Source organism: Asparagus officinalis, chromosome 7 (genome assembly GCF_001876935.1).
Source record: "Asparagus officinalis chromosome 7, Aspof.V1, whole genome shotgun sequence".
Taxonomy (NCBI): domain Eukaryota; kingdom Viridiplantae; phylum Streptophyta; class Magnoliopsida; order Asparagales; family Asparagaceae; genus Asparagus; species Asparagus officinalis.
The window spans coordinates 21,693,632-21,765,720 of NC_033800.1; the positions used below are offsets into that span (position 1 = coordinate 21,693,632).

At 37.1% G+C, this 72,089-nt stretch overlaps 1 protein-coding gene and 2 long non-coding RNA genes across 3 annotated transcripts; 1 reads left to right on the plus strand and 2 right to left on the minus strand.

The window, feature by feature from the left end:
- Positions 25,685 to 33,518, plus strand: LOC109849090. Its single transcript, XR_002248988.1, has 3 exons — positions 25,685 to 25,910; positions 32,997 to 33,136; positions 33,249 to 33,518. It is a non-coding gene; the product is annotated as an uncharacterized LOC109849090 (long non-coding RNA).
- On the minus strand, positions 35,367 to 36,687 carry LOC109849093. Its single transcript, XR_002248989.1, has 2 exons — positions 36,593 to 36,687; positions 35,367 to 35,507 (listed from the first exon to the last, which is right to left on the minus strand). It is a non-coding gene; the product is annotated as an uncharacterized LOC109849093 (long non-coding RNA).
- On the minus strand, positions 45,713 to 53,320 carry LOC109849309. The gene is made up of 9 exons (XM_020419122.1): positions 53,111 to 53,320; positions 52,403 to 52,523; positions 48,217 to 48,319; positions 48,029 to 48,088; positions 47,653 to 47,715; positions 47,326 to 47,529; positions 47,137 to 47,239; positions 46,849 to 47,051; positions 45,713 to 46,119 (listed from the first exon to the last, which is right to left on the minus strand). The coding sequence occupies exons 2-9, from the start codon at positions 52,516 to 52,518 to the stop codon at positions 46,027 to 46,029; spliced, it is 945 nt and encodes a 314-aa protein (XP_020274711.1). The 5' UTR covers positions 52,519 to 52,523; positions 53,111 to 53,320; the 3' UTR covers positions 45,713 to 46,026.

A 72,089-nucleotide genomic window follows, 5' to 3' on the forward strand; every position in this document is an offset into this window, starting at 1 on the left:
AACGCGGAGATCATTCCCGCGTTTCAATAACAGAATACGGAGGTCATTCCCGCATTTCAACAATGAAACACGGAGGTCATTCACGTGTTTTTTAAAATCAAAATGCGGAGGTCATTCCCACGTTTCAACAACAAAACGCAGAGGTCATTCCCGCATTTCAACAACAAAACGCGGAGGTCACATCCCTGCGTTTTGAAGCTAGAACGCCGACGTCACATTTGACCGTTTCAAATCACTTGAATGGTTTTCCATTTAATGAGGCAATTAAGCTCCCATTATGGAGAGATTTATGGGGGTGGTTACACCCCATAAACCCTCATTAAGGAGTGATTGAAGGGGGTCGGTTACACCTATTTAATGGGGCCATTAAGCTCCCATTAAGGAGCAATTTAAGGGGTCAGTTACACCCATTAAACCCCTATAAATAGCTGGTTTCACATAGGAAAGAGGGTGAGCAATCTTGAGGAACCCTTGGAGTATTTTGTGAAGGCTTTTTGTTGAAGCTTTGGAGCTTTTCGGTCTTGGCTTTTGAACCGAGTTTCGGTTGAAGAACTGAAGATCAGTTATTCTCTGATTTCTATTAAAAGGATCATTTTCCTTTCTAAAATTAACTCTTTTATAGAGTTCTTAAACTTGTTCAGAGTTCTTAACTCTTCTAGAGTTCTAAACTTGCCTCGCAAGTTCTTCCCGACATCAAGTCAAGAGGAATAGACCACATTCCACGAAGTGAAGTGCTCGAATCATCAACTGGATACAAGATTCAAACTCCTATAGCCACCGAGAAGAACCCAGTATTAAACAAAGGAAATGACCTCTGTCGATTCCTTCTCTCTTTTGTAAATCGAGAAACCGATAAAGAAAAGTTATAATTTCTTTTTCTAAGTTGGTTAGAGAGAGATTACTGTGAGAGATTGTATTCATTCTTACCTTAAGTCAGTTAGAGAGATTAATATAAATTTGATTCTTAATTTTCTCGTAAATTTTCCCCACAAACAAAAGATGACGACTCTGCTAGGGATCAACTTTTTCACCGATGAAGAAGTGGTGGCGTAATCCGTCATCAACCTCGCTGGAACAACGGTTGAAACTCTTCCTATAGAGTTCGATCAAGCCAAGTATGAAGAGTTACTCTCCTCCGGATTCCTTAGACCCAAGGTTATGCGCAAGATCCGCAGTCTCCAAAGAGACTAAAGCTCCAATTGTGGCCAACTCGCCAAAGGAGGATCTCTCCCTTGGGCTAGACTACTCGGATAGCCCCTCCTCTAAAGGAGAAGATTCAGGTCCAATTCAACTCGTCAATCGAGTTAGAAGCCTTACACCCGTGCCCAAAACAAAAGGTATCGAGTCATAAGAGGCCTATTGCCATGACTAACTTGATTACTACAGATAGTGATGTCACTGTAAAAACCTTAAATTAGGCTAAAAAGAACGTTGCTCGACAAAGGAGAAGGTTTCTACGACGAGCACAACTCCGAGAAAGCCGATCCTCCAACCAACGTGAGCTTCACATTTGTGAGCCTCAACATGACCTTGAGCTCCGCGTTTCTGCTTTATAACATGAGCCTCGCGTTTATGTTCCCAAACACAACCCTCACAAAAACCAGGCTAAACGCGACCCTCAATAGCGCGTTCCACAGACAAAATGCGGACCTCGAATCGGTGTTGAACGCGAACCTAAGCTTTGTGTTACTCAATCAAAACGTGAACCTCACGTTCAGAAGGGGTTACACGTGATCCTCGCGTCCCCACTCTCAAACACGACCCTCGCGTTCAGTTGCTCAAACGCGACACTCATGTTCAGTTGCCCAAACGTGACCCTTGCTCTTAGTTGTCCAAACAACAGATGTGGGCCTAAGTAATAAAACCCAATACATGACCTGATGTATACTGTGGACCTTCGGGATGCTGTCTCAAACCCCGTCGGGGGGTCATCTACTCCCCCACCCCCTCGACCCCCGGCTTGCTGATCGGGCAGCGAGACCCCTGTATTGGGTTATTCGTAGCGCGACTAGACTGATGGTGAACATAAGAAGTCCACGAATTCAAGGCATCTTAATAAGATTCATGTTCACCAAGAATCAGTTCTGCCCAATCATAGGCAGGGGGTTCTAATTCAAACCTCACGTTCAGTGAATAACTCATCCTGAGTCTTTGCAATAGACTTGAGAGAGTTTATATCAAGAGAAAGACCGGTACAACAGGTTGCTCATTCGTGCCAATGTGAATGATTGATTTTTGTGGTCCTCTCAAGGTGTCAATGCTGCTCACATGTGGACAAACCATCGGTGTTCGACGATAAACAAACGTCATTTTATCCAGTAAACGATGACGTTCCCATAAGAAGACGACTTCAGAAGAAGAGTACTTTGGAGTCACTTCTAACATGGTGAGTATAGGGAGATCATCAATTCCTAGATCTAATGAGGCAGAGACAGACCAATCCTCTGACTTGAAAGAGATCTTGAGTGAGTCTGATGGAATCTATCAGCACACTCAGACTCGAAAGGGAGTCATTCCTCCTATCAACTACCAGAAGTTGGCTAAAGGAATTGAGTCTGATGATGAACACTCAGCCATCACAGAATCTCAATCATCTAGCTCTTCTACAGAACTTGAGAGCTCCATTTATATGGCGGGACATCTTGATAATCTTATGAGGAAACTTGATGAGCAGCAAGCCATGCTTAAAGCACAATATGAGGCCATCGATGAACTTCGGGTCTTGATGGCTCAGATTGTCGCAGACAGGGCCAAGTCCCCAAAAACAAATTCGCCGCCCCAATGCAAATCTTCCCGAAGAGCAGGATCATCTTCATCGAAGGGGAAGGAAAAAGCAATTGAGACTTTCGATCAAGAAGCTCACAACATAGAATCTTCCTCTAAAGAAGGAAGAGATGCCAAGGATGAGTAGAATTTTCAGTCGGCTAAAATGGAAGAACTGGAAGGTCGCCTCAATTCTATTGCCAATAGACGCGAGCTCTAAGATGAGGGAGTTGTCAGGTCCTATCCTGCCGAATGAGATACAACCCCTTATCCTCCAAAGTTCAAAGTCCCGACTCTATAAGCTTTTGACAACACAGGATCACCGAACCGACACATCTACTATTTCAAATCACAGACTGGGAATCTGGTAGCAAATGATGCCGTGCTAGTTGTTCATTGGCACCCTCAAGGGGGTTGCCTTTGAATGGTTCATTGCCTGCTGGATCTATCCAGAAGTGGGCGGATCTAGAGAGGCTTTTTCTGTCAAGATTCTTTGAAGACGATACAGAAGTCTCCGTCACTACCCTTCTTGCCACTAAGCAAAAGGAGGGAGAGCCCATCAAAGCCTTCATCGAAAGGTTCCGAAGCGTGGCTCTTCGATGTCCGACAGGTATGACACAGTCTACACTGGTGAAAACCTATCAACATAATTTACAGACTAACCTCCTAGCCCAAATAAGGGTTGCGAAATGCCGTTCTTGAAAACAGCTTGTCTCCCAAGGTGAAAAGGCTGAAGAAATTATTGCTAGGTTCAAAGCAAAAACCGAGGCAGAGAACAGTGACCACCAACATTGTGTCAGTCCAACTCGGAGTTCTCTACCAGTTCAAGCTCCAATCGGTGTGATTTCAATCCTTAAAAGGGAGCTACACCTGATAAACATTAACCCATATGCTCAGAAAGATAAAGGGTTGGTACCCCTTGCTACTCTAAAAATAGAGACAGTGTGGGTCCATCCCGATCTACTTGACGACCAGCAGTAGACAAGTGTGTCAGAAAAAGTCAGGAGAAAGAATGTTTAACCTTGGTATTAATATGGATGCTCATGACGAGACCGTCTTCATTAAACTATCATCTCTCAAAATAGGTCGTACTGATATCGCAGCACGAGATGCGATTTATACCTCAAAAGGCTGTTAAAGGACAAGCATTGGCTTATTTCTTAGCTGACCATTCAGCACTAGATTCTCCTAAGATGGAGTGGGGATTGGTTACTTGGAATTCACTGGAGTAACGAATTTTCTAACTTGTCATGTTCAACAAAACACCTCTGTCAACTATAAAAAATAATCTCCAACAAAGTTGATCCCAAATAGGAAGGACCCTTCTTAGTAGAATCAGTCTACTCGAGTGGAGCTTGCTGTTTTATTAATCAAAAAGGTGATAGGCTCATGATGCCAATTAACGAGAAAATTTTCAAGAAATATTACCGATATAAATCATGAAGCTCCCTTCTTCCCCTGCTAAGTCTTAGTCAAGACTGGGGGTTGATTAATTATTATATCTCGAACAGAATAACGAATTCTCAAAACTGTCAAGTTAACAAAATACCTCTACCAGTATAAGCACTTTAACGTGCGTCACCACCAAAATTAACTTATCAATCATCTTCAATAGGATGATAAGTCTACAAAGTTGCTCAAATCGCAATACAATCCTGTCAAGTTAATATCACACCTCTGATAAAATTAACTTATCAATCTTCATCAAGAGGATGATAAGTCCACAAAGTTGTTCAAATCGCATCACAATCCTGTCAAGTTAATACCACACCTCTGACAAAATTAACTTATCAATCATCTTCAATAGGATGATAAGTCTATAAAGTTACTCAAATTACAACACAATCCCATCATGTTAATATTGCACCTCTGATAAAATTAACTTATCAATCCTCTTCAATGGGATGATAAGTCCACAAAGTTGCTCAAATCGTAACACAATCCTATCAAGTTAATATCACACATCTAATAAAATTAACTTATCAATCATCATCAATAGGATGATAAGTCCACAAAGTTGCTCAAATTATAACACAATCCTATCAAATTAACACCACACCTCTGACAAAATTAACTAATCAATTATTTTCAATAAGATGATAAGTTTACAAAGTTGCTCAAATCGTAACATAATCATATCAAGTTAACACCACACCTCTGACAAAATCAACTTATCAATCATCATCAATAGGATAATAATTCCACAAAGTTGCTCAAATCGAAACACAATTCTGTCAAGTTAATACTACACCTCTGATAAAATCAACTTATTAATCATCATCAATAGGATGATAAGTCCACAAAGTTGCTCAAATCACAACAAAACCTCGTTAAGTTAACAATACATCTCTGACGATCAAATCAACTTATCAACTCTCTTCAATAGAGTGATAGGTCCTCAAAAATCTTGTTCAAATCACAAGTGTAAAATATCATCAAGTTAACATTACACCTCTGATGATAAAATCAACTTATCAATCCTTTTTAATAGCATGATAAGTTCACAAATTTTTGTTATGTTAACACCACACCTCTAACAGTTAAACCCCCACGAACTTGTTCTTTTTAACAGAATGACAAGTGTTCATTGTCAAAGTGCGAGGGTCATACCCGCATTCCAACTTCCAAACGCGAGAGTCATTCCCGCATTCCAAATTTAAAACGCGAGGGTCATCCCCACGTTCTAAATTCCAAACGCAAGGGTCATCCTCGCATTCCAAATTCCAAACGCGAGAGTCACCCCCACGTTCCAATATCAAAACACGGAGGTCACCTCTGCATTTCAAAGGCAATACGCGAGGCTCACCTCTGTGTTTTATAAGACAAACGCGAGGCTCACCTCTGCGTTTCAAAAGCAGAAGTATGGTGCTCACCCTTGCACGGGTCTTGTATGACAAATCCCTCCAACTAAGATGCCTTTAAAGCGGATGTAGGGAACAACTGCTTTACGACAAGGAATCAACAACTTCAAGATCAAAATTAAGATCCAAAGTATTTCAAAAATTCATTCCAGTCAACCGCGAACTTTCAAAAACTTTGGAGGGGGTCTAGGCTATCTAAAAATCACTACAAATAGCTGATCCTCATCAGTGTGAAGTGTTAGCCTTCTTGTTTTGATGATGATTTACAAACAATTTACTACTAATGTTGTTTGTCTAGTATTTGTGTTTTCCTATATATTGTAGACAAACAACGTTGTTGGAGGATGGATGGAATAGAGCTTCACGATCATATCAAAAGGAGGTTGGCGGAATGTCGGTGAAGCCTTGCTATTCAAAGTTCAAGATCCAAGTTCAAGCTTCATCCGCGAGATTACCAAGTCAAGCTTATTGAAGATCAAGATCATTGCTTGGGTAATTTAGTTTAGGTTTTATATTATGTGTGTTAAGTACTCTAAGCTCAATATAATATACACACACGTATTTGGTTTCTATGTATATATATAGTTATATATATACATGCATGGTTTTGGGTTTTTCATGTTTTGAATACTTTTGCAAAATAATGAGATTTCACAATTGAGAAATGCAAATTGGAAAATTCTTTTTGTAACATATTCAAAATATCATTTGCAAACATTTCTCAAAGTTTCATCAAGTTTGGAATTGATTTGTTATGTTTAAAGGAATTTACAAATTCACGTTTTCGTTCGTGCACATGTTCGTGCATGTTTTACAAAACTGATGAGTTTTCTCAAATGGAAAGTGATATTTGAAAATTTCTTTCTCTGACATGTTTACCTACATGTTTAGAAACTTCCCTCAAAATTTTACTATTTTTGGAGTTGATTTACTGTGCCAAATTGATTTTACAAAATCGTGTATCATAGCAGATTTTCAGAAACTGTATTTCTGTGTTCAAACATTTATTTCTCTCAACTGGGAAACGATTTTTCATAAATTCTTTCTCTAACATGTTTTTCTACATGTCCAGAACCTTCCCTCAAAATTTCATAATTTTTGGAGCTGTTTTACTATTTTTAACCGATTTTATAAAATCGGATATACCTGCTTCAGTACCGTCGGTCGACCGAAATTTCCTCCGGTCGACCGAAATTTACCATCGGTCGACCGAAATTTCCACCCGGTCGACCGAAGACTCTCTGGACGTCTCCTGCGACTCTGACCTTGTTTCCGGTCGACCGCGATTTTCATCGGTCGACCGCTGGAGTCCCAACGGCTCTTTTTAGAGCCGTTGAAGATGGTTTTTTGGTCTTTTGACTTGGGATTTTTTGCTGAGATCTTTAGAGGGTATAAATACCCAATTGCTGATCTCTTTTCATTAAGCCAAGAAGTTTTTAAAGAAGTTTTAAACAAGGTTTTAAACAAGGGTTTAAGCTTGTTTTTGTTTGGTTTAAGTTTGTTTTGGTTTGCTGTTACAAAGAGGAGTTTACAATCAGCTATTGAAGAGTTCATCTTCAACATTTCATCATCCTCTCTTTGTGTTTATAGAGAAGTTTCCTTAACTCTATTTCCTAGCATTTTTACTATTGAATTTCATATCAATTCTTATTGCTAGTTCTTATTGAGTTAAGTTTTATTGAATCTCACTGTTACACACACCCACATTGAGCTTATTGTATCTTTCATACATAGTATAGTTGGGTGGTGAGAGATTATAACTTTGAGTTGTGCTTTCATTGTGTTCTCATCTATTGTAGAGAATAAATTTATATTTGTTACATTGTGAGTGTGTAGTGAGGTTTTCGGTGAGCTAGAAACCGAGTGTGAGGAGTGACGTTGATCGGTGAGCGTTGAAAACCGATACTGTGAGGTGTAAACGTTATTCGGGTGAACGTAGAAAACCCGGTTGATAGTGGATTTCTCCCCGGGAGTGGGGAGCGGAGACGTAGGACGGAAGGTCCGAACTCCGTGATCATATTGCTTGTTTGAGTGTGCTTTGGCGTTCATTCATATTTATGTTCATATCTTATATCGCCATTGTCATTAGCTCATTATCTATATCATCCACTATCTTGTTTAGATTGTTTACCCCTTGTGTTAGTTTACATATCCTATACATATATCATATTGTATATCTCTTTGATAGGATATATCATCTTGTGTTAGCTCATATATCCTTGCATATATCTCATAGTATATCTCATTGCTAGGATATTTACCTTTGTTCATTTTGCTTATTCTTGCACATAACTCTTGTATATCTATCTTGCAAGAATATACTTGTTAATTAATTTTAATTGGCATTTAATCGGATTAGATTAGCATAAGACCCTAATCACCCCCCCTCTAGGGTCTAACAATTGGTATCAGAGCTTGGTGCTCTTTGATTTAAGGTCTAATCGCCTTGAGTTAAAGATCCAAGTTATCTTTTTGTGCTAATCTTGTTTTGATTGCATTTGCATCTTGCTTGCATATTTTTACAAATTATGAATATGAATGATGCATCTTGTTTAGGCTATGATTCTAGTGTTGCTCCTAGATTAGACAATTTCCCCTATGCCCAATGGTGTGTTAGATTTAAACTATTTGTTAGATCTAAACATTTTGATTTATGGGAAATTATAGATGATGCTTATATTGTGCCCATTTTGGAGAAATCCAAGTGGAATAAAAATGATCATCGCATGTTTACTATGAACAACATTTTGTTAGAATATTTGTTAAATGCTTTTAACTCATCTATGTCTAACAAGTTTGTTCATTTTGATAGTGCTTACACCTTATGGATATTTATAGAAGCACATCAAGGAGACTTGGAGGCGATCCGACAAGCTTTGGAGGATCCCGCTTCAAGTTCATGTGGAGCATCATGCACACGGCCACTAGGCGATAGCCCTAGTGAGGTTTGCGAGTTCAAATCTATTAATGATTTACCTAATGATGAACTTGCTTGTGCTAGTGAAAAATTATTACATGCCTTTAACAAATTGCAAAATGATTTCATTAATTTACAAAGCAAGCATGAAATTTTGAAATCCGATCATGAGTTGTTAGCATCTAAGTTTGAAACTATTTCTAATGAAAATGTGATCCTTAAAGAAAACAATGAAAAATTAAAATTGGATCATGTTTCTTTAACTTCAAACGTTGCTAGTTTAACTCATGAAAGAGATAATGCCATGTTAGAAGTAAAGAACATACAAAATAATACTGCTTCCTTTATAAATGATTATTTATGTTCTACTTCTAAAAATGCATATGTGCCTAAAAATGAAGATTTGAATCTTATGAAAAATAGTATTTCATCTTTAGATTCAACTTTGAAAATATGCATTGATAACCATAAGAAACTTATGGACAAGTGTGCTAAATCTAGTAAATCACCCATACACTATGCACACTTGTATAGCAAAGTTTACAAGTGCTCCATTTGTGGTCGTAAAGGCCATTTAGCTAAATTTTGCTATGATGCACAAAAACATAAGAATATTAATCCTTCTTGTGCATCTCATCAAGTTTCTTCATCACATGTACACACACATGCACCCATTGCTCATCATAAGCATGCTCATGTGTATAGATGTGATCATTGTGGTAGATTTGGTCATTTGGCCAAATTTTGTTTTGATTTAAAGAGAGTTTCACATTTGCAAAATAATTTTAAAAGATCATCCATGTTTGCAAATGTTTCTAAAGTTTCCCGTGCACAACCGTTTGGTCAACATAAGCAAATGCTTCCTTTCCATTGTACTTATTGCAATCGGAAGGGTCATTTGAGTAATTTTTGTTATGACCGTGTTCGTGCACCATATATGCCTAAGAGGACCACCTTTGTTTAATGATATTTCTCATTTGCAAAATAATTTTAAAATAAAATATTTATTTGTAAATGATTCCCGTGCACGAGCTAATGGTCCACAAAAACAAATGGATCTCTTTCATTGCACAAATTGCAATCGAAAGGGTCATTTGAATGAATATTGTTTTGACCATGTTAGTGCACCATATGTGCCTAAGAGGGTTCATAACCCTAGGGCTTTGAGCTTAAATGATAGGGGTCATGTCCCTAAATCTTTTGGTACCAAGAGTTTTTAGGTACTAAAACAAATTTGATTTTCAAACTAAGAATTTTAATGTTTTTATCCTTCTTTATCTTGGTTTTGAAAATTATGCTTTGAAATCTTTCTATATGAAAACAATTTATAATTTATAAAATCTTTTGTTTTCATGATTAGTTGTTTTGTTTTGATGAGAGGACTATGTTTATATAACCCTCCGGATTTATTGGGTGTTTATTCCCAAATCTTGTTTACCGGGTGCTAAAATGTTTATATGGGTTGATACTAGCTCAAGAGCTAGATATAGTTGCCTCTCTTGATTTCTAAATCAATGATGATTTGATTAGTTTTTCAAATCCATAGTTCATGAGTTACTTTTGAGCTATGTAAATTTTGATTTATGAATTCTTTTGGTTGATTTGTTTTATTCGAAAACTCTTTTTGCATGATTCTCATGTTTTTCTCTCTTTTGATTTCATAAATCTATTTTTTATACATAGTTTTTAGGCTTGTATTTTGAGACACCTATTTATCGTGACATATCATTATGTGTTCTCATTATCTCTTGGATGTGAGTAATTTTTGGCATATTATTTATGCATGCTCACATATGTTTGCCATGATATTCATTTCATATTTTCCATATGGCATTTTGATAGGGGGAGCAATCCCTATATCTTTTTATGTTTGGTACTCACCCGTGCTTATTGATAGGGGGAGCTTTCGCTCTGTTATTCCTTTGTCCCCTTTTTGATATTGTCAAAGGGGGAGAAATATTGTGAGTATATGTATATTCCTTCTTGTTTATATGCATGTGAACTGTAATTTATATATTCATTTGCTTTCATGCATATATCCTTTTTGTAAATTGTTTGTCATCATCAAAAAGGGGGAGATTGTTGGCCTTCTTGTTTTGATGATGATTTACAAACAATTTACTACTAATGTTGTTTGTCTAGTGTTTGTGTATTCCTATGTATTGTAGACAAACAACGTTGTTGGATGATGGATGGAATAATTGTGGAGTGAAGCCTTGCTATTCAAAGTTCAAGATCCAAGTTCAAGCTTCATCCGCGAGATTACCAAGTCAAGCTTATTGAAGATCAAGATCATTGCTTGGGTAATTTAGTTTAGGTTTTATATTATGTGTGTTAAGTACTCTAAGCTCAATATAATATACACACACGTATTTGGTTTCTATGTATATATATAGTTATATATATACATGCATGGTTTTGGGTTTTTCATGTTTTGAATACTTTTGCAAAATAATGAGATTTCACAATTGGGAAATGCAAATTGGAAAATTCTTTTTGTAACATGTTCAAAATATCATTTGCAAACATTTCTCAAAGTTTCATCAAGTTTGGAATTGATTTGTTATGTTTAAAGGAATTTACAAATTCACGTTTTCGTTCGTGCACATGTTCGTGCATGTTTTACAAAACTGATGAGTTTTCTCAAATGGAAAGTGATATTTGAAAAATTCTTTCTCTGACATGTTTACCTACATGTTTAGAAACTTCCCTCAAAATTTTACTATTTTTGGAGTTGATTTACTGTGCCTAATTGATTTTACAAAATCGTGTATCACAGCAGATTTTCAGAAACTGTATTTTTGTGTTCAAACATTTATTTCTCTCAACTGGGAAATGATTTTTCAGAAATTCCTTCTCTGACATGTTAATCTACATGTCTAGAACATTCCCACAAAATTTCATAATTTTTGGAGTTCGTTTACTATTTAAATTGATTTTACAAAATTGCTGTGCATTGCTACAGTAATCCGGTCGACCGAAATTTTGGTCGGTCGACCGAAATTTCCTCCGGTCGACCGGTACGGTCGACCGACGCTGTTTCTGCTCGATTCCCAGGTTGGGATCTTCATCGCGGTCGACCGACGATATTTCCGGTCGACCGACTATGTGACCGTTGCTTTCTAACGGCTCTTTTCTGAGCCGATTTTCTCTGGGTCTTTTTGTCCTTTTCTTGGGTAGTTTTTGGCTGAGTTGTGAGAGGGTATAAATACCCATTGTCTTCAACTCTCAAGCTCTCCAAGAGATTATTTTAAAAAATAGTTTAACAAGGGTTTAAACTTGTTTAAGGTTTTGTTTAAGTTTGGTTTAAAAAGCTTTTAAGCAATTAAGGGTTTTAGTTTGTGAAGCAAATTTCACAAGAGCAAAGAGGAGATCATCATTTGGTGTTTGGGCATTCAACTCATCTCTCTCTCACTCTTGATCTATAGAGCGGTCGACCGACAATAGAGCCGTTGTCTCCTAACGGCTATTTCTGAGCTGATTTGTCTGGGGCTGTTTTGTCATTTTGTTTGGGGTTTTTGTTTAGATCTTGAGTGGGTATAAATACCCAATTGCTGATCTCTTTTCAGAACTTAAGAAATGTTTTATAGATGAAAAGAAGTTTTTAAAATAAGTTTTAAACAAGGGTTTAAAGTGTGTTTAAGGGTTTGTTTTGTTTGTGAAGAAGTTTTCACAAGTGGAGGAGATCATCTTCTTGTTTGGGCTTCAATCTCCATCTCTCCATCTTGTTATTCAGAGAAGAATCTCTAAACTCATTTCTAGCTATTTATTATTTTGTTTATAATTTCTATATGCTAGATTTTAATTGAGTTTAGTTTTGATTTTGATTTCACTCATTGTTTACACACACCCACTTGAGCTTATTGTATTTGCATTCATAATATATTAGGGTTGTGAGAGTTGTAACATTGAGTGTGGGCTTTTATTGTGTTCTCATCCATATTAGAGAACAATTTATATTTGTTACATTGTGAGATTGTTAGGTTTTCGGTGAGCTAGAAACCGAGTGTGTAGTGAGGTTTTCGGTGAGCTAGAAACCGAGTGTGAGGAGTGACGTTGATCGGTGAGCGTTGAAAACCGATACTGTGAGGTGTAAACGTTATTCGGGTGAACGTAGAAAACCCGGTTGATAGTGGATTTCTCCCCGGGAGTGGGGAGCGGAGACGTAGGACGGAAGGTCCGAACTCCGTGATCATATTGCTTGTTTGAGTTTGTCTTTGGCGTATTTATTTTTGCATTTATCTTATATCGCCAATTGTGCATTTCTCATCCTTTTTATGATCCACTATCTAGTTTATATTGTTTACCCTTGTGTTAGTTTATATATCATTGCATATATATTTTGCTATATATCTCTTTGCTAGGATATATCATATTGTATATTGCTTATCCTAGCTCATATATATTATTGCATTTCATACTTGCTAGGATAACTTGTTAATTAGTTTTAATTAGCATTTAATCGGATTAGATTAGCATAAGACCCTAATCACCCCCCCTCTAGGGTCTAACATGAAGATGGAGAAGAAAGATAGTGGGCTCTAGAATCTTCATTTCTTCAAGAACCAAATATAAGGATTACAAGCCGACGATCCTTGCAGAACTTGAGAAAAGAGATTACAATTGATGATCTCTTCAAGCCCAAACACGATCCTCGCATTTCAACAACAAAACACGGAGGTCATTCCCGCATTTCAATAACAAAATGCGGAGGTCATTCTCACGTTTCAACAATAAAACGCGGAGGTCATTCCCATGTTTCAACAACAAAACACGGAGGTCACATCCATGTGTTTTGAAGCTAAAACGCGGACGTCAGGTTTAACCGTTTCAAATCACTTGAGCAGTTTTCCATTTAATGAGGCAATTAAGCCCCTATTATGGAGAGATTTATGGGGGCAGTTACACCCCATAAACTCTTATTAAGGAGTGATTTAAGGGGGTCGGTTACACACATTTAATAGGGCCATTAAGCCCCATTAATGAGCAATTTAAGGGGTTAGGTACACCCCTTAAACTCCTATAAATAGCTGGTTTCACAGCTAGAAAAAGGAGGGGGGAGCAATCTTGAGGAACCCTTAGAGTATTTTAAGAAGGCTTTTTGTTGAAGCTTTGGAGCTTTTCGGCCTTGGCTTTTAAACCGAGTTTCGATTGAAGAACTGAAGATCATTTATTCTCTAATTTCAATTAAAAGGATCATTTTCCTTTCTAAAATTAATTCTTTTATAGAGTTCTTAAACTCGTTCAGTGTTCTTAACTCTTCTAGAGTTCTAAACTTGTCTCACAAGTTCTTTCTGACATCAAGTCAAAAGGAATAGACCATGTTCCACGAAGTGAAGTGCTCGAATTATCAACGAGATACAAGATTCAAACTCCCATCGCCACTGAGAAGAACCTAATATTAAACAAAGGAAAGGATCTCCGTCGATTCCTTCTCTCTTTTGTAAATCGGGGAACTGATAAAGAAAAGTTATAATTTGTTTTTCTAAGTTGGTTAGAGAGAGATTACTGTGATAAATTGTATTCATTCTTAGCTTAAGTCAGTTAAGGAGATTAATACAAATTTGATTCTTAATTTTCTCGCAATTTTTTCCCCACAAACAACAGGCGACTTGATCGAGCATCCACCTCAGCCATTACCTTGCGATGCTTCTCAGACTCGATCTCTTGTAGATAAACCATCTCCCTTTGAAGATCCTCAATGGTTCCCACCTGTTTGGAGAACTAGATTCGAAAGCTCTTAAAGAGCTCTTCCTTCTCATCCAGACTCTGGCGCCAAGCGTCTTCTTTATGAGCCAACTCAGCCTCCAAGGTAGTGACCCTCTTTTATGCTTCTTCCTTGGCCAACTTCTCCTTTGCTAGCTATGCTTGCCACTCTAGGGAATGCTCAAGTCGATTGAACAGAGCTTTCTCCAACAAAGTCCCCCGAGCCAAATAGTTTTGGAAGGCCTGATGTATGTCAACACTTGGCATATCTTCCAAAATCCTCTCACCAGCACCATTCTCCATCTGGTCTGACGGGGTTCCAGCTCTTCCCTCGACACAATCGTCCACACCAATGGCTTCTTGCAAGGACGACGAGATGGCTCAGGCATCGTATTGGGGCCGACAACATCTCCTCGACCGCTAGTGTCAGTGTCTTCTTGCCAGGAGAAGACTCGTTTAGCAGCCCCATATTTTCCAAACGATTAAGTCAAGTAACCAGCGGACCTGTTCCGACTGACTGAGACCCCACAACCTGTTCGATTGGGTGCTGCCTCTCGACCCTTATCCTCTCCCTTAATTCAGAAGCAATTTCTACTGCTTAAGGTATCAAGACAGTCACCTCCTCAGTGCTAAGGGCCTCCTCAGCTTCTTATGAGGCCTGGCAGTGGAACTCGACACCTCGGTCCCTGCATTCCTCTTGCGATTTTCCGCCAACAAAGGAACGTGGCTCGACCTTGCCTGAAAGCCAGTAGAGGACAAGATCATGGATATGCCCGCCGCTTGGAGAGACACATCATCAAATAGAGCATCACTCTCCCATGGCCCGACATAAAAATGAACCTTTTCCAGGTCCATAATCTTTGAATCGATAAGGGTGACTGGCATCAAAGCGTCCTCATTCACCTCCGGCCAGTCTGAGCAGGTGAAGACGTTGTCGCCACCATAAACCCACACGAATCGCCTCCTCCAATCCTCGTCCAACTCTAAAGAGTCTGAGACTAGCTGGGAATCACCACGATAGTGGTAGAAGTAATACATGTATATCTCAGCCAACCCCACGTTGATCAAATGTCCAAACAATCTCAAGCTTGGTTGGACTCCAACATGATGACAAATAATGATGAAAGCTGATAATCATATTTTATTACAATTTTATACCATCATTATCTATTTTTAATGAATAAATATATCATTAATAATTGTTTTTATCTTTAATTGCAGGTTAATAAAGAATAAAGCCCAAAAATCCCATCTCTCAACAAAAGATCATGAATTAAATGAAGAACACAAGCAAGAGCCAAAAATCCCAAGCCCAGAATCAAGCCGAGTAGCTTGTAGAAGCCAGAGAAAATAAAAAAATTAAATATGAAAATAAAATATATTCAAGATGGTTGGCCGCAAAGAAATGACGATATCTCTCAATCCGGAAGGCGGAACTTAACATATAATATATAAAAATCACCTATCTCGACGAGACGAAGCCATCTGTAGAGGCAGATTTTTTATTAGACATTGATGCCAGCATCGATATAGGCATCGATGCCGGCATCGATGCTGGTATCGTTGGCTGCAATTCAGTTACAGATCAATGGCTGATTTTTGATGGTTTTGGATAAGGATTCAATTCAAGGGCTCTTATTCATTGATGTTTACTATAAATAAGGGTAGAGAGTGAAGGGTTAGAGGTGTGAAAATTTTTATAACTCCTTTTGGAGAGGAGGGCTACTATTAATTGAGAAGGCCTTCCAAATTTATAACTTTTTGTTATAATTAATAATAATAATTTTTTCACCACTTTAAATATTTCTTCTCTTTGTTGGATGATGAAGATGGAGAATTATTTAGAGGTTTGCATTTCTTTTCTTTTTCTCTTTTATTTCTTTTTAGTTTAGATTTATTTCTATGCTTATAATTAGATTTTATTTTCTTGTTAAATAGCCAAGAGGCTAGAACCCTCTTACCTTAGATTTATTTCATGCTTATAGATTAGATTTATTTCATGTTTATAGAGTAGATTTATTTTTTTGTATTTAATTCTTGCAATTTATTTTGTAGTTTAGATTTTATAATTTATTTTGTAGTTAGATTTTAATTTCTTGCACTATTCACCTTGAGGCTAGAACCCTCTTGGGTTTAGTTTTTCTTTTTGTTTATTTTTATTTTTTTGATTCGCCTTTAGGCTAGAACCCTCTAGGGAATCACCTTTTTCTAAGAAGTGAGTTTAATTTTAGATTACCCATATCTATAATTGAATCCACCATCTTTAATTTCTTGCATTTTCTTTTATTCTTAAATTTTATTTTTCATTCTTGTTTTTTACTTCTTGCCTTATTAATCACATTCATTCTTTGTCACATCCACTCTCACTTATATTTTTTCCTATTTACACACCATTTTTACTCTCTCAATCTCTTCACAATCACATTCACTCATCACTCCTATTTTGTACGCACACAACATAAGAACCGATTTTATATTTTCTCCTACAAAACACCTTCCTCGTGGGATCGTCTTCTTTCTAGTTTTCAATTCCACCCTCTTTAGCTAGCTTCACCACAATTAGAGACAATTAGGATTTAAAAAAAAGATTTTATTTTTGTTGACCATAATAAAATTTATCTTTTACTTGGACATTAACTGATAATAAACTTAAATAATGTTTCCCCTTCTCATAGTTGTTTGATTGTTAACCCTAATAAAAAAATATAAAGATTTTCTTTTTATCATCCTTTTTAGTCACTTTTAATTTTTAGGGTTGCATTTCATATAGTGTAGGAATTCACCAAAGTGATTGAAGCACTTGATTTGGCACACACTTAACAAAACCCCATAATCAAGATAAAGTGAGGGATTTCATCACCCTTTCCTTAGCCCAAAAATCACTAATTCCTCACTACACTACCCAAGCCTAATAAAACTCATTAGACGTTGGCCCTAAGGACTCGAGCTCAATAAGGAACATGAAATCCTAAAGTGAACCGGTTTAAGTTTTCTCAGATTAGTTGGTGTCTAAGGCAAGGTTTAGGGGTTGGGTAAAGCGCTCTGCAAGGAACGGGATACTTAATTGATCTCTGATCACCCTCTAGTACTATCCTTACTTGGCTAACTACCCGGGTAAAACTTTAATCTTTTCACTTTAGGAGTTTTTGGTTATGAGCTAGTCTAGTTGAGTTAGGCTTAACCCTAGAGTTAGAGTGATTGAAAAGTGATTGATTTTGATTTGTTTTAGTTAGGTTTTTCCTCTTTTTCCATTCTCTCCTCATTAAAAAAAACTAACTTTAAAAAAAAAAGAGTATAAAAAGAAATAGTTTTGGTGTATGCAATCATGGATTAGGGATAATACACATCGATTAATTCGCTTTGAACCAATCATAGAAATGGAGCATCCTAATCCACCCGTTCTTCAAGATATGTGCCATCCCATTAGGAATGCAATCCCCTCTTGCATTAGGCTCCCCGAAACAAATGGAATAAATTTTATGCTTAGACCGTATTACATAAATATGCTTCCCAAATTCCTTGGAAATAAAACAGAAGATGCATATATTTTTATCTCGGAATTTGAGGAAGTGTGTATTATGATTAAAATAAGAGAATTAACAGAAGATGCCATCAAACTCAGATTTATTCCATTTGCTCTCAAAGATAAAGCAAAAAAAATGGCTGTATAGCTTACTCATAAATTCCATCACTACTTGGGAGGAATTTATCACCGTTTTTCTTAAGAAATTTTTTCCTATCCATAAAATGGTGAAGCTAAGAAACAACATCATGAATTTTAAAATTATCCCAAGAGAACCTTTTTGGAAGTATTTTGACCGATTTAAAGATCTTCTCATCCAATGTCCTCATCACGGTTTAGAAAAATGGCGATTGTGCTAAATAATTTATGAGAGATTAGATTATTCTGCAAAAACTTCCTTAGAATCAATGTGCCACGGGGATTTTATGAGGAAAAATGCAGACGAAGCTTAGGAATTTCTAGAGAGTCTATCCGAGAAAACAATGCAATTGGAACACTGTGATGACAGGGTTTTATCAGTTCTCAATTCTAAGTCTAGTGGTCCTTCCTTGGAGTCAAACATTGCTTCTGAAGTGAAGATGGCGACAATTCTGCGAAGGTTAGAAGCCTTAGAAATTAAGGAACGAGCTCCAGCTCAAATCAATCATGTTTCTACCCAAGGATGTCATAATTGTTAGTCTCCTACACACGTTTCAGACGAATGCCCTCTCCTAGGAAATAACCATGTATTAGAACAGATGAACACTGTATTTCAGCACCCTAGAAATGATCTATTTTCTCTAACCTACAATCCAGGTTGGAGAAATCATCCCAACTTTGTATGGAATCAAGAAAATTCTCCCAGAACTCAAAACTTCACTCCCGCTTCGACCCAACAATTTCCTAGGGGAAACACATTTCCTTTCAATCCACAATTTCAATAACCCAATCTGTCGTATCAAAATCAGTCTCCTCTTCATCAAGCTGTAATTCAGACTCCACACAATCCAGATCAGGATAAACGTCTTAATGTCTTGGAAAGGGGTTTGGAAACCATAATTAAGGCCTCCCAGCACTCTGAATTCCTTTATGCAATCAACCGGACAAATGCTCAACTCCAACACTCAAGCTATAGCTAGATTAGAATCCCAACTTGGTCAACTAGCTAGTGCCGTGAGTGAAAGAGAGAAAGGAAAATTTCCGAGTCAACTCGTGGTCAACCCTAAGGACACAGGATGCAGTTCATCCTATGAAGCTCAAGTGAATGCAATCTATTCACTTCGGTCAGGTAGACAGGTCGATAATCAAGTGAGAACTCCCCCAAGTCAAACTTTTGATCCAATACAAATTCCTTCTCCTTCTCCTTTTGATGATTCTATTCAACAATCACCCTCCTCAGATGACCAAGAACCTGAACCGGAACCTGAGCCTGCTTTTGATAGGTTTAGACCAGTTGCTCCTTTTCCAGATAGACTCAGGCTTAGGAAACACTCCCCTCAAGAGGAGAAGATCCTAGAAACATTCAAGCAGATTAAGGTCAATGTTCCTCTCTTAGATGTAATTGAACAAATTCCATCTTATGCTAAATTTTTAAAAGAATTATGCACTAAGAAGAGGAGAATAAATGTTCCAAAGAAAGTCTTTTTAGCCGCTAATAATCAGTGAAATGCTATCAAATCTCATACCTTTGAAACGTAAAGATCCAGGTTCCCCTATCATTTCATGTGGATAACAAATTTGCTTCCATATTCAGTCTATCAGCAATTGGGTCTAGGTGTACTGAACCCAACCAAATTCACCTTACAGTTAGCTAATAGATCTGTTAAGGTCCCTATGGGTGAGTTAGAGGATGTTCTGATTAAGGTTGGAGATTTTATTTTTCCAGTAGATTTTATAGTCTTGGGAACACAGCTTGTTTCCAATCCCAAAGGACATACACCTGTCATTTTAGGACGACCTTTCTTAGCCACTTCTAATGCTCTCATCAACTGTAGAACTGGTCAAATAAAGCTGTCATTTGGGAATTTGACTACTGATCTTAACATTTTTAATCCAGGGGACCAGCCAAATAATTAGCCTCTAGAAATAAATTATATTCAGGAAAGGTCAGAAGAAGAAGAAGAAGAGTCTGATTTGAGTTTTGAGAACATTTTTGATGAAGAGTTAGAGTTTTTAGAAGAAGCATATCAGGTCCTTGAGAATAATAAAACTGTGTTAAATATTTGCTGCTTTGAATTAAATTTTGAAGAACTCTTTCTTGATAAACTTAGATTCTTGGAGAATAATCAACAACCAAATTTTTAGAACTCTACAGAAGAATTGGTTGTTAGAAAACAAAACTTCACAGTACAACAGTCTGAGTTCATTAAGAAATACAAAATGCATGATACCAATAATACCTACCTTACTTTGTTGCAAGAATTATTGAACACCCCGAAATGCTTAGAATTTCACATTAATGATTATATCATTCTGAATTTATTTAAAATTTGGAGAAGAATTTTTAACAATAAGGTAGGATTCAATGTAGAATACGAGCTCTTCGTGTTGAACACTTCATTCTATATTATTTGTTTTGTTTATTTCAGAATAATAAAAAGAATTTATTCTTCTCTCATTCAAGAGTTTCTTATTCAGTTGAAAAAAATAATAATAATAAAAAGAAAATAAAAGAAAATAAAAGAAAAAAAAGAAAAAAAAAGAAAAAAAAAGAAAGAAGAATAAATTTTTGATTCCATCCTCCTCAGACCAAAGGTAATTGCAGATTTTTATCAGCCGACCAAATATAAGTATTTTACTTCTTATCTGCTTTACTTTGTGCATCATAGAGTTTGCATTGAGGACAACACAAAATTTAGGCGTGGGGGGTGGGAATTAGTTATTTTTTCTATTTTTTTTATTTTTTTTTTGTTGCATTTTTGTCATTTTTTTCTTTTTCCAAAAAAAATTATAAAAATATCATCACTTGGCAAATTGATAGAGTTATGTAATAATTGATTTATTTGATAAATTTTAAATTTTCTAATCTGTTATTTACTCAAGTTCACTTTTTATGATAACTCTAAATACAATTCTTAAGAAATGATTTTCAAAGTAGTATACTTTACTTAAGCCTTAACTTAGATTTTTATTTAAAATAATGGAATACATGCGTAGCTTAGAGTTAAAAATAATTCTTCAAAGTGGCTTGACTTACATATTTTTCAGAATATATACACATATACATATAAAAAAAATTGCAAAAAGAAGAGTGCGAAAAATGGGCACCAAAAGAAAAAAAAGAAAAAAAAACTCTTAAATTCAAGGTGATTCTATGTTATAAAGCCTAAGCTGATCGAGTAATTAAGCCTAAGGAGTATTTCCATACTTAATGACATAAGCCCAATTGGGTTGGGATCCATTGGCCCAAAACTCGTTAAATGATCGCTTAGAAAGCCCGTTAAAGTAGAAAAAAATCACCAAGGAAGAAAGAGTTAAAAATAATAATAATATAAAAAATAAAAATAAAAATACTAATAAATGTTTTATATATAGTTATATTTGTATATATGATCTTGGAAAATATTTTAGATCAAGCAACTTGAATATTATTTTAACAAAGAGTTAGCATGTTCTTTTCAAAACTTTTAAATTAAATTTTTAAGTTTGGCTTAGTTTTGTATTGCTATAATGAGAAGATTTTCTAGAAATTTACCTTAGAGTTATATATAAAAACGTTTTCTTGAGTGATAACTAGCTTCAATTAGATTGTCTAAAGTTATCAAGTGAATTTAGTTATTCACTGACTTCTTTAATTTGACAAGTTGACCGAATTTTGTGGGTATATTCACTGCAAACCCTCACGAGACTATAACTCGTCCACTAGGGTAACCTAGGGGTTTAAAGGCTTGTTGTATGCGCTAAATACAACCGCGATTCCTGCGAAAGTGAGTTAGGTTTTCTTTTCTTTTTCATTCTTTGCTAGAGGACTAGCAAAAGTTTAGGTGTGGAGGTATTTGATAATCATATTTTATTACAATTTTATACCCTCATTATCTATTTTTAATGAATAAATATATCATTAATAATTATTTTTATCTTTAATTGCAGGTTAATGAAGAATAAAGCCCAAAAATCCCATCTCTAAAAAAAAGCCCATGAATTAAATAAAGAACACAAGCAAGAGCCAAAAATCCCAAGCCCAGAATCAAGCCGAGTAGCTTGTAGAAATGACGATATCTCTCAATCCGGAAGACGGAATTTAACATATAATATATGAAAATCGCCTATCTCGAAGAGACGAAGCCATCTGTAGAGGCAGATTTTTCATTGGACATCGATGCTGGTATCGATGGCTGCGATTCAGTTACAGATCAATGGCTGATTTTTGATGGTTTTGGATAAGGATTCAATTCAAGGGCTCTTATTCATTGATGTTTACTATAAATAGGGGTAGAGAGTGGGGGGTTAGAGGTGTGAAAATTTTTATAACTCCTTTTGGAGAGGAGGGCTACTCTTAATTGAGAAGGCCTATTTTTATAACTCCTTTTGGAGAGGAGGGCTACTCTTAATTGAGAAGGCCTTCCAAATTTATAACTTTTATTACAATTAATAATGATAATTTTTTCACCACTTTAAATATTTCTTCTCTTTGTTGGATGATGAAGATGGAGATGAAGAATTATTTAGAGGTTTGCGTTTCTTTTCTTTTTCTCTTTTATTTCTTTTTAGTTTAGATTTATTTCTATGCTTATAATTAGATTTTATTTTCTTGTTAAATAGCCAAGAGGCTAGAACCCTCTTGCCTTAGATTTATTTCATGCTTATAGATTAGATTTATTTCATGCTTATAGAGTAGATTTATTTTCTTGTATTTAATTCTTGCAATTTTATTTTGTAGTTTAGATTTTGCACTTTATTTTGTAGTTAGATTTTAATTTCTTATACTATTCACCTTGAGGCTAGAACCCTCTTGGGTTTAGTTTTTCTTTTTGTTTATTTTTATTTTTTTGATTCGCCTTTAGGCTAGAACCCTCTAGGGAATCACCATTTTCTAAGAAGTGGATTTAATTTTAGATTACCCATATCTATAATTGAATCCACCATCTTTAATTTATTGTATTTTCTTTTATTCTTAAATTTTATTTTTTATTCTTGATTTTTACTTCTTGCCTTATTAATCACATTCATTCTTTGTCACATCCACTCTCACTTACATTTTTTGCCTATTTACACACCATTTTCACTCTCTCAATCTCTTCACAATCACATTCACTCATCACTCCTATTTTGTCACGCACACAACATAAGAACCGATTTTATATTTTCTCCTACAAAACACCTTCCTCGTGGGATCGATATCTTTATACTATAACTTGACACGGTTGTGCGCTTACAATATTTTTGGTACATGTTTATACCGCATCAAAAGCCACCAGAATTCCCACCGCGTTCGGATAGAACTGGGAAGGGGATACTCCTAGAGCGGCATGCACCTCCCTAATAAAAGGATGTAAGGGCAGCCGTAAGCCATGCTCCAAATGAGCCAAGTACAGCGGCACTCGACTTTAGCCATGGCGATGCACTGGCTCCCATGGCGATACACTGGCTCGCTCATCTCTGGCACCGCCAGTGTGAGAGTCTGGGGCATATTGTATTGATCATACAACCCTACCAGATTGTCCATATGGACCCTTGAACGGATGAGTAGAAGAATAGCAAGCATCTCCTCACTACGGCCAGAGGTTGAAACTTGAAAGACCATGGAAGATTTTTTCTTAAAAAAGCTTGGAGGAATATCAAAAATTTGTCAGAGTGAAAATTTGTAAAAGAATCTTCCCAACATCAAGAGGCCATATATAAGTTTTTGAAGAAGTGCGTGGAAGGATTTCAAAGGACGTGGTGATTTTCGAAACAACCAGGTCAGATCCACTTCAGAATCTAAAACAGTTTACTCGAAGCACGAAGCACCACCCTCATTTAATGCCCACGTCCCAATACTCGAAAAGCGGAACACCGTTCATTATGTCCATGACGCTTTGTTTCTTCAATTGACGGTTCAGATCTTTGATGATGTAAGCCAAGAAAAGCAGAATTATGATGGGTAAAGAAGGATGCACGATGATGTCAGCCATGTCTATAAGACGAAGACTTCTGAGTTTCTCATCCAAAGCAGACTTGTATTGATAAGAGCATATCTTATTTCAATCGTACTCGACTAAAAGTTGACTCCAAGCAAAAAGAGCAACTGTTATGGTGTTTACTCACCCAAGATATGTGTATTTGCAAAATGATAGAATCATAGCCCTGGCAAACTGGCCTCAACCAACTTAGTTGTCCAAGCCTAACAGAGGCCTCGACTCCGCCGACTCATCACATCGATATTCCTTCAGGCTGACACGAAAGGCGGGGTCAGTCGATCCTATTGTCGAAGATGACTCACCAATGGCACTCTACCACCTATTTGGCAACTCACAAAGACGACTTGATGGACATTCCTTGCTGTCGACTAAGTTGAGGACTCGACCTCTGCCTCAAGCCTCTCCCTCAGAGCATATGTCAACATCCCAGTCCACCTCGGACAAACCTTATCTAGATTCTAGCCTGACGGTCTCCATGACTTGTCAGCTGCCCACGTGCCTTCTGTCATGCCCTCAATCACTTCCCAGAAAATACGATAATACTCTCTCCCGTGCCGAAGTGACTTCCCCTCCAGTCGTCAGTCGACACCTATAAAGCGAGGGATGACTCAGCCTGCCAGCATGCCTTCTGCTACGTCCTCAATCACTTCCCGAAAAATACAGAGACACCCTCTCTCATGCCCAAGTGACTTCCCCTCCAGTCGTCAGCCGTCACCTATAAAGCGAGGGATGACTCGGCTCTTAGCCTGCACTTCACCACCCCCTCCCTATGCTTGGCTAGAAGTGACCCATTTATCCCCATGACAGAGATATATACAGGTAGACTTCTAACCTCAAGGGAGGCCAAGCTCAATCTGAGGCCAAGCTCGATCTAAGGCTGGCTTACTTCCCCTCTTTCTCTCTAAGAAAGGAAAAGAACACACGGTTCTTCATCTACACAGAGGAATACACACAAATCCTCTATAACGGCACATCACCACCTCAAGAACCACATCAGTTCCTGACCTTTCCCTTCCCCGCTCGAGTTTCACTAACTTGACCGTCGGAGGAACCACAGGGGAACCGATCCCCGCCCTCTCGCGGGTTCTTCTTGTCTGTGCAGCGTGGACTTCAGCCTCCCATTTAAGAACCAGACATAAAGTCGGAGAAAGAAGCGACCTCTTCATCAACCTCCTCTACCTCGTCCCGGCGAGGACCCAGGAGGAACCGATCCAGTTTCGGATCATAACAGATCCCATCCCGGATCCGATTGACTGTTTGGTCTTAGTCATCAATATATATATATAATTTTCTTACTGAAGTATATCTGTATACGTACCCGTAGTTGGTCAACAAAATATGGATATGATAAGTATCATATCTAAGCTATATTCGGACTGTGTGCACCCTTAGTAAAGAGTGCAAAGTTTACCCGTTTACGCTGATATAAGATTTGAGTTCATATTCAAGTTTGAATCCGATACCAAAGATGATTCAAATTCTATTCGATTACTTATTTAAACATCCAAAAATCTGTTCGCAAATATGCAATTCATGAGAAATCATTACCGTGAAGGGTGGAGAGAGAGGGGAGCTACAAATTATATTCGCGAACACATCCACGTATTAATGAACTCTATTTGTACCGTGTGAACTATAATTTTTATTATCTGGTTTTCTCATATGCACAATAGATATCTAATATTAGCGGATATGAATATAAAATTCTCTTACAGAAAATGTATTCATACTCGTGTCCACAATTGACAAGTGGGAGCTGGACATGATACATAGCACACGCGAGCCGTATACGAACCGTCTGCGCGCCAATCTCCGCACAAAAGGCTTCCGCAGCCTCAATAGTCAATAGCCATATCCAGTTCAACCGCGGTTCACCAATCCCTATAAGGCATTTCTTCAAACACCTTGGCACTCGCAAACTCATCTCCAGCTTCCCCAAAATCCACCGTGCTTTTCTCGATAAAACCCTACAGCCCAATCTCGACGATCTTCGCTGTGACGAGCCCTTTCTCCGTACTAGCAACAATGTTTATGCGATGGAGGTATTAAAATCGAATATTTTTCTCCCCCTTCGTACTCAGAATCCATGAAATTTAAGTTGCTGCTTGTGTCGGGTGTCGAGTACAATTTATAGACTGTGAATGCTGATTTCAAAGCCATCACATGTTGTAATTCTTTGAAATTTCAGCATATGCTATTTCTTGCATATCTCACTGTAAGTTTCTTAAGTATTGCGCGTATGTAATTCACTTGAAAAGTGTTAATTAAATTGTTTACTGGTCATTGTATTATTGAAAAAAATATTGGGTACTAAATCTTTCATATTTCAAAGGCTAGACGACATCTTGTGATAGAATGCTCATGCATTTAATGTTTTGGTAATCCTAAATTCTTATTTGCAATTTTTTTTTCGATTTTTCTTCTTCGTCTTGTTAGATTTTAGGATAAAGCAACTTTTTAAAGAAGTTGCAGACTTCCAGTATGATGATAACTTTGTAAGCAGGGACATGAGAGCATCTGACAGGTTTTCTCTGGATTTTATGTGTAGCTAGCGTATCTTGTTCGTAACATAACCTAATCCTTTTTCCTAGCAACATCGTTTCAAGCTTTGATGTTCGCTCTATCTGTTTCGGATATTGACATGAATTATTGAAAAAGAAGCCATGTTGATTCCAGGTTCAATCATTCAGTGATCTTTCCTTCAGGAACTTAGAAGTTAGATCCAGTAAGTTATCGATAAAGAAGTAACTAATGTGATTTTGTAGCTAGTTTATGGTCGGGTAAAGCAAAATCTTAGACCACTCCCTTAGTTTCATGAACTACATGAATTAGTCACGGATAATAATTTCCAGACGGCAAGAATATCTAGTGCAGAAAAAACAATAAGAAATATCTCCGTCTCTATTTTTGCAGCTTTTTAGATTTTAGCTGGGCACAAAATGTGGTTAGCTCTAGGAAATGGAGGTCCATGATGATACGAGTCGCCGTGCGAGCACCTTTGATCGCGGAATTATCAAAGGTAGGTTGAGAAGAAAATAACAAGAACAATTCAGTGGTGGCGAAGGAAAATACCTTTTCTAGATTATGAGAATAAAATAGTTTACAATTTCTCACAAGCTTACTAGAATTGAAGAACAATCTCTCCAAATACAATCTAATCTCTCTTGATTGCTTTCTCTTTCTTTTTTTTTAAACCCTAAAACAATCCCTTATATAGGTGTAACAACATGGATGACAAAGTGGTAAATAACCAAGCCCAAACCGCACAGGAATTCGTACAAACAAAAACCCAAACGAACCAGAAAATCGTCGATGAGTCGACTCATAAACATGCATGAGTCGACTCATGCCAAGTGAGTCGACTCATGATGAGGTGAATCGACTCGTCAAAAACTTTCGACAAAACGGCTGAGTTTCGTGAGTCGACTCATGACAGGCATGAGTCGACTCAACCTGATGAGTCGACTCATGTACATGTATGAGTCGACTCACGGGCTAAAAACTGGATACTTCGATTCTTTGATTCGTCGTCTCGTTCCACGCTTCAACCTGCGTTCCACTGTGTTGTTTTACCCCTCTATTCTCAAGTTACCATGAGAATCATTTATCCTCAAGCTCCCATGATGATCGCTAAGTTCCGAAGAAAAGATACACCCGTATCATGGGTCCCCCTTTAGGAACTTAAAGTCTCATTCAAGTTAGAACTTCAGCTGAGGAAACTCACGAGCTTCTCCATTCTTTCTGTACCACCTGGCGTTGCTAGGAACCTGATATCGACGTATAACTGGAAACGACTCCTTCGTTCCTCGCCTCACCGTAGTCGTCTTTCGCTCCAATATACAACTCATTTTCGATGGCTCGTCATGAAGTCTAATGCACAGCGAGACGAACTTCTTGCTTGCATTCACTAGCCTCTTCGCTCGCGTCACCGTCACCAAGTTTGCCTCCCTCGGAAGAGACGCCGAACGAAATATGAACTTTTCATCATCCTTGGTGAATGTGTATTTCTGAGTCCGCCTTTCGTAGATCGCAAACCTATCCCATAAATAAGGATTGCCTAATATTACTTGGCAAACATCCAACGGAACGACGTCGCATATGACCTCGTCAATATACGACTCGTGGAGTGCAAATCTGAAAGTGCATTGGTTGACCACACTCAATCCCACCTCCTTCTGAATCCACCCTAAAGGATAGAGTTTCGGATGTTTAACCGTCTTTAATCCCAGCTTCTGAATCAATGCCTCAGATATCAAATTTTTCTGGCTCCCTGGTTCCACTAAGACATCAACCAAGCTGGTCTTGACCTGCAATTTTAAAACAAAGAACTGCTCCCTCGGGTCTTCGTCCTCAATCGTGGTCTGCTTCCCCGTCATAAGGTTGAAACTGTTATTGGGTTCTGTCATCCCGGAAACTTCCTTCGGACCCTGAACTACTACATATGCCTTCTTCTCCTCCATTTTCTTCAATCCTTTTGGCTTCAGATGAGGATATTTCTCCCAGTAACGATCAGCTACGTGTCCTATCTGTTTGCAGTGATTGCATGTCAATCCTGTATTCCCCGAATCATCCTTCTTCTTCTCTTCCTTAGGCTGAGAGCCACTAGACTTACCTCCCGTCTGTTTGGAGTCTCCTTTCATTTCGTTGTCCTTCTTTCGCCTGCCCTCAATGGCAATGACCTTCACACTCGCTTCTGCCATGGACTTGACTGTGAACAACTTTATCTTTTTTCGGATATATTCATTCAGACCCGCCATATACTTCATAAAGATGAAATATTCCTCCATCTCGATGTTGAGAACCATCGCCTGCTGCTGGAACTCCGTCGTATATTCTTGAACGGTCTGGTTGAACATTTGGCGCTATCCGTACCACTTATATTAATGCTCCTCAAGGAACCCTACTGGGTAGAACTGTTTCTTCAGTAGCTCCTTGAATTTGTTCCACGACATCGCCTTTCGTTCCTACTTGCAATAGGATTTCCACCATGTCAATGCATGTCCCGAAAGCTTTAAAGTCGCGAACACAAGCTTCTCCTTGGATGAATATCCGTAAAGGGTAAAATACATCTCCATCCGCTCGATCCAATCATCAAACCTCTCGACGTTGATACTCCCATCATAAACAGGAATCTCTACCTTAAAGTTTATCTTTAAATTCTGATAAGAACCCTTACCCCATTAATGCAGAACAGTTTTGACAATCTCAGCCTCCCTATTAGAATCAGATTCCTCGCCTTCTCCATCGGACTCCATAAGTTTCTTCTTGCCTTTCGAAGAAGATTCCTCTTTTTTGTTCTTTTCTTGGAAGATATTGATGAGCTGTGTGAGAGTCGAACTCATTGTCTCTATCTGTTTCTTCAGCGCATCTAGCCTCGCTGAACTATCACCTTCAGTCATCTTCTTCTTCCTTAATTTCTGGACTCCTTCCAATGAAATAAGGATCTCGCCTAGCTTCTTGAATTGCGATCGAGTTAGGACCATACACAGGATACCCCTTTACAGGATCAGATCGTTCTGATACCAACTTGATACGAGTCGCCGTGCGAGCACCTTTGATCGCGGAATTATCAAATGTGGGTTAAGAAGAAAATAACAAGAACACAAAAACAATTCAGTGGTGGCGAAGAAAAATACATTCTCTAGATTATGAGAATAAAATAGTTTACAATCTCTCATAATCTCACTAGAATTGAAGAACAATCTCTCTTAATTCTCAAATACAATCTAATCTCTCTTGATTGTTTTCTTATTCTTTTTTTTAAAACCCTAAAACAATCCCTTATATAGGTGTAACAACGTGGATGACAAAGTGGTAAATAACCAAGCCCAAACTCTACAGGAATTCGTACAAACAGAAACCCAAACGAACCAGGAAACCGTCGATGAGTCGACTCATAAACATGCATGAGTCGACTCATGCCAAGTGAGTCGACTCATGATGAGGTGAGTCGACTCGTCAAAAACTTTCGACAAAACGGCTGGGTTTCGTGAGTCGACTCATGACAGGCATGAGTCGATTCAACCTGATGAGTCGACTCAACCTGATGAGTCGACTCATATACATGTATGAGTCGAATCACGGGCTGAAAACTAGATGCTTCGATTCTTCGATTCGCCGTCTCGTTCCACGCTTCAACCTGCGTTCCATTGTGTTGTTTTACCCCTCTATTCTTAAGTTACCATGAGAATCATCTATCCTCAATCTCCCATGAGGATCGCTAAGTTCCGAAGAGAAGATACACCCGTATCACACGACTCCGTGTATGGTTATTCAAAGATCAATCGGAGATCGTGAATGTTAGTTAGCAGTAGATAGTGTGCCTGTGGATTCTAATTATCCTACACATGATTGAGGATCCTATGGATGTTGTCTAGCCACAAAATTCCCATTGTTTTTTGCATAAAAGTGATAGTGCATGTTTTTGGTTGGTTTCAGTGCTGGTGCTAAGAAGAGGCCCATTGGTTCTCATCTGTGTGAAATCTCCCTCCTTGTTTCTCAAATACTCAAACTTAATCTACTGCTATTATAAATGTATCTTGTATGCTAAAAGATTGTTTTCCACAATGCCCTCCAAATTGTATCCGAACTCACCAAATGGCCTTCAATTTGTATTCAGATTCTCATCCAATTTATTCCATCTATTGCATCATCATTATTGCAATTGAAATTTAGTCAATATAATTAATAAATTGCAATTTTGATGAGTCATAATGCATGACTATTCAATTTTTAATAACAAACCGAACATTATACTATAGTTGAAAATCTGAAATTATTCTGTACATGATCGCCTCGCCTGAGTGCCTGAGGTGCCAAGGCATGACACTTTTAAAATTCTGCTGCCAGTTGATTATTTAATTTTATCTCTGACTAGAAAGTGAGATCACGTGCTATTTTTCAAGCACGGACTTCAAGTGATCGCTGTTTCTAGCATGGAGTTCGGTGGATCCCTATTTGACATCCGCAAACTATAAGTATTTCTAAGTCAACCTCTGTTAGTCTGATGTATGCGAACAGTTTATGTCATCTAAATTATTGTAAAGGAGACATGCTTTGGACTATCTAAATCATTTGAATCAACTGCCACTAAAAGTTGTTTTTTTTAATCTATTTCATTCAATCAAATTTAAGCACCTAGAGATGTCTGATACCCTGTGCCGCTCAGGGAACTTTTATTTAGGAGCAGACAATTAATTCTCAATGTTTTAGTGAATGGTGAACCACACAGCTCAACATTATTTATTCAGGATCGTATAATTTACTCCAAAACAAGAAGTGAATCCATTTTGGAGTTTCCCACATATGAATTGAGTTTACTAATAAATGGTTTTGGATTTAAAAAATGAATATCTGATGTGATTCTTTTGTTTGTGGGGAGCATCCAAATCTGCTAGGCGTTAATGGTATGTGAGCAAGTTTTCTTAAAGTTTTACAGATGAAAGCACAGAGTCACCTCAGTGTTTGAACTTGTGATATATTGCCTGCCATCATCTCGGCATCCTCTTCAAAATGTGTGTACCAAATGCATAAAGTTTTTAGTCCTAGAAAATATCCAAAATTCTGATATCAGGATTTGTGGCTGTGTACCATGGGCTTTATAAATAATAATGTGTTTATTATCTTACAAAATTAATTAACCAATTGATTCATAGTTTATAAAATAGGTATAGACCTTTATGTGACATCATTGGGGTTTGATATGAGTGATATAGGACCACCAGCACTGGGCTAGAGAAGCAGGAGCATATTCAGATAACGACTTGATGTGTGCCAATATTTTTCTTTCTTTCTTTTTTTTTTCTTTCGTTGGAGAGTAATTTCTATGCGCTAAAATGTCCAGTAGCCAAGTTGTGAGTATCTGCGTCATCAAACAATTGAAATAAGAAGTACATCTGAGTTGAGTAACACAGTGAACCTTGTTCTATAGGGTCGATAGACTCGATACGGTAGAAATTGAGCTTTCACAGGAAATTCTGAATCTCATTTCCATTTTAGGTAGCTGCTCGTTTGTGCTCATACACTTTTTATAACACTTCTGTTCTATTGCTAATCATTTATTTGCATTCAATTTTACCCACTATTTTGCAATGGTGTAATTGGTAGTGTTGAAGATGTAGTCACAATATTGGGCAAGCATATTGTGGATTTACCCGAGTCAGTATAGTCATAGTGATTGGCTCCTCCTTGACCGTTGAGTTCACAGATGCACAGAATATTGGGTCCAAGCTTATGAGCATCACTTTTAAGGAAGAAACACAGTGCCATTAATGCTCAGATTGATTTATCTGCAATTTCATCTTATGATTTGTCATGGTTCATTTAACTGTCATCATTTTCCTGATTGCTTTATGTTGGACTATAAGGTATTCAAAATCACAAGCCAAATATTCTGACCCCTTTAATTGTTATTTCTATGAAGGTTCTGCAATTCTTCTAAGAAAAGAACTATAGTTTTCAGTTAACCGTGGCGCTTATTCTATACAGTTGAACACACTAACTGTAGCGGCTTGAAGTATGAACTTCAGGCCAAACCAGTTTGTGACCAAATCTTCTTGTTGTTGATATTTATTCGACAATGAAAAGTTATAACTTATAACATGGCGCAAAGTGATAATTTAGCTTTATGTATTAATATGTGCTGTCTACAGTATGAGTTAATTTCAATTTCCGATTCATTTTCTTTAATTAGTTCCTGTTCATCAGACTCTTGTCAATAGTCTTTTTTCCCTGTCCTTTTCTTTTGTTTTCTTTTCTTTCTTTCTTCTTCTTTTTTTTGGGAGGGTTAGCAGCACTGGAATATTCAGTTGTGTAATTATCCTGTAAAAAAATTTGCTATCATTTATCAATCACTAACTTGAGAGAATGTAATTCTGCCATTGTATCAGGATTTTGGATAGTCATCCCTTTTATATCTTATGATTTGTCTTTTCATTGTTTAAAATCATGAGCTCAGTTGATGTCCTTGTAATTTCAGTTTAAGCCTCAGATTCATGAATGTATACATCAGATGTTATACTTAAAAACATTTATATTCATTGTGTGTGTGTGTGTGTGTATCCTTTAATCTTCTTGCTTCTTCTATAGCCAGATAATGTACTGACCCCTCCTTTTTTCCTTTTTCTCAGGACAAGGATTCTCGATTTGTGATAACACTCTTACAGCGATAATTTTATATTCAAGACTGCTGTTTTGCGATTCACTTTCGATTTTGTGCGTATAGCATTCAAGATTGTGGAATTCTGAGGATCTCAACACTCAACTTGAGGTTTTTCCGTATTTTAGTATTTAGTATTAGCTCCATTCCGTATCTTCATATGTCAATTCCATGCGCTCCGTAACATACCTCTTTCTTACATTTTGGTTTTCTGATCATTCAGGTGAATAATGGGAATAATTACTAATTAACTAGGCTACAATCACTCGTTACATGATCAATCAGCATACTAGCCTTTTCAATCAACGGATGCAACGTTATGATGAAGTTCCTTTTCTAACGCATTTCTTGGCTTGCTCTTGGTTCTAATGACTTAGAACTCATCCAAGTAGAAGAAAGAACGATACCTAAATCTTCAAGCACTGACATGAGCTATCAAATATATCCATCCAAGACAATTGTGTACATCAATAGATTCTCTGATTTTGTGTAACTTGATTATGTCCATAAAAATTTACAAATTCCTGCTTCCATACAACAGATATTTTTTTGCTAACATGAGATGCTATTTTACACATGAATATTCTGAGTTGAAATTTCACTGAACAAGAAAAATGCTGCATCTGTAGAAGTACAAACTGTGTTATTGCAGGTATCCAACAATACACTAACCTCTGCACACATTTGCTGATCATGAAGCGCGTCATTTTTCATTAGGAAACAAGATAACAACTTTTTCCATTGTAAGAAGTTATCAAGTATAATTTTGATCATACTCTTTTTTCAGCAAACCCGCAATTGTTAAAAGCTGTTTCGAACCAGTAAGAGATGTCCTTTACTCCATTGATTAATTTAGAATCGAAAAATTAGAAAGCTGCATTTGCACCTTGCTTTATGATGCAACCTCATCTTTTTAAGTTTTAAGCATAGAAATTGTTTGTACAAACTAACTTGTACAAAGATCTTTTCTAGAAAAAAGTTATATAAAGTCATTAGCAAGAATTGTGTATTGGCATGTCGTGCATGTGCGGATAAGTATTTACAGGACTTATTCTGCAAAAACTGTTAAACACCAGTACCATCTAATCAAACAAATGGAGATTTCATCAAGAAAAATGTACATTTATAAAGAACATTAGATATTTATTTCTCGAGAAACCAATATGAGTGAGATACAAATCATATTATAGCCTATACACAACACATGCAGTCATTATTATTTTTTCTCTTCATATACATCACTTATATATCTAATATAGTGTTGGCTAATACAGCCATAGAATCACTGTTTAGATTGATGAATCTATGCATTCGTTTTCCCAACTTCTCTCTACATCCAAACACACACCACAAAAAAAAATGTGCAAGTGGCTTTAACTGCGGTGTAATTTGCATGGTAGGTACAACGCTAGAAAGAACAAATTTTCACTTCAGCCTCATTCTAATTTTTTATTATTGAAATCGATCCATTTTTTTATTACCAAAACCGACCCGATTTCGTGATTAGCAACTTAATCACCTTCCTAATTAGTCGGGATTGCCAACCCCGACTATTTAGGATATTAATTTTTAGGGTTTAAGGCTTCTAATTAGGGTTTAACACCTTCGACTATTTAGGATATTAATTTTTAGGGTTTAAGGCTTCTAATTAGGGTTTAACACCTTCCTAAATAGTCGGGGTTACCAACCCCGACTAATTAGGAAGGTGATTAAGCTGCTAATCAAGAAATCGGGTCGGTTTTGGTAAATAAAAAAAGGGTCGATTTCAATAATAAAAAAAATTAAATGGAGCTGAAGTGAAAAATTGTTCACGCTAGAAATTGTAGGGTGTATGTGTTGCACTTGCAGAAATGCATGGTAAATTTAGTCCAACAAATGACCTTTACTATTCAATATGATCTACATGTTTCAAAATGCATGCTTTTATCATGCATCACATGATCCTCAATTGAATCTTTACCATCAAAGGTAAAATGTTTATTTTTTTTTCCTATCTAAAATTTAAGGGTATTTATACTTTCTCCTTTAGCCAAACCGTTCCATTCCACCTCAATTTTCATACCTATCTCATTTGAAATTGATGAATCAGTTTCACATTTCCCCTTGCTTTCATCTTACTTCATTAAGATCACAATCTTCACCTTCAGTATACATTACACGATGCACCCAAGTTCAATATTTAAATATTGAACTTATTGATTATAGCAACACAAGAAGCTAGCTAGCTTTAAATATTTGCGGAAAAGAAAAATGACTGCTACTAGCACATTCAGCCAATCTTGCCTAAAAATTAGGATTAATCTTGCCTAGAAGTTATGCAGATAATTTAGACTGCTACTCGTGTAAAAACATAAGCATGTGATCAATCTCTTTCATGCTGAGAACCGTAAGCAAGTTTTATAAACAATACAAGAATCGTACTTTTATAAAACAACCAATCTGTCCACGCCTCAGGACACACGAATGAATTGACTAATTTAACCTGCAACAGAAAAGAATTGATATTAGAATGGCTTCTGTATGATAAATCAAGTAGTCCTAGCGTGTGTGTGTGTATAAATTAAACCTGGAAATAAGAATAATAAAGGATATTAATTGGAAAATACAACATTCTCATACCAAACAGCCAATGATCCAATGACTAAAGAATTGCAGATCAAACTTGAAATAAGAAGCATTGTTGTAATTAGTAAATGAGAAATTCAAAAGGCCAAGCAAAAAAAAAAAAAAAAGGTGACAGGAATAGACATCTATTGATAGCTAGCTATACTTAAAAAAGATAACATATAATAACCAGTAAATGAAAACTGAATCCTTAATCATTTTCATGGTCGAAGGATCCCACCTGGGGTGTTTTAGCTATTTGGAGAAGAAATGTCTATAGATGGGGATCTTAAAATTTCAGTACGCTACCAAGTCTGAAGGGAAAAAGGAAGCTAGCAATAAAAGAACTGTTATTTAATTCTAGAGCAACTTACAGTGATATAGGGACTTGGAAATAAGAAATAACACAAGACCTTGAAAGATCTTAGAATGAAAAATGAACTCCGATAGAAATGAACAAAATGTACTTGGAGCATTGTACTATTACGTCAATCTGAAGTTTTAAAAGGAAAAAAAAAAGAGAACTAAATTTAATGCGATATAGTTAGAACGAAAGCAAAGCTCACCATTTCTCTTCCAATTTCAGATATTATACTAATTATTAGATATGAATAAAAGGACTAATTAAAAGAAGACAAATTAAATAGCCAAAGAACTTGAACATCTTGAGCATTGTCATCACAAGGCCTAGCATGGGAAGGAGGAAGCAAGATGTAGCCAAAGACAACTTGCCGATTTCCTTGTAAAAATGACTTCTAAAATCGAACAAACTCTAAGAGTCGGCAAGTCATCCTTGGCTGCAACCATACTTCCTTAATCTCCATGCAAGGCTCAAGATGACCAAAAGAATGTGATCAAAGAGAAGAAGGAAATGGAATCCAATGAACAATAAAGGATGAAGAGAGGTTCAAGGTTCTTATATAGAGTAATATGAGGGGGTTGATGGATTGATTGAAATATTACAGTTTGCTGCATTTTTCCTTCATCAAGATGCTTCATTAAGATGATGGAGGACAGGTCCTAGAAGGATTTAGTTTTGGCCCAATAGAAATGTGATAAGCCCCCCACTATCTTTTTCCCTCTCTCTATATATTATATTTAATGTGCATCTTTCTATAGTCAGACAAGATTAGGCCAACTTGGTAACTAATTTAATGACTTCATGATCTTATTAGTCGTAATTTAAACTTGAATGAGCAATATATTATCTGTGCACTTCCTTACAGGAACATTACTGTAGAAGATTGCTTTTGAAGTTGCACACGATCATTTATTTTTTGGGTTAATTTTTAAACCCCCCTCAACTATGGGGTCGTGTCATAAAACCCCTCTCAACTATTTTAACTTTAGAAACCCCCCTTAAATTAATTATAGAGTTATTGTAGATAACCCTCTTTAACTTTCGAAATGTTATTTACCCCCCTTAACTTTTCTTACTTAACCCCTTAAACTAGTATAATTTAAATCTAAAGCAACAAATGATTTAAAAAGATCATACCATCCCTAATACATTAATTTTTTTACTATATTGTTTCCTTTTTAACTTTTTTTTTTTGTTAAAAATAACTTTCATTTTATTCCCCCCTTTTCCTATTCCTCCATGCCCATTGTTAGGTTTACGTGCAAATCTATTTCTTTTTTCTTTTTCAAAACACTAAATTTCTTTTATTTTTTGCTTAAAACTTCTTTTATTTTGTGCTTATCCATGATTGTAATGTTTGAAACAATTGAAACTTTTAATTTTTTTGAAGATTAGTTCCTCATCAAAACTCATCAGACCGAAGTCTAATATTTTGATTGGGTTGGGTTCTTAAACTTACATGAAATTTTTCCAACCAAGGGTATTTTGCTCATTGCATATTTCAAATTAATAATATTAAGGGGGTTATTTGAAAAAATGAGAAAAATAAAAGGGGTTTTTTTTTGTTATACACCCCATAGTTAAGGGGTTTACTCATATTTTAAAAGTTGAGGGGGGTTATCTACAACACCCTCAAATTTGAGGGGGTTTTCTAACGATAAAATAGCTGAGGGGGTCTTCTGAGACAAACCCTATAATTGACGGGGGTTTTCTAAAATTAAACCTTATTTTTTTTCATTAAGAAACCGACATTAATTGGTTTTGGGACTAGTAAATTAACTTCTTCAGCTGTTTTGGGAGCTCTACAGCTTCACCAAAGGTCACTATCAAAGGAGGTTGATCAATGAAAGATCAAAGTAAAGTAATAAAGTGTGACGAGGATCTGATAACTACATGATTCTCCTATAAATGGATATGTGCTTTTCTTACTACTGTATGTACAAATGAGAAGTGAATGAGAGGCCCTTTTCATATGCACATGCAGTAGGGTAGGAATGCATCTCAGGCTTAGTACATGAGATAACATGGTGAATCTAGGGAGGAGAGATTTGCCTTTCTTTAACAACTTTAACACTGAACACTTTGTCTAAGGAAGTAGCTAGAGATGTTGCCCATTTCCCTTAATTGGTTTGCCAAAAGAAAGTAAAAGACGGTAACCATTTTATCTCAGAGGTGTCACTTTCTTGTGCAATATACAATATATTTGAAATTTTGAAAGCAATGGCTATGGAGATCACAGGTAGCATCAGAGCCTTCTAGTGTGTGATACCATTCACTCATTTAGTGAAGGTAATAAAACATTGTCATCTTCACCTTATCTTGAGTAATTGGATTGTGATTGAGAGAGGAGCAACTACCTCTAACCCCTATCTTTAATGGATTTGGGTTGAGGTTGAAATGGGGAAAGGCATACCACTAGTATAGATGATATAGAAATGACAAGAGCAAGTAGGTTGAGAAGAGACAATGAGAACAAAGAGAGAATATAAGGTAGGGCCAAATGAGGCACTTTTTGTTGCTTTGGCTAAGCATTGTGCGGAAAGGCAAGAGAATGTAGGGGTCCGTTTTGAATAGGAAATGAATTTGGTTTTAATTCAAATATGAACGATTTGTTTACTCTTTTAGGAGTTGCTTTTTTTTAAAGAAGAACCATGTAAGCTCTAATTGCTTTAATTAATGTTTACGTCGGAAATTGATTTCATTGTAGAATTAATTATAATTGTTTATTAATTACAGATTCAAAGAGAGTCTAGCCTTTTTATAAAACTTCTTGCTTACACAAATGAAATAGACAAAAATTTCCTAGAAACACACGCATGATCGTTTATCGGTTGCTGCTTGCGTGTGATCTTTGCCTGTGCCGGGGACGCTTTGATCCGTGGATCACCGAATAACAGATCCAGGTTGATCTGAAAGAAGGCTCGGTGTTCTTTGTTTCAATCGAGGAAACTTAGAACAGAAGTGAATAACCTCAACAAAGTGAGATTATCACTCTTCTCAAGATCAAAACAAGGTTTGATCTCAAGGAAACGGGTGGAAGGCTATGGATCTCTCGAAATTCTCCCTTTATGTTCAGAAAGTCACCAAGACCTCGCCTCTCTCTCTGTAAATCATAGCTCTGCTCTGGAAAACGTGGGTTCTCTCGCACGTTCGTCAGTATCCGTTAGTACCCTTCACAATTGCACGAATGGGGCTATTTATAGGGCTTGAACACCGTGTTTGTGGATAGGAATCTGCAATTTGAACCTATCTTCAGTTAGAAACGGCTCTCCCATGTTTAAGGATAACCCCAAGGCAGTTAGGAAGCCAATAGATAGCACGAAACCCGAAGAAAACATCGAGAACTGCGTCATCGGCTTCTTGGTGTGCGAGACACCCTGAGGTGTCTCACACTTCCGTGACACCCTGAGGTGTCTCGGAATCCGAGACACCCTGAGCTCGTCGTTTTGTCGTCCCGTCGCTTCTTCATTCCGTTGTTTCGTGCGTTTCTTTGCTTCCTTTAGGCATCAGATAATCTTCTTTGATTCGGATGATGACGTTCATCGCCTTTTCTTCATTTCGAGCTGTGTTCCGGGAACCTACAGGCTTGGTCCAATAGTTCAGGCGAGGTTCGATCAGGTCAGGGGGACTTCAGAACATGTTGCGAAGAACAGGTCATAACTTTCAAACCGTAAGTCAAAATTGGATGAATTATATATGAAAATCGCTTATCTCAACGAGGCGGGGCCAACCAAACCGATCGAAGTTAGGTTTGCCGCCGTCCGTTTCTCCAAATTCCCTCCGGTTTGAGAGATTTTAGCGTTTTCGTCATTTTTTAGCTTCTTTGCAATTTATAGGCAATTTTTTATGCCTACAATCAATAGTATTTCTCCTCAGTTTATTCTTTGTGGATTCAAGGAGCCCTTTGTTGGATTCGAGGTTTGTGTTAGTGTCGCTTAATTTTCCCCTGCTCTCATATGACACATTTGTGGATGAGGTGAGTCCTGATGCTCTTCCTCTTATTCGGACAAATACTAAGTGAAATCAAAGATCTAACATGAACTACGCTAGTGCATTGTCTTGTAATGTAATTAAGCTAAGGTGATAATTTGATTCTAAACATTTTTAAAAAGAAGATTTAAGAATCAAAATTTGCGTTGGTCGTTAAATAAATCAACCTAATATAGTTATTTACACAATTAAGCTGTGCCACATTTGAAAAATATCCTGACTCTGTCCATCATGCATGACATAAACCCATGAGGATAGCACATGGTTCTTCTTTTCTTCTTGGCGGGAACAAGAGATTGCCACAGGAGATGTTTCTTTAAAGGTTCAGATTATTTTTTTTATGGACACAACTCTAGGAATTATCAACCCATGTATCTGCGAGGACAAGGATCATACTTTGCAGCCAATAGAATACTCACCTATTTTCAGAAAATCAAGGAAAAAGAATGAGTTGGATCAGTAATATTATTATAAAAGAAAAATCATTGAAAATATCGGTACATAAAAATATATGTACAGGGTTAGAGACAAATCTAGGAACTCTCACCTTATCACTGTCAAGGGAGAGTGAGATGCTAATGACTAAGAAAATGTTCTCTCACAATATGCGATAATTAACACTAATTCTATACAAGCAAGTGGGGGGTGAGTTTTCAAAGCAGAGGATAGCATCTCAAGCAACATTAAATTTGGAGTTAAAAGGTTGCTTAAGATTTTAAAGGGCAAAACAAGGGGTGAAAATGGTAAGGAATCTAATGCTTCTTAACTTTTTTTGGAACTCTTAAGGGTACATGAGTTTCTTTTACTAGTTTATTAAATGGGGGTACGCATAAATAATATTAATTAAACATTTCATACGTTAATATTCATAGATCAACTGATAAGTATGTAAACATTAAATTGATATTAGTTTGTGGTTTATGATCTCTATTTGCTCCAATTCTTACGGGCATACTGTTAAAAAGTTATCTTTTTTTTATTTTAATTGTTTACATATTTTTCTTTTATTTGATTCATTTTTAGCCACTCATTCGAATCACTTGGAAGTGTAATTAGAATTCACTGTAAAGCTAAAATGTACATTAATTTATGCAGAGAGCTAGAGAGAGCCCACGGTAGAAATCCACACACTGAAAATTGGACTTGACATGCATTCTATTTGTATGATTTACAAATCAGTGTAATTAAACTGTTGAATGTTACTTCATTAATCAATATATTTTTGAGTATAGTTATCAACTTTAAAATATAATGCTAAAATATGCATCTTGTTCCACTTTCTTGCCGTCTGATTTTCACTCTATAGTATTTTTTTTCTTCACATAATAGTTTACGTGAACACTTTACTCGAGAAAACTATCTTTTCATCGAAATGGCAATCATTGAAGATATTGGTACTCTGAGTTAAAAATGCATCAATGTAAATTTGGACAAACAGCAAAATTTTCTTCAAAAAGGATTCCCATTCTTATGTCAAAAATGATACGGCACATGGACCACTCAATCAACTTTCAATAATTATTGAATCATTGAAGTACTTGTATGAAAAATGGTAGTAAAATGGAAAGTAACAATACTGGAATTTTACATGATTTCACATGGATTTGGATTACCAGGGAGGACATTCTAGCTAGTACGTTTTTACTCTAAAGCATCTTTCTTGGGTACTGCGAGAAAATGTTCATGTACTGGGAAGAAATATGGACGTTGTTTACTTCTGGCATTAATATAATTGTCATTGAGTTGCTTTGTTGAAATAAATGAATCTTAGAGGATTTTTATGGAAAGATATCATTTAATAATTGAATTTCGTAGATAAAAATTAAATTGTGTTTAATAAGTAGCATGTGAGTTTTAGTCTCACATTGGCTAATTAAATGCATTTTAGTTGGTTCAAATTAACACAAGTGTTATATATGGTATAACAAAGGTGTTAGTAATATACACTTGTGTTGGTATATAAGCGAGCGTGCGAGCAAGCAAGCGTGCGAGCAAGTGAGCAGGCTCGTGCGCAGTCCGGGTGCGTGTGCTCACTTAAAACCATCTGAACGTTTTATATGTTACAAACGTTACAAGGATTGAATAGATTTTATTGCAGACGTTACAAACATTGTAATAACTGGAATTCAAATCTTTGTCTCCCATGAACCTTATGAAAGTGCTTCTTCTGATCATTTGAGACACATAGAAAAACGAAATCTCATGTCTTCTTCTTCTTTTGATAATTCTATATGTTGTTAAGTATTGGAGGTTCTAACAAACTGAAGAAGTAGTCGTGATGTTCACCATAAGAGAGCGCTTCTTTGGACTGCAGCCATCTCATCCTCGGAAGTACTGTGCAGACCTAATGCTACCGTAGGTGGAGCATATTTTTTCAAGGCCAGTCCTCTGTTAAGAGGGCGATTCGGCACTTTTGTAAAATATTTTAAACTTGAAGTGTTTTAATATGATGTTTTTAACTTTCTGCTCTTTTCTTTCATTCATGTATTGTTTGTTCTATACTACTTTGGATCTATTTTTATGCTTGTTTTCCCCAACAATCTTGAAGAAACTAATTTTAATTGAAGTTATGTTGTTTATTTCTAGAGTTTGTTCATATGCCTCTAAAATGAACATGTCTGGAATGCTTAAAAATTTTGTTGGACAGTTCTTCAAATGTTGGCAACAACGTATGAAGATCTGGCTGACGACTAAGGGACTGTTGGCAATGATATTAACATAATGCCAAAAACTAAATGAAAAAGATGGTAATAGTACAGATAAAATTGCACAATGGACGGAGAAGGACCAAATAGCCAGAGGATGCATTTTGTTGGCTCTGTCTAACGTGCTCTTCGATGTCTATTGTTCTTTTTCAGCCACTACAAATGCATTATGGGATGAACTGGACAGAAAATATAATACTGAAGACCTCGGTCTTGAAAAATATTATGTGTCCAAGTTCTTAAAGTTTTAAATGGTTGAGGGTAAATATGTAACATAACAAGCACATGAACATCTGTTCATTCTTCATGCTCTGCGAGAAGCTGAAATGAGACTTACTGAAAATTTTTTAAGTTATGACAATTATCGAGAAAATTTCTAATTCTTGGGAGACTTTTGGAATATGTCTCAAGCATTCGGAAAAAATAAATCTTGATGACTTGATGATTGCCATAGCTATTGAGGAAGAACATAAGAATCAGAAACATGTTGTGCCTGTTGAGCACCAACCTAAAGCACATATTATAACTTCTGGGAAAAAGCTTAAAAACTAACCTAATGGCAAACCTGATGATGAAATCAAATCCAAATCTAAGATCCAAAAGAAACCAAAAGCAAACAAACCATGTTAGAATTGTAGACATGTTGGACATTGGGCTAAAGCTTATCCTACAAAGAAAGCTAAAGCCAATCCAGGGTCCACTAGTGTGCCTCAGGTTAACATGGTTATGACTGAGCCTAATGGGTCCATAGAATGATATGTTTCTATTAACACTGAATTACTAAATATTTATGAACCAAATGAATGGTTCGTAGACACTGGTGCAAACATACACATTTGTGTTGACAAATTATTATTTGTGTCGTACCAGCTTGCAAATAGAAATACTGTGAAGATGGGGAACTAAACTGCATCTAAAGTGTTAGGATATGGACGAGTGGACCTGAAGTTTCATTCAGGGCGAGTTCTATCATTACACATGGTGCATCATGTTCCTGCTGTTCGACGCAACATTATCAGTGGTTTTTGTTTAGTTAGGGACGGTTATGAGTTCTCTTTTAAATGTAATAAAGTAGTTATGTCACATGTTGGATCTTTTATCTTTAAAGGCTATGATTTTGCTAGAATGTACAAGGTTAGAGCAGAACATGTTCTTAGTTTTGAAATACATAAAATATCTGTTTTTATGCTTATTTTTCCCAACATGCTTCTCTTTTTCTGTAACGAAATAGGGTAAGATGGATTCCCATTCATATGTTAAGTGTTCTCCTTGTGTTAGCTTGATACGCCCTTATCGGTATACAAATCAATAGCTGGGGTTTTTGATAAACTGCCCCTCGACACATTAAGAAAATATATCTATCACGCATCTTTTGTTTTCTTACTTTAAAACAGAGACCACTTCTTTTGCACATTGAAATCGTAACACCCCCGCGTTTCTGGTATGTATTTTTTTCGAAAGAGAGATTTGCTTATCTCTGACATACGTGATGACGGTTATGATTATTATTACCACTTATAATAATCTCAAAGACAATTTTTGTAGACAACCATGGGGGCAGCACAAGAAGACAGGGGCGGCAACGGTACAGCGATGCTTGAGCTGGGAATCTGTTGAGAGAGAGCGTGAAAAGCATAAAAACAGGAAGCAAATTGGTAGTATTATAACGCTACAGATAGAGGGGGCAAAAAAAAAAAAGGTATAGGGATGGTGGAAGTAAGCATGTGGATGTCATAAACGGTGACGGTGGTGGGTACTGAGTCTGCTCTCTGCACCGCACGCGGTGGAACTTGTGGGAGTGAGAGTGACGTTGTGCATCGATTCTGTAGTAGCAGCGCAAAGGCCAGTGATTTACAGGGCTTCGATTGTCTCTCCACTGCTTTGTTTTCCCCTGCTTCCAAGCATCACAAACACCGTCAGGAATCATGCCGCACCGCGCACTCAGATCGTGGAGGTTTCTATGGCTGTAAAGGGGTTGTCTAGTTTGCTGCACTCGTAATTGTAATTTGTGATCGTGATATGAAGAAGCAGTTGCATACGAGTGCAGCGTGGGCGCGGTTACTTGATTCAATTTTAAAATTTTACAATTAGGACTATAGTTGAACGCGTTCTTTTCGTATAGTCGAGTTTTTATAGATTTTTGTCAAGTGTAGGTTAAATGGAACCGCATTTCGTTCGAAAAGTTACAGTTATGGTTTACGTTCAGATTTGTGCAGATGCATTCCTTAGACACGGTGAAACAAACAAATTCGGCGGTCTAAAATATTTGAGTTGTACACAACTACAGTTGTAACTCACATGCACTTGCGACGAACCAGAGAGCCATAAGATCCTTTTGACCAACAAGACTAAGATACATGGCTTAAGAGAAGAACTATTAAGATGAATAATTTTTTACTGTGGTAAGTATAAATTTGAAGATCTACAATGTTACATATACATTTTTAATTGATTAAGCAGAAACTCAGCACACATTTCGATATAAAATGGCAGTTAACTGAGGAACTACTTGCTGCAGCTCTAACTAGACTGTAAAAGCAATCAAGACCAAAAGCAAGAACATAAATAGCAATAGCAACTATACAAAAATCAATTAAAAGCAAGATCACAAACCGTGAGGGCATAAAATATCATTCATTAGTAAACGAAGAAAAATAGAAACCCTCTCTGAGAGAACATTCACTCTTAGCTTATAAACTACTTTTCCCTACTTATTCTTTACACAATTTCGTCTTCCTAGCGGCAATCGGAGCAACTACATCAAAAGAAACGAACTAAAAAAATGAATTCTAACAGATATAAAGGTTCAGGGGCCTAAATGATTTACAAAGAAAACCCCAGCAAATAGTAATACCTATGCCAAGATTGTACTTTAGTACCCCAAACGCATTGTGATAATATCACCTCTCATTAACACACGCATTTCCACCGACTCAAATCAGGGAAGTTCAACGTATACCAGAGTCTGACAAGTAACCATAGCGAACCTCGTAATCATGCTAAAGAGTAATTTGGTGAACACCTGTATCCCTCAAAAAACAAAGGCATTATTGTATAAACTGCCAGATATAAGCAACAGGGAATAGTAAATCGTACAGTAGATATCATCAAATTCTTCGAAAGCATGCCCTATCCTTAGATACATTGTGCTGTAATAATCAAACATAGCTCCTCCTTTGGCTGTTCTTTATTGGGCTCTAAACAGAATGCATCATACATGAGAAAATGTATAAATAATATGAGACTAAATCTCAGAATCATGTAGCTGGAGCATCCATCTTTTGCCAAAGAAACTGAAAACTTCATAGCGTTATTGCAAGAAAAATCTTCAGCAAAGCATATTAAGACTCCGGGGGAGCCTCAAATCTCGTAGGAGTGTCAATTCCCATCATACAACAGAGGCCTGATATCAGTATAATAAGCAGTGTGATCGCCTGAAAAAAAGGGCATGAGGCAACTCCCATGTCAATAAGCGTAAGTTTATTTCATATAAACAAATAAACCAAACAAAATAATGTTTTCTATACAAGTCCCTCAAATTATCCATTTCGTCATACTAAAGCTTAAAAGTTTCCAATATTTAGTCCATCAAAATAATTTAAGTTACACAAATTAGCCCTAATGCAGGTTAACTATACAAAATGATGTTAGGACTCTCCCCCCCTATTAAATCAACCCACCCTATAAATCAATTGCAACCATCATCTTCCTCCACTTTCTAATTAATTGGAGGAAAATGTCAAATTTTGCAAAGAGAAAATGGGTTAGGTCTAAGGTATAAGCGAATTAGATTAGCTGTTTTAATAGTGTAGGATAAGGAAAGACGGACACCAGAGGAGACTGATGAAAGGAGAAAGCTGTCATAACACCATTATTTTCAGTAATTTTTTTTCTTCTAATAATGACATAAATGACTTGATGTAATCAAATCACTTGACTACCAATATCTTTTAGACAAATATTGTATTGTACACTGCCTAATTTTTTTACTTTGACATAATCTGAACTATGAAAACGAATATGTTAACTAACGATTAATAACAACATGCACTTGAACTTATCTATTAAGCTGCTTTAAGTCTTCACTGGCTAGAAAATGGAGCAATAAAGACCAAAAGAGATTTAAACGATAGCCTCATACAGTGGAGACAGAAGTAACTTACAACAAAAAGGCCTTCCAAAAGTGATGACTTAAGTTGGCAAACACCATCACAAAGAGTGACATTTGTAGAAACATTATCCTCTGCAAGAAACCTCATCACCAGGTGAGGGTACTGAACTGACCTAGAAGGATCAGATGCATAGAGAACAGTATACGTGGCGCCAGACTTTTCCAGAAAATTAACTAGTGAAGATAAAGTCTTTCCTGCACATTCAGTTAAGCTAGGATTAAATGAAGCTAAAAAGACCAATATCGACCAGAATAGACATAAAAGTCTCAAATGAAGTACCTTCAGATTGACCTTGGTCTAAATCCTGAGAGCCTTCATCACAAACTACAATTAGGTCTGTTTTTTCACCAATCCTTGTTTCCATCCTTGAGCCAACAAAGTCCTGGATGTTAACATTTACAATTTTAGAACCAGTTTATATTTGCTTGAAAGCTCTGGAAAGCAGTGGAAAATTAGAAGGGATATCACCTCAAGCGACTGAACTCCTCGGAGTTTTTTCAGGTTCTCACCCTCAATAGAACAAGATTCCATGTAAGCAATGTGATCAACCCCTAATCTACTCCCACAGTTTTCAACAAATCCTGATATCAAAGAATTTTCAAGTGCATTCTTCCCATCTGAGACTGCAACATACGGGAAAGCCACTGAAGTATTGGAGCTAGAAAAGGAGTTCTGTATAAGAATCCAGAAAAACACAGTTATTTATCAAAAAGAGAAAGAAAAATAAAAGAAAGAAAGAAGGAATGTGTGGAAGCTAGTGATAGCAAGTGGTTTAACGAAAGGAGCTTCAGTTACCTTTAAAAGGCTTAGCAGAATTGGGTCTGTATGTTCGGCCTTCGACAGGTCTGATGATTGCAACTACAAAAGGAGATACAAGTATGTTACCAATTGAGCATTAAAAGCATAATGATGCAACTTATATAGACTTCAACCACGAAACTGAGAATTGATAAAGGTGTATTCACACAGTATGAGGCAGTTCCCATAGAAAAGAACTTGTTTGTTTTCGTCAAAATAATTCAAAACTTAAAATGAAAGTTAATATTCTTGATATTCTAAATCTCTTTCCACAAACTGTAACTACTAAGTGAGTCAGTTACAAAAAAATAAAAACTATAACCGAACAATTCTCATGTATTGGACTCGGTGCCTGTCGTAAGGAAGGCTTTACCTTTCTTCCAACATAGACCAGTGCAACATCCACATTTGGTTGAAGGTTCTTCCCAGAACACTGACAGGAAAGATGAAAAGTCAGCACCAGAGATATTGACTATTAAAAGTTTCATCACCACCTAACAGAAATATGAGGTAAATACATGATAAGTTGGCAAGCAAGTATCTACAACAGATGATGCTTACCACTAAGTCAGACCAACCACCCTCAGAGAGAACAGATTTAACCAAGTCCGCCGGGGAAAGCGTTCGGTAGTCCACAAATTCTTTGACATCAGAAGGTGATGATCTGCAAGATAAGCAATTAGCATCATTATTGCTTATTCTACTGTTCCTTTACAGTGCTTGAAACATATATATATCAAAGCAGATTGTGTACGTGATTGTAACAGGGCATTGAAAGGTCTAAGCAAGATCAAAAGAGAATCAAGACAATATTGTGCAATGAGATAGTTAAGTTAAACAAAATATTTCATGACACTAACATTGTATGCTTGCACTGCTTAAATGAAATTCTAATCTAATGTCAGTGCCATCAACTAGAGTGCAAAACTATACTGCACTTGATGACTTCACTCCCGTGGTTAATTTCGGTGACAAGAGAGATGCCTAGATGTGATCTTATCATGTGAATGGTAAACAGTTTCAGAACAGAGAAAAATTTTATATAAGGTTTCATTCAGTATTTTTTTTTTTTTTTGGGGCAGGCGGGGCCGGGGTGGGGGTCGGGGGGCAATGTTTGGGGCCTCAATTCAAGAAGCTCAATACATGAAAGAAATAATATGGCCCAACTCTTATGTCGAAGCAGATCAAACATAAGGACCCTCTTGGATGAGAGCTGATGAATTAAAGATACATAAGAAACCAATTGCATGAGAGGAACAGAAGAGGCTAATCCAGAATCTAAGAACCTGGAATTCAGAACAAAATACACTTTTCGTGGGAACAGAATTCTTAGTTATGGTGTTTCAGTACAAAAGAACTGGAAAAGGAATTCATCTTGATAGAAGGAGAAAACACAAAAGCTTGACAATGTCAACAAACATGATATATTGATGCGTTAGCCATAATAGTAGACATAAGGTGTGATTATCCTATGCAACTCTAATAAAATCCTTAGATCAATATACAGACTTTAAGGATCCAAACACGATAAGCCAATTAAATTTATAGTCAACTCAACCTAGATAATTTTTTCTTACTAAACATAATTTCTGAACCAATGTTGACATGAGCGCACTGAGGCGACCTCAGGTGCCAGGTGCTTTTAGGTGGTGTGCCGACACACAACATGAGGTGCAAGGTGCATATAAGCACGGTGCATACCTCTATATGCCTCACAGCATTTAGTTTCTTTGTTGTCGCTGTTGGTATGCCTTTTTTATCCTCTTTCTTGTACTCTTGCTGCTGGGAATGGATCAATAAGATTGTGATCTGTAAATATCAGAAATGCAGATCTGCCCAGTTAATACCCATCAAAGCTTTGCTGGCGGTGAAAGGAGGACGAAAAGGACAATTGGTGGTGGAGAATGAATGATCGGAGGAGGCAGTGTTTGACACTGGTCGAGCGAGAGCTATGATGGGTTAGGTGACTTGTCATCCGGAGAAGAATGAAAGGTGGATGATCACAGGAGGCGGTGTTTGACATTGGTCGGGCGAGAGCTATGTTGGGTTAGGTGACTTGTCATCCAGAGAAGAATGAAAGGAGGATGATCGCAGGAGGCGGTGCTTGAGATCGATCAAGAGAGAACTTTCTTGGGTTTGGTTGCTTGGCATCTGGAGAACAACAAAAGTGAGAGAGCTTTGCTACGTTCTAACAATGGTTATGACTTTGGTTCTAACATAGAACATCTCTAAACAAGAATTTAGTTTTTAACTAGTTTATCTAGGTATTGTTTACGAATCTCATGGAGCCCAGACAAAATTTTATTGAATTAGGTGCTCCATAGTGCAAAATACCATTAGAGATCAACATACTTCAGTACCAATTTAACAAGGAAAGAATCATCATTAAGATCAATTGGAAATGATTGAAGTGATGGATATGAAGTAATGGCGTCAAAGTCCTCGTCAGAGGTCAGTCCACGGCAGGAGAACTCCGACAAAACAGGATAGGTGGCGGAGAATGATCGAAGGAGGTGGCGTTTGAGATTAGTTGAGAGAGACTTTTGTCGGCTTTCATTCCTTGCATTCTGGAAAAGAACAATACAAGGGAGAAGAGTTGGGAATTAATTAATGATGTTAAGCCAACAGAGTGGGAGCAGACTAAGGCTATTTTGATTAAGGACTTTTTTTTTAATTAGTCTTCTTTTCTTTTGATGGAACGAGTCGAGATGATTTTAGAATGAGGATGGGATCGCTGAGATTCTGAGGATTAACAAAACTAAGATGAGCACAGAATCCTGGGTAGGCCAGAATCACATAGAGACGCATAATGTTTTTAGCCTCGTGAAGGGCAAATCACATACTGACTAGCAAATCGCATCTTAAACTTTCCATAATTTTTCATTCTAAATTCTCTGCTAAAAAAAATTAAATCCACAACTCGTTAGATAGAGTTGGAATCTATCTATAATGCAATATGAACTTCAAAAAGAAATCATATCCTAATAAAAGTTCAAAACAACAAACCATAAATCAAACTAACAAATAAAACCAAAACCCCAATCTAAATGGCCTAGAAGATAAAATCTTATTTGAAATTGAAATTTCAATAAATCTATCTAATCCTAACTAGTTTCTACACTGGATTAGAACTCTCCTACAAATTGATCTAATCCTACCAAGTTCCTTCACTTGACCTTTAAATTGCCCTGCATTACTCCGCTTGCTCTGTTGTGATTGCTTCCTTCCTTTTGCCTTCATCCTATATGGCTTGGTCTATTTTCTCAGTCCTTTTTCTGTTCCCCTACTATGTTCTCTTTATTGTTATTGCTATAATCATAATTCATGATTGCTATATTTGTAACAATGGCTCTGAAGTCACAATCCATTATAAAGGATACAAAATTATTATAGTTTTATTCTTCTGTCTTTTCTCTATTAGGCAACTTCTTTTTTCTTTTCTTCTGCATCATCATCTTCTTTTGCTCCTCTTCCTTTCTACAACCCTTCTCCTTTCTTCGCTCCTATAGAATGATGTCACTTATCTTTTCGCTCACTTTTGTTAGTTTCCTCCCTTGCTTCTCCTGCTACTTCTTTTTACTTTTTTCTACCTTCAGAATTTATTCTTTCAAATAGTAATGGAAGATTTAAAAGAATGTAACAGTTGTGTCATCTTATTCACAGTTCCGACTTCCGAGCACAAATTCCTGAACATGAGGAAAGAATTAGTTTATAGATTCTTTAGGAATCAACTAATTTTGATTTGATCCTCCACCGCGGACAGATCCTTGAATGCTTAATCTTGTGAAAGGGCATCTCCTTTGACCTACTTGTCTTTCCAAATTGCCATGAAATAGTTTAGATTTAAGGGATAATTTCACATAGCACCCCCACCCCCCCAGGGCGGGCTTTGGGTGGTGTCACATATAACCCCGAGTTTTATTTATCTCACATAAACCCCCAGAACTATGGGGTGTCTCCAAATCGCGATCTTTACCTTATCTCCCCTAACACCCTACCTATAGCTGAGTAAAAAAAACCCAAACTCTATCACTCGTCATTTACAAGCAACACACTCTCCCCTAAAATTTGAGTTTTTTCCCCTCAAGAAAATTTTAGTTATTTGCAAATTTCATGCAAATTTCATGTACGAGGTCCAATGAGAAAAGTTCAAAGTTTAAAGGGCTATTGTAAGACACTCCAAAGATCAAGGGGTTATATGAGATAAACAAAGTTCAAGAGGGTTATGTACAACACTCCCCAGAGTTAAGAGGGGGTTTTGCGAAATTAACCCTAGATTTAATCTATAGATGCTTTATGGCAGATTGAGGTCGAAGAAAGGCAAGTTTTACATGTGATATTGTTTGAGAAGTGGGCTCTTTAAAAGAAATCCCAAAAATCTATATTGCATTTTTGCAGGATTTTTATAATGATAGGTTTAGGAAATAACACCTAACTAGCAAAACTAGGCAATCTTTCCAATTTAACTTTGTGACATGAGAAGTAATAGTAAAGCATGATTAGGATCAGTTACTACATTTTGCATTTCTAACTTTTCTGTTCTTTTTTCTTTTATCTTGATGATACTGGTCTTCACTTTTATGTAGATAATTGTTTACACCTTCACTGAGTATGTAAATAACATAGCAAACATTCATATTTTGATATATTCAAGCAATCTAAATGTTCCCCACAGGTTCATCTAACTAAAATGCAAAAAAAAAAAAAATCAAAGATCAAAACTGAAAAGGTTATAAAAATCTAGTACCCAAATTTGTGAGGTGACCATAAAAATGCCGGAGCTGTTGTAGGAGAAGGCATTACATGAGCCATTTGTGCTGCTAAAAATAGAACCGCGATGATAACAGCCCTGTTGCCCTTCATCTTTCCTGCAAATAACTTGAAAATCTTAAAACTCAAATATGTACCAACTAAAAGCACTAGCTACTCACAAGTTTTTCCCCACATATATTCACATGTATATTATGGGATTAACAAAAGGCTAAGCATGAAATTAGATATTTTACTAAAATTAAGCTCCAAATTGGACTACAATTATTATTCTGATCTAAATTAATCGACCGTTTTTTCTACAATCAACTCTGGGAAGTATTAGGAACTTAATACCTATGATGTAATTAAACCCAATTGCCGATCTGATTGCTGGCCTTAAAACTAAATGTTTGTAATACGTTTCCCCTATTTGATGCAAAATAAACACCAGAGCAGATAAAAATTAATAAAGTTTATCTTGGATCAAATAAGCACCTCAATAATTGACATCAATTAAAAGCAAGTAGAAAACCCTGTAGATGTAGCAGAAATTTACGAAAAAAAATCAACGATCTATACATAAATCTCTACTGACTTACCTGATCGGACTAGGCGACAAATAAAACCATTAAATGTCATAAAAATAACAATAAAATAGAGAAATTACGCTTAATCATAGTTTCACTGCGGAACGAAGACTTACTTGAGATTAGATCTGACGATGATCGAAGGCTTCGAGACCGCTAGGGTTTTCTTGGATTTGAGGTCGTCCTCTTTTAGGAAATTGGATCCAGATCTTTAGGGTTTTGAGGCTCTTGTAGAGGAATCTTGAGGACTCGTAGCCAAGAGCGGATCGATTCTCTTCTGATAAGAGAGGCGAGAGGGAGATCGCTTCTGCTGGAGAATAATTAATTTAAAAAACAAATAAAAGTAAAATAAAAAGGGAAAAAATGTGTTCAGACCCCAAAAGTAGAAACTTTATGTGACCCGTCCTTTAGTATTCTGACTCATATGTATAAGCCTCACATACATACTGTATTTGTGTTAAGGCCCTAAAGTATCGGACCCTGAGAAAAGCCCAACAAAAGTTACGAATTTACCATTTGATTTGATTAAGCTTGGTAACTGCGTCCATCCCTTTAACCTCATCCCATCTCTCTCTTTCTCCTCCTCAATCTCTTAACTTCTCCTTCTCTCTCACTTCCGCAATGGTCACTAGAAATGATCAGGTCCTGGGAAGGCTATGGAAGGCGAAGGCGAGGACGGTGGTCATGGAGTCGGAGGTCGGGGAGTCATCTTGGAAACAGCCCGTGAACGGGGGTTCAACGACAAACACGAAACATGGTCTGGTAGGACCCGCGAGATGACGGGGCCCGGAGCTTTGGTGCGAGGCATCGTCGTTCTCCCCTTTCTGAGTTACGGAATCTCTTTATCCAAATTAATGTCTTAATCAAGATAGTACTCTTGTTTTCTTGTAATTTATGAAGGGAATCGATAATGAGTTTTTGTAGTTTTTCTCTTTCATTTAATTGAAATGGGATCTCTTTGGATTTTTGAATAGCGGTTTGGGTTTTCCTTTAATGCATTTTTCTTGTGTGATTTGGTGATTGACAAAGTTCTGTATAAGAGATTAACAGCAGAAATTTTCAGAAGCTCACATTGAATTTTCAAGCATATCGACATTTAGCTAAAAATTGAAGACAATGTGATTAAAAGTCGACTATAGAATCTAAGAAGCTGTGAATTTGAAAGGGGGGACAAGGAAAATTAGAACTATGAACCCTACACCCACCGCAGCCCCACCCTACAATCGAACCGCTCCATTGAGGTCGGCGCTGGCATCGACCTCAACCACGACGACATCGCCGGGTACCTCCCCAAGGAGCTCAGCCTCCTGAGGGACCTGGCTCTCTTCATAAACTCCAACAAGTTCTATGGAAACGAGCCCTCGGACCTTCGAGAGGATGAGGTTGCTCTTCGAGCTCGACCTGAGCAACAATCGGTTCGCCGATAAGTTTCCTAGGGTCGTCCTCTGGCTCCCCTCCCTGAAATTTCTCGACATCAAGTACAACGAGTTCGAGGGCAAGGTGCCCTCCGAGCCATCTTCGACAAGGACCTCGACACCATCTTCATAAACCACAACAGGTTCGCCTTCGGCAAAAACAACAACATCGGGAAACTGTTGGAAACTGGTTGTGAGCTGGGTAGTCTGGACTGTTAGTTCTAAGGGCTGGAATGTTAGTTCTAAGGGCTGGACTGTTAGTTCTAAAGGCTGGACTGTTAGTTCTGAGGACTGTTAGTTCTAGTAGCGTTTATGTTAGTTCTGTCATCTCTTACGTTAGTTCTACCCGCTTTCATGTTAGTTCTGTTATCTCCTACGTTAGTTCTGTTCGCTGCCATGTTAGTTCTATCCGTTGCCATTTGCTGAAATTGTGTGTAAGCCGGGAGACTGGAAACAAGTTTGACGGAAGGAAGCTTTGAAGAGCTAGACTGATATGCAAACTATGGACTGATATGCAAATAGAAGGGCTATTACGCAGATACTTTTATCCATAGTAGCTTGTTACAAATACAATTAGTTCTGGTAGTTTTTTGTTTTTTCTATTTGTGCACGTGCACAGCTGGCACAAGCTTTGATCTCTTAAACTATTGTATACAAGTGGAGCTTGTAAAAGAATGAAAGCATGAATGAAATACAAATGATTTCCTCTTCTCAAACTCAATCTCTTGTAAAAGAATGAAAGCATGAATGAAATACAAATGATTTCCTCTTCTCAAACTCAATCTTAGCTCTTATTCTCTCTCAATTCTCTCAATTTCCCAATTCTCTCTATCACATACTACATTTGAGATTGTTTCAGGCTCATCATGGCTAGAAACAGCACCACGAGATTCAATAGAGGATTCAGATCCTCACGCACGAACTGTGTTAGTTCTAACCTATTAGGTGCAACGAATGCAAGTTCTATTGTAAGTGTTAGTTCTAGCTGCTCTAGTGTCAGTTCTAACTGTTATCGTGTTAGTTCTACCTCCAGCGAATGCAAGTTCTATTGTAAGTGTTGGCTTTGTTGCCTTTGTTAGTTCTAGCTTAATTAACGTTAGTTCCAGGTGTTGTGGGGTCAGTTCTAACAGTTATCGTGTTAGTTCTATCTCCAGTGAACACAAGTTCTATTGTAAGTATTGGTTCTATTGCTTTTGTTAGTTCTAGCTTAGTTAACGTTAGTTCCAGCTGTTGTGGTGTCAGTTCTAACTATTATCGTGTTAGTTCTACCTCCAGCGAATGCAAATTCTATTGTAAGTGTTGGCTTTGTTGCCTTTGTTAGTTCTAGCTTAATTAACATTAGTTCCAGGTGTTGTGGGGTCAGTTCTAACAGTTATCGTGTTAGTTCTATCTCCAGCGAACACAAGTTCTATTGTAAGTAGTGGTTATGTTGCCTTTGTTAGTTCTAGCTTAGTTAACATTAGTTCCAGCTGTTGTGGTGTCAGTTCTAACTGTTATCATGTTAGTTCTACCTCCAGCGAATGCAAGTTCTATTGTAAGTGTTGGCTCTGTTGCCTTTGTTAGTTCTAGCTTAATTAACGTTAGTTCCAGGTGTTGTGGGGTCAGTTCTAATAGTTATCGTGTTAGTTCTATCTCCAGCGAACACAAGTTCTATTGTAAGTATTGGTTCTGTTGCCTTTGTTAGTTCTAGCTTAGTTAACGTTAGTTCAAACTGTTGTGTGGTCAGTTCTAATAGTTATCGTGTTAGTTCTACCTCCAGCAAACACAAGTTCTAGTATAAGCGTTGGTTCCGTTGCCTTAGTTAGTTCTAGCTTAGTTAACGTTAGTTCCAGTTGTTGTCGGGTCAGTTCTAACAGTTATCGTGTTAGTTCTATCTCCAGCGAACACAAGTTCTATTGTAAGTATTGGTTCTGTTGTCTTTGTTAGTTCTAGCTTAGTTAACGTTAGTTCCAACTGTTGTGAGATCAGTTCTAATAGTTATCGTGTTAGTTCTACCTCCAATGAATACAAGTTCTAGTATAAGTGTTGGTTCTGTTGTTTAGTTAGTTCTAGCTTAGTTACCGTTAGTTCCAGCTGTTGTGTGGTTAGTTCTAATTGTTATCGTGTTAGTTCTAACACGATCTGTGTTAGTTCTAACTGTGTTAGGTCTAATAACAGCATCTCCTTCTGTTCTGATTTGAATCATGGTATCAACACATAAAAGAGTACCTTACAACATGAAGAATTGATAATAACAGAGATAACTACATACATAAACACAATAATATGCCATCCTGGTACTGACAATACAAAAAACAAATCAACAAACCAGTACAAACTTCCACCAAAGTAACAAATACAACAACATAATACCAACCAAATTAATACAGTCATCAGCCTGCAAATGTCTAGAATCCCAAACAAAGGAGAGAAAATTCTGATAGAATATAGCATTTGAGGGAAAAAAATTACAAAAGATATGAGCAGAATATGCTCAACATGAGACTTTTAAATAGATAATTACAATACACAGCTTAAATCTCAAACAAAGGAGAGAACTTTATGATAGAATATAGCATTTGAGGGGAAAAAATTACAAAAGATATGAGCAGAATATGCTCAACATAAGACTTTTAAATAGAAAATTACAAGACACGGCTTAAATAAACAAGGACACGAAGTAAACGAGCAATTGAGAGATTTTTCTAGATGGAATTGATAAAAAATTTAAAAACCCACAAAAGATTTGAGCTCTAGAACCATAATTTGGGAGCTTTATTAGATGATCAATCCCCTCAAAGAAGAGATAAAAGACCCCAAATTGGACACAAAGAGACAAAATTACAACCAAATTCAAGGTTAGTTAGAACTAACACGTTGTGAGTTAGGACTAACACAGGAGCCTAAGAGCCATGAATTAGAATTAGAACTAACACGCGGTGTATTAGAACTAACACGCGGTGGGGTAGAACTAACATGCGGTGAGTTAGGACTGACACGCAGTGATCAAGATATCATGTTGATATAATACTTCTATTTAACTGATTTTACCTCTCTGACTGATCAAGGGCAAACTCATAGAAGAACCACTCAGCATCAGGTGCTTGCAAAATTGAATCATTTGAAGAACTGGAAGCTGATGATTCAGTACTACTAGACAAGATACTACTACCAAAAAACACATGCCAAAACAGCCCTTAATGGGGAAAGCTTAGCGGCCTTAGCCAAGTGTTTTACTATATTCAATTGAAGAGGGTAAAGGTGGTTTCCCAGGGATGTAGAAAATGAACTATGCAGATTCCCCTTGCACAATGGAACTTTATTCTGCAAGCTAACACGTTGTGAGTTAGGACTAACACAGGAGCCTAAGAGCCATGAATTAGAATTAGAACTAACACGCGGTGTGTTAGAACTAACACGCGGTGGGGTAGAACTAACATGCGGTGAGTTAGGACTGACACGCAGTGATCAAGATATCATGTTGATATAATACTTCTATTTAACTGATTTTACCTCTCTGACTGATCAAGGGCAAACTCATAGAAGAACCTCTCAGCATCAGGTGCTTGCAAAATTGAATCATTTGAAGAACTGGAAGCTGATGATTCAGTACTACTAGACAAGATACTACTACCAAAAAACACATGCCAAAACAGCCCTTAATGGGGAAAGCTTAGCGGCCTTAGCCAAGTGTTTTACTATATTCAATTGAAGAGGGTAAAGGTGGTTTCCCAGGGATGTAGAAAATGAACTATGCAGATTCCCCTTGCACAATGGAACTTTATTCTGCAAGCTTGCCTTTGAAAAAGTAGGTAAAACAGGGATGCAAGCCAACCCATGACCAGACCTTAGAGGATAAACAGGCGGTACATAAGCTGATATAACTTCGTCAGTACTTCCTCGCTAAAAAACAAGACGAGTTCGGTGTCGGCGGCCTCGACATCGACTGCCCCAGCGTCGGCTGTGTCCGCATTGCTGGGGCGGAAGGCCTCCGCAGTGAGGGCGGCCACGCGCTGGATGTCGCAGGGGGAGGCGACAACGACTATAAGAGAGGAGATAAGAGAAAGGAGAGAGGAGATGAGAGCGTTGGGTTTGAGGGATTGAGGAGAGTAATGGAGAACTAACATAGTTATTGCAAACGATAGAGGAAAAAAAGGGGGAAATTTCCCTCCATTTCTTTCATCAGTTCACATTTAATTGGACTTGACTATCTAAGTGTCTGGGGAAGAAGGAGAAGGGTAATTTCGGGTTCTTTTCAAAATACAATCGCTATTTTGTATACCGCTAACGTGGAGGGTCCTTAAAATATTAAATGGTACTTTTGGGGGCTTATCCACATGGGACAAAATACAAGGGGCCTCGTCACATGAAGTTTTTGCTTTTGGGGCCTCGACACAATTTTCCCAAATAAAAAATAAAAAATAATTATGCTTGGGACATTGATCGGCCGCGGGAAGCCCACTTAATTAACCGAGCTCATCCAAAGAAATCTGGGCTTGGGCTACCTCTACAACTCGTTTGGGCTTGAAATTTAGGGCACCTTTTCGTTTTGGCTAATTACAAAAGCACCCTGACAATAGGTGGTATTGTGGTTGACCCCCGCACCATTACAATTCAAGAAAACCCCATTAGATCTCGTCGGTGTTAAAGATAACCTCATTAGCTCATCCAAAGAAATCTGGGCTTGGGCTACCTCTACAACTCGTTTGGGCTTGAAATTTAGGATACTTTTTCATTTTGGCTAATTATAAAAAGCACCCTGACAATAGGCGGTATTGTGGTTAACCCTCACACCATTACAATTCAAGAAGACCCCATTAGGTCTCGTCGGTGTTAAAGATAACCCCATTAGCTCATCCAAAGAAATCTGGGCTTGGGCTACCTCTACAACTCGTTTGGGCTTGAAATTTAGGACACCTTTTCGTTTTGGCTAATTACAAAAAACACCCTGAGAATAGGCGGTATTGTGGTGGACCCCGCACCATTACAATTTAAGAAAACCCCATTAAGTGTCATCGGTGTTAAAGATAACCCCTTGAGGATAAGAAAATATAATAACGTGATGCATGCATGACATAAATTATACTTGTACATAAATTATACTTGTGCATAAAACTTTCGCCGCGGTATCCTCATCCTCTAATTAAAAAACTAGTGCTCCTGTGCACGTGATGCATGCATGACATAAATTATACTTGTGCATAAGAAAATATAATAACGTCTTAACAACTGGTGCTAATACAAATAGGTATTAAAAAATATTGCAAAAATGCTATACGTGCAAGATAATTCATAAATTAACAATGTTTTATATGTCAAATTCACTAAGGGCCTGTTTGTTTCGTAAAAAAAATGCACAAAAGTTTGGTTTGTCAAAGCTATAAAAGAAAGTGGAGGAGAAAATGAGTTGTCACCATATTATTGGATGAGATGAGTAATTTTTGATGTTTTCCTCCACTCTCCTTGTTTAAGTTCTTTTCTTGTGTTTGGTTCATTCTTAAAACTAAGAAAATAGATGAGAGAAGATGAGTTGTTATTATATTATTGGATGATGTGACCCAAACTTATGAAAATTAATTTCCTTGTTTTTTTGGAGGAAAGAGATGGAAGAAAATTTTTAATGAGATGAGATGAGTTGTCACCATATTATTGGACGATGTGAGTAATTTTTAAAGATGGTAGAAAATGAAAGAAAATGGGGTGAGGTGAGTTGGATGAGTTGATTGAAGTGACACATTTCTTATGTTTAGTTTATTTTTAAAAGTAAGAAGTGAGATGAGATGAGATGAGTTGTCACCATATTATTGGTTGATGTGGGAGATTTGTAAGGATGGAAAAATGATGAAAGTGAAGGAAACTGGGTTTTGGAGAATAAAGGAAACGAACCAAACAGGCCTTAAAAGTAATTTGTGCTACAGAAACCTAACTATACAAAGGTTTACATATATAAAGTTGATAATTGTCCTAACCGGTAGCATGAAATATGAAATCAAAAGAAATTTGTCGTTGGCGAGCAAATCAAATTAAGAAAAATCATAAAATATTAGAAAGGATGGAAATTGTTAGAAATTTACATTGCCTAAGGGCTTGTTTGTTTGGCTAAAAAAAGAAGAAAATCAAAGAATAGGAAACCTATTTCTTAAAAAAAATTGTTTTATGGTTGTTTGGTTGGCTAAAAAAAGAAGGAAATCATATAATGGGAGATGAGATGAGATGAGTTATCGTCATATTATTGGATGATGTGGGTGATTTTTTAAGAAAACTTGTTTTGAGGTTGTTTGGTTGGTTAAAAATAAGGAAATGAATTATAAGAAACATATTTCTTATAATAGGTTCTTATATTGTGTTTGGTTCATTCTTAAAAATAAGAGATGGGATGAGTTATTATTATATTATTGGATGATGTGACCCACACTTAAGGAAATTAATTTCCTTTATTTTTTTGAGGAAATTGGAGGAAATAAAATGTTAATGAGATGAGATGAGTTATTACCATATTATTGGATGATGTGGGTGATTTTTAAAGATAAGATGAGATGAGTTGGATGATGTGACCTATTTTTTGTATTTGGTTTTTTTTAGGAGATGATATGAGATGAGTTGATGGATGAAAATAATATTTTATTAGATAAAGTGGATGAGTTGTTAGATGAAAATAATATTTTATTGGATGTTGTGGTGAGTTTTAAGGATGGAAATGGAGGAAATTGATGTTTTTGAGATTTTCATGACCCAATTTCCTATTCTTGGTTTTTAGGAAACCAACCAAACAGACCCTAATAGGAGAGGCCAATCGAGATCAAAGAACCTCTATTTCTTCTAGAGCAATCCTTGAACAATTCTCAAGTCTTCTCTCTCTATTTCTTTATTGGGTTTTTTTCATTTATCAAAGAGCTTAGAATGGGATTTTATACCAAGGATAAAACATTTGGATAGTTTCTTTATCTGATGGAGAGTTTTGAGGAGGCGAGTTAGGTTTTTTTATTGTCTTTGTTGTTTGTCAAATTTGTCTTTCTTACAGATTTACAGCACTCTATATTGTGAAGGCATAGTTGGACTTTTTGAAAAGGGAAAAATACTTCTAGCCCCCAAAATCAAGGAAAACGTGCCTCCCACCACAAGACTTTTTTAACGGGTACTTTACCCCCTAAAATAAACTTTTTGTTCTCTGAGCCCCAAAAACACAAAGCCTAAGAATTTTACATAGGTAAAGACTATAATACCCCTTCTTTCTCTCTAACCATGCAATCCCTCCCCTCTCCCTCCTCCTTCCCCCAGCCGGCCACCGTCTCTCACCGTGCAGCCCGGCCCTCGAACTCCTTGCCCATAACTCCGAGTGCTCGAGGGCCGAGGAGAGGAGGACGAAGTGGTCCACTTTGTGTAGGGGACGGTCTCAAAGTTGTCGAAGTAGACGGAGGTGGCCGACGCCGTCGAGAAGACGATGGTGACGACAACGACGCAGAGTCGCGGTGCCAGTTCTAGCGGTAGTAGCCGGCACACGTGGCGGGGGAGGGGGGAAGTGCTGGAGCTCCTGGTTCTGGTGGCGGGAAGTGAAGATGGAATTGTGAAAAACCTTATGATGATGATGATGATGATGACGATGAGTGATTAGGGGTTTGGATCTGAGGAGAGAGGAGAGGGATGAGGGTTTGACTTATTCTAAGGAAATTCATTGTAGTTTCTTTTGAGGATTTTTTTCAGGGCTGAAGATGGGAAATTTGATTTCACATTTTGAGGAGAGGAGGCCACAAGGAGAGGAGGGGAAAGGAGGAGAAAGAGCTGGATTTGTGTAGGACTTGACCGTCGATCTTCAAGAAGGAATGAATTATTTAATTTCTTTTTGAATTTTCTTGTTTTTTCCTTGAATTTTGTACCGATGTGATGGGGGGATCAGAGAAGTCCTAACGGTTGTCCGTTGTACATAATTTTTTGGTTACTGTGAAATAATTAAGAAATCATGTGTAAATATCGTTAATTTTTGGACTAGTTAGCTTATAATTATTTGCGTCGAAAGTTGGTTTATTGATGGAACTCATTACAACTTCAATCGTTTACAACAAGTTCAAAAGAGTTAGTCTTTTTATAAGACTTTTCTTAAACGAATAAAAAAATAAAAATACAACTCTCTAGAAACACATGCAGAGGACGTTTATCACTCAATGCTTGCATGGGATCTTTGCATGTATCGGGGTTTATCCGTGGACCATCGTGGATCAGATCTGGTTGATCGGAATAAAAGATCAATGCTCTTGCTTCATAAAGGAAACAACCGTATAAGTAAATAATCTTGACCAAACGAGATTACTACTCTTCTCGAGATCAAAACTAAGTTCGATCTCAAAGAATGGTGGAACGGGCTTCAGATCTCTCGAAATCCACTCTTTAGGCACATGAATTCGCCAAAATCTCGCTAGCCTCTCTCAAATTTATCAGAACCTCGCCCTAGCTCCTCTAAAATTCATGGCTCTCTTCAGATATGCCTTTATGAGAGTGCTAGGGGTGTATTTATAAATTCTAAATGTCGTGTTTGTGGATAGGATCGAAGAACAACCGTTATTATCCGTTTAGGTGGGTTTTCGGTTGTGTAACAGATTGCACATGTTTAAGGATAACCTCACATATTTATGGATGACCCCAAGGACTTTTAGAAGCCAATCTTATCAAAAAATATGTCAGGAGCTAACCTGGGCACGAGTCACTTCGAAATGACTCGGAATTTTCGAGTCACTTTGAGGTGACTCGGATTTTCCGAGATAGTTTGTATTGTCTTTGGTATTTTAGCTTTAATTATCCCGTCTGATCTTAGAATGAAGTGATTCAAGATGTATTGGAAATATAACGAAGATATCTACAACTTTTGTTTTTTGAGATTCTTTGGATTTGAAACGTATCATGGTAAAAATTTCACTTCTTTGTGCGGGTTACTCTAGAGTCCTCCTGATTGTATTTGCTTTGTCCTTTCACACATTTCGACGTTTCACGTGCATTCCTTCACTTTTTTACAGCATCGGATGATCCTCTTTAACTTGGATAATCCTCTCTAACTCAGATAATAGTATTTATTGCCTTTTCTCCATTTCGAACAACGTGCGTGAACCTATAGGTAATTTTTAACGCCTACAATAATCAATTTCGAATGAAGGAATAATCAAGAAATTATATATAAATATAGCTAAATTTCAGGCTAATTGGCTTATAATTAGTTGCAATGATGGAATATTAGTGGGTGGTTCTTGAAACTTCTTTCGGATTCCGTTAATATGAAGGTTACAGGTTTATTGTTAAGTTTACGCATTTATTGTTAAGGTTACAGGTTAGTTGTTAAGGTTATACGAGTTACTTGTTAAGGTTACGGGTTGCTTGTTAAGATTATACGAGTTACTTGTTAAGGTTATACGGGTTACTTATTAAGGTTACGCGTTTATTATTAAGGTTACGCATTGCTTGTTAAGGTTACGGGTTAACAACCAACGCGTAACCTTAACAAGCAACCCGTAACCTTAACAAGCTACATGTAAATCTATTGGCAATGTGTAACCTTAACAAGCAACCCGTAACCTTAACAATTAATGTGTATAACCTTAACAAGCAACCCGTAACCATAACAACCAACGCGTATAATCTTAACAACCAACGCGTAACCTTAACAAGCAACCTGTAACCTTAACAAGTAACTCGTAACTTTAACAACCAAAGCGTAACCTTAACAACCAATGTGTAATCTTAACAAGCAACTTGTAACCTTAACAAGATACACGTAAATCGTTTGGCAATGTGTAACCTTAATAAGAAACCCATAACCTTAACAATTAACGCGTATAACCTTAACAACCAACTCATATAACCTTAACAATCAATGCGTAACCTTAATAACCAACGCGTAACCTTAACAAGCAACCTGTAACCTTAACAAGCAAGTCGTAACCTTAACAATCGATGTGTAACCTTAACAAGTAACTCATAACCTTAACAAATAACGCGTAACCTTAACAATCAATACGTAAAAAAACAACTTGGTTTAAGAGTAAAATCGGGGGTTTGAATGCAAAAACTTACAATCAAGCAAACACTCTCAAAAAATTTCTAAACGTCTTCATACTTATTACAAATATAATACATTATCTGCAAGCAGGCCCATTGAAAATTTTTCCATCACAGTTCAACGTTTTAACAAAATGGATGTCTAGTTTTCATTCAGTTCTTTCATAATACTAATTTATACCTGCAATGATCAGCAACACTGTGCACAAATTTTTGAAAAAAATAAAAAATACTATAGAAGACCTACAAATTTCTTCCTAAAAGCCTTGATGTTCCCATCACCTGATCCAAATCTAAATCCCTCCTCCTCTTCATCATCATCACCGTCCCATCTCTACCTCTAAAAATATCGACACTAAACAACCTCACGACCTTCGCTTTGGAGTGGAGGAACTCGTCGGCATAGGTGTGTTTCCTGAGCATGTCGACGACCTTGGCTTTGGAGTGGCGGGCTAGGAACCCGAGCTCGGCGACGTCGGAGGAGTTAGACGTCGAGAGGGGCTTGAAGTTGGTGATGGCGTCATGGCCGCGGAAGTGCTGGGTGGCGACGTCATAGGAGCGGGTGGCGGGCTCGGAGTTGAAGGTACCGAGGCAGACGCGTTGGTGCTTCTCGTAGATAACCTCACATATTTATGGATGACCCCAAGGACTTTTAGAAGCCAATCTTATCAAAAAATATGTCAGGAGCTAACCTGGGCACGAGTCACTTCGAAATGACTCGGAATTTTCGAGTCACTTTGAGGTGACTCGGATTTTCCGAGATAGTTTGTATTGTCTTTGGTATTTTAGCTTTAATTATCCCGTCTGATCTTAGAATGAAGTGATTCAAGATGTATTGGAAATATAACGAAGATATCTACAACTTTTGTTTTTTGAGATTCTTTGGATTTGAAACGTATCATGGTAAAAATTTCACTTCTTTGTGCGGGTTACTCTAGAGTCCTCCTGATTGTATTTGCTTTGTCCTTTCACACATTTCGACGTTTCACGTGCATTCCTTCACTTTTTTACAGCATCGGATGATCCTCTTTAACTTGGATAATCCTCTCTAACTCAGATAATAGTATTTATTGCCTTTTCTCCATTTCGAACAACGTGCGTGAACCTATAGGTAATTTTTAACGCCTACAATAATCAATTTCGAATGAAGGAATAATCAAGAAATTATATATAAATATAGCTAAATTTCAGGCTAATTGGCTTATAATTAGTTGCAATGATGGAATATTAGTGGGTGGTTCTTGAAACTTCTTTCGGATTCCGTTAATATGAAGGTTACAGGTTTATTGTTAAGTTTACGCATTTATTGTTAAGGTTACAGGTTAGTTGTTAAGGTTATACGAGTTACTTGTTAAGGTTACGGGTTGCTTGTTAAGATTATACGAGTTACTTGTTAAGGTTATACGGGTTACTTATTAAGGTTACGCGTTTATTATTAAGGTTACGCATTGCTTGTTAAGGTTACGGGTTAACAACCAACGCGTAACCTTAACAAGCAACCTGTAACCTTAACAAGTAACTCGTAACTTTAACAACCAAAGCGTAACCTTAACAACCAATGTGTAATCTTAACAAGCAACTTGTAACCTTAACAAGATACACGTAAATCGTTTGGCAATGTGTAACCTTAATAAGAAACCCATAACCTTAACAATTAACGCGTATAACCTTAACAACCAACTCATATAACCTTAACAATCAATGCGTAACCTTAATAACCAACGCGTAACCTTAACAAGCAACCTGTAACCTTAACAAGCAAGTCGTAACCTTAACAATCGATGTGTAACCTTAACAAGTAACTCATAACCTTAACAAATAACGCGTAACCTTAACAATCAATACGTAAAAAAACAACTTGGTTTAAGAGTAAAATCGGGGGTTTGAATGCAAAAACTTACAATCAAGCAAACACTCTCAAAAAATTTCTAAACGTCTTCATACTTATTACAAATATAATACATTATCTGCAAGCAGGCCCATTGAAAATTTTTCCATCACAGTTCAACGTTTTAACAAAATGGATGTCTAGTTTTCATTCAGTTCTTTCATAATACTAATTTATACCTGCAATGATCAGCAACACTGTGCACAAATTTTTGAAAAAAATAAAAAATACTATAGAAGACCTACAAATTTCTTCCTAAAAGCCTTGATGTTCCCATCACCTGATCCAAATCTAAATCCCTCCTCCTCTTCATCATCATCACCGTCCCATCTCTACCTCTAAAAATATCGACACTAAACAACCTCACGACCTTCGCTTTGGAGTGGAGGAACTCGTCGGCATAGGTGTGTTTCCTGAGCATGTCGACGACCTTGGCTTTGGAGTGGCGGGCTAGGAACCCGAGCTCGGCGACGTCGGAGGAGTTAGACGTCGAGAGGGGCTTGAAGTTGGTGACGGCGTCGTGGCCGCGGAAGTGCTGGGTGGCGACGTCATAGGAGCGGGTGGCGGGCTCGGAGTTGAAGGTACCGAGGACGACGCCCTTGTACTAGGAGAAGGGGGAGCTTCCTTGATTTGGCCTCGGCACCGGTCTCGGGGTCGAGGATGATGCTGGAGCCGTCGCTTCCCATGCGCTACAGCTGGGCGGTGGTGCAGGGGTCTTTGAAGAAGACAATGTTGATGAAGAGGTTGGATGGCTTGGGCTCCTTCTCTTGTTTACCTCCCAGCCGATCAATGCCCATAAGAGAGATAAAGGGTATTATAGTCTTTAACTGTGTAAAATTCTTGGGCTTTGTGTTTTGGGGCCTCAGAGAATAAAAAGTTTATTTTTGGGGGTAAATCACTTATTAAAAAAGTATTGGGGGTGGGAGGCACATTTTCTTTGGTCATGGGGGCTGGAAGCATTTTTCACTTTTGAAAATGAAGCTCACATGACTAAAATGTGGCTTTTCTTAAACTCGTATTGTGCATGTGCATTGCACATGTATGACTTTGTTTTCTATTTTGAATTTAAACTAAAGCGTTGGAAAAATGTTTTGAGCTTTTACATGTGAAACTAAAAAGTAAAATGATTAGGAAGAACTTAGTGAAATAAAAGAATATTACTTATTCTCTTTTTTTCCCGATGCAAAAGGAATATATTTCCATTAGTATACTTCAGTTATCAATTCCATCATTGTGTAACCTTTTTAGTGTGTCTCGTAGTCTATGTACGTTGTCCTCACCATTTATGTTCTGGATATGATTTTTGTGAGATCTCTCTCTCTCTTTTTGTCCATATTGTGAGGTGCTCTATAATTAGTTAGAAGTATGAAAAGTATGATTTTGGGTCCACAAAACATGAGTAACATTTTTTTTCACAATATTAATGTTTGACATAATTAAATATTTTATTTGATAGTATTTCTAATAGTAATAGATTATAAATTTAAATAACTAGTTGAGATGCACGTACAATGCACGTGGTTGAATATCATAATTATTTAAATTGATAAAAATAGAATAAAAATAAAAAAATAAAATTTTTTGTGTGATTGATCATCAACTCAATAATTTCTCTCTCAAATAAAATATTATCATTGTTTCCTTCAACCCAGACTATGACCACGTGATCTACTATTTGTGAGTTATATAACACATTGACTACTATGACATCTCTATTTATTAGTGTCTTGAAATTTTTAAAAGATGGGAGATCATTCAATTCGCAAAGAAATTTTGCATATGAATTTACTTGTAATATGTCCATTAAACTTTTAGTTGTGCCTTGACTCATATTCACAGTAACTTTTAGTTGTGATTTAACTCATATTTACATTATCTAATATTCTCATTCAATTTTATAGCTCATTCTCTGAACCATAAACGTAAAACAGAAAGTATGAAGTATTATTTTCACACGAAATTAGAGCAGGAAGATTATGATACATTTAGTCATTTGCTCTAAATATAAAAATTTCTTTTTTCTTTGATGCAAGGTCCCTATCAAATTTTGCATCAAATGATATGAATAAAAAATACTATCATAACTCACTGGCCTAGGACAATTATATTGTATATAGGCCATATAACTTATCAGGGATATCCACATCTGCTAAGTGGATTTCATTGTTGTGAGCGCAAAATGTTAGAGACTCGTATTCAAACTTTTTGGCTCTATAAAAGACATAAGAATTTAGAGTGCATAGCTTATATATCATAAAGAACATATTGGTTCATGAAGAATTTCCCTAATAACGATATTATTGTAACGATATTACTATTTTGTATTAAATTAATTTTATTATATAAGATTATATGTCCCTTTTTAATAAATTATAAAGTAGATATATAGAAACATCGATGCTTATAACCAGTAGTTGGGCTCCACAAAATAGGTTAATTTTAAATTATAGTTTGCTATTAATAGTACTGTTGGCAATGCAATTACCTTTGCTCTTTATCTTATTATTCACACTTTTCTGATGTAAGTCCTCTTTTGCTAATCACTCAATTGGCTATATTTTGTTTTTATAATATCCGAGGTTAGAATATTCTCTTCTGTTTAAAAAGGGTTGACCTGATTTTCTTAAAAAAAATATACACATAGTGGAGAAGTGGCGAAAATATTGATAAAGTTTAGGAAATTTGAAGCAGAAAGGCATTTGGGTGCTTGCCAGTCGACCGCGAGCTTTGGTACGGTCGACTACAAACGTGCATGAGTACAGAGTAGTTTCTAGAGTTCTGGTCAGTCAACCGCGAGGTTAGGTCTGGTCGACCGCCAAACCCTATAATGGTTTTCTTGATTCTGTCATTCTGTCCGATCGACCGCGAGCTTTGGTCTGTCGGGTTTAGGCCCGAGCTTTATTTTTTGTTCTGATTTGGTTTGTGTTTTGATATATTGAAACATAATTTTAGGGTTTGGTTAATCGCAGATTAGAGAGTATTCTGAGCACTTTGAAATGGAGAACTTGTGAGCGAGTTGAGAGATCATTGGTTAGGGTTTGTTCAAGTGTTTGAGTGATTGTAGCTCTTTTGTACTCTCCTCAAAATAGTGAAATCTTCCTATCCTCTCCCCGTGGACGTAGGTAAATTGCCGAACTACGTATATCTCTGTGTTTGCAATTGGTTTGTCGTATTTTGGATTGGATTTCACTCGTGTTTGATTTGGTTAATCTTCTCCCGTGACTTGCAGACTCGTTTGGTTGTCGAGCACGCTTTCGCAAAGGTACGCAATAATTGGTGTTTGCGTCAGGAACAAGTTCTGTTGTAGAATTCATTATAACTGTTTATCGATTACAATGAATGCAAAAGAGTGAGCTTCGTACTTTGTAAAACTACTCTTTAACACAAAAGTCAAATTACAAGCTCCTTAGAAACAAACGCAGGATCGTTGTTTGGATCGCTGCTTGCGTGAGATCTTTACCTGTGCCGGGGGTGCGTTAGCCCGTGGACCACCGATTCACAGATTCTGATTGAATCGTGAAGGTTTTGGGAATTCTTCCTTCGTTTATCGAAGTAAGAATTTAAAGTGAATATCTTATCGATGTAAGATGTTCACTCTTCTAAAGATCAAGTCAGAGCTTAGATCTCTAGGAATCGCCAAAAGCTTCTTGAGGATGTTTGTGAAGAAGGAAGACTCTCTCTCTCTTGCTCTGATTCACCAAAAGCTCAAGTCTCTATGCCCCAATCTGCTCTCCCTGTGCTTGGCCCCCTTTGTTTCGTGTCTAGGGAGGTATTTATAAGGATAGGAGTGCACAACAGTGAAAACGGGGACGAAATAACTGGTCAATTGGATGCTCTTTGGGTGCGTCAGTCCACACTGCCGCGGCTATTGGCGCGCCAGTGTGGACTGGCGCGGCCAGCCAAACAGGCCGTTATAGCCACGTTCTCATCGTGCTTGAAACTGTCCTCCCATGACTTTTAACTACTTTTTTCGTGGTTTAACCGCTTGTCCACATCAGCCCACGTTCTTTTTCTGATATGCCGCCACGTGGACCTTGAAAATCATCGTATAACTACTTTTTTAACCGCCACGACAGCTCCCTGTAGTTTGCACGTCACCATGGACTGGCACGCAATAGGCGCGCCACCATAGGCTGGCGCGTAACCACTGTGGTAGCTCCCTATAGTTTGCACGTCACCATGGACTGACGCGCAATAGGCGCGCCACCATAAGCTGTCGTGCCTTAGGCGCGTCACCATGGACTGCCGCGCCTAAGGCGCGTCACCATGGACTGCCGCGCCTAAGGCGCGTCACTATGGGCTGCTTGTCAGTGTATTTTGTCGTTGGTGTGTACGTTGTTCTTCTATATTGTTTCGCTTCCTTTGAATGATCCCCTCTGACTAAGAAAATAACGTTTATCGTCTTCTTTTTGCCTTGAGCAGTATTTGGATATCCGTAAGCATTTTTTGATACCTACAGATACCCCCTCCAAAGTATCTCAGACTCGTTCTTTTAGAGAGGAGTCTTGGACACTTTGGATAAGATAATTTTTACTTACAATCTCTTCAGTACTTAGTTGAAGAGATTACGTAGAAGAATCTGTGAACAGCTTCAATTCCTGAACAGCTTCAATTCCTGACTTTTTCATCTTTTAGTCTACTCAGTGCTTTGTAGACTAAAATTCTTCCGGTACTGTGTTTATCACTTGACCATTGTTGAAGTCTTGAATTAGAGCTGGCATTGAAGAATGGAGGAATAGTTTATACTCATATACCTTATCGGAGTGTTCGGAAAATAGTTTAACCTCATATACCCGTTGGGAGGTAATCAGGTTATCCCTAAGAATATTCTGAGTGATATTCTTCAGAAACTTCCTGTTGAGGGTAGGAAAACAGTTTAGACTCGTGTACATATTGGAGTATCTTGGTCTCTTTTTTGTTGGTAGAGATGAACCCGATGATTGAGAGGAAGAATTTTATATTCTATCTGTTAGACCCTAGAGGGGGGGGGGTGATTAGGGTCTTATGCTAATCTAATCCGATTAAATGCCAATTAAAATATATTTACAAGTTATCCTAGCAGGTATGAAATGCAACAAGATATGTAAGCTAGGATAAACAATATGAACAATGAGATATATCCTATATGATGAAAATATATATGCAAGAATATATAAACTAACACAAGGGATAAACAATCTAAACAAGATAGTGGATAAAATGAATGAGCAATGCACAATTGGCGATATAAAATAAATGCAAAAACAAATACGCCAAAGACAAACTCAAACAAGCGATATGATCACGGAGTTCGGACCTTCCGTCCTACGTCTCCGCTCCCCACTCCCGGGGAGAAATCCACTAACTCAACCGGGTTTTCTACGTTCACCCGAATAATGTTTACACCTCACAGTATCGGTTTTCAACGCTCACCGATCAACGTCACTCCTCACAATCGGTTTTCTAGTTCACCGAAAACTTCACAACACACTCGGTTTCTAGCTCATCGAAAACCTAACAATCTCACAATGTAACAAATATAAATCGTTCTCTAATATGGATGAGAACACAATAAAAGCCCACACTCAATGTTATAACTCTCACAACCCTAATATATTATGAATGCAAATACAATAAGCTCAAGTGGGTGTGTGTAAACAATGAGTGAAATCAAAATCAAAACTAAACTCAATTAAAATCTAGCATATAGAAATTATAAACAAAATAATAAATAGCTAGAAATGAGTTTAGAGATTCTTCTCTGAATAACAAGATGGAGAGATGGAGATTGAA

Coding starts and splice junctions, on each gene's coding strand:
- LOC109849309 (XM_020419122.1), bottom strand. CDS start 52,518: ATGAAGGGCAACAGGGCTGTTATCATCGCGGTTCTATTTTTAGCAGCA. Junction 47,240..47,325: donor GAGGAGTTCAGTCGCTTGAG/GTGATATCCCTT, acceptor GTTAACATCCAG/GACTTTGTTGGCTCAAGGAT. Junction 47,052..47,136: donor AGACCAAGGTCAATCTGAAG/GTACTTCATTTG, acceptor CTGAATGTGCAG/GAAAGACTTTATCTTCACTA.